This window comes from Paroedura picta, chromosome 17 (genome assembly GCF_049243985.1).
Source record: "Paroedura picta isolate Pp20150507F chromosome 17, Ppicta_v3.0, whole genome shotgun sequence".
Taxonomy (NCBI): Eukaryota; Metazoa; Chordata; class Lepidosauria; order Squamata; family Gekkonidae; genus Paroedura; species Paroedura picta.
The window spans coordinates 8,585,691-8,646,638 of NC_135385.1; the positions used below are offsets into that span (position 1 = coordinate 8,585,691).

The 60,948-nt window shown below is 50.1% G+C and overlaps 1 protein-coding gene across 2 annotated transcripts; it reads right to left on the minus strand.

Moving 5' to 3' along the window:
* Positions 1-16,732: 16,732 nt before the first annotated feature.
* On the minus strand, positions 16,733-53,540 carry MICALL2 (MICAL like 2). Of its 2 annotated transcripts, XM_077316192.1 has the most exons (18): positions 52,952-53,089; positions 47,746-47,982; positions 46,052-46,100; positions 43,683-43,824; positions 41,322-41,512; positions 40,248-40,369; positions 39,035-40,057; positions 38,025-38,269; positions 35,785-35,863; positions 35,317-35,450; positions 34,923-35,075; positions 34,417-34,481; positions 33,987-34,110; positions 33,596-33,686; positions 21,943-22,016; positions 21,223-21,337; positions 19,159-19,205; positions 16,734-18,431 (listed from the first exon to the last, which is right to left on the minus strand). In XM_077316192.1, exons 4-18 carry the CDS (start codon positions 43,765-43,767, stop codon positions 18,346-18,348), a joined length of 2,634 nt encoding a protein of 877 aa, XP_077172307.1. In that variant the 5' UTR covers positions 43,768-43,824; positions 46,052-46,100; positions 47,746-47,982; positions 52,952-53,089; the 3' UTR covers positions 16,734-18,345. The 2 variants fall into 2 exon arrangements, with proteins under 2 accessions (XP_077172306.1, XP_077172307.1); XM_077316191.1 differs by lacking the exon at positions 47,746-47,982 and having other exon boundaries at positions 16,733-18,431; positions 52,952-53,540.
* Positions 53,541-60,948: the final 7,408 nt, after the last annotated feature.

Below are 60,948 nucleotides of genomic sequence, written 5' to 3' on the forward strand. Positions count from 1 at the left end.
TCTGGTTTGGGGAGCAGCGTCGGTTTTCCCTCCCCTTGTTCCAGCCAAAAATATTCCGTCCTCCCCCCTACACACACACTTCCTGCATGAGACCAGAACGCCCCTAACGGCAGGCATAGGGGGGGAAAAAATCATGTGTGCTGTAGAACTGCCACCACCCGTCTCCTTGCCCCGCCCCCCATCGCGGGCCGAGATAACCATGCGCCGTCCACCTGTAAAAGCGGTCAGGGCCTTCCCCCGGCCTCCCCGCCGCACCCCCTGTCACACCCGTTCTGCTCAGCCCGGCAGGTGAGCAGAGCTGAATTGACATTTTCCACACTTAGTGATTTTTACACTGTAATTTGACATAATTAATGCCTACATTACTGCTGATAATTTAGCTAGTTAATTAAACTCGGAGGAGATAATTAAGGAAAGGCTACTGCTCGGACTGCTAATTGTTTTTGTCATTATTCGAGGCGGCCCAACAGCTGCTGGGCTGAGTCATCCTCTTTTGTCAGTTGACGGGCTCGTCACGTGACCGGGCCGCCGGCAAACAGAGGGCCCAGGGTAACATTGCCCGGGTCTCTCCAGGCCCCTAACGGAAGCGGAGGGCCTACCTGCCTCTGAGTTGGACGGCCGCCAGTCCCGCACGAGACGCCTCGTCCATGAATTAACAGCTGAGCCAGCCGCTCGGCGCTTGTGTGTACAGATGGCAAACGAATATTCGCACGGCCGGCCGCAGACTTTCCCCCGTCGAGGCAGCACATGGAGACCTTCCCCCCCCTCCCTCCGAGCGCTCGGCTGTAATGCTGGCATGGAGCAGGCAAGCGGGCGCATGCTTGTTCGAGGCACCGGCCGGGAAAGAGAAGAAGAATGTTTGGCAACAGCATTTGCTCCGCATGAAAAAAAAAAAAAAAAGAAAGCAAGTTCTGAATTTTCGCGGAGATGGGTGTTTCTGGGGAGATCTGTGCCTACGTACAAATGTCCATGGCCCCCCTCCCCAACATTTGGGCAGCTGATAGCGGAATGGGGTTGCCAACTTTCCCCTTTTTTTAACAGACCTGCTCCTGTGTTTTTAGTGCCGTCGGCTCTGCGCGGTTCGGCAGCTTTTCAGCACGCCCTGACGAAACCTAACCACTGCTCCCTGCCGTTCAACGCACAGAAGCCAGAAGGGAGGAGGTATTTTGTGCATGTGCGCCCTTCATCCATTGGCAATTTTCTTCCAAGACCGGATTGTGGAGGCTGGCATGGCGGGCCTCCTGCAGGGAAGGGATGGAGAAGTCTCCTGCCAGTAGCCTCGAGCATACGAATGAGAAATCAGGATACCCGAAGCGCTAAATAAATCAATAAAGGAGAGAAGGGGAAGGGGCTCCCCTCCAGTCGCAGATGTGGAGGGTACAGATTAAGGGAAGGGGAATTCCTGTCAACTATGGCAAAAAACAAGATACCCACAAGAATGTCTGTCTTCCTGCTATTGCATCAGAGGGTTTGTAGTCGGGTTGTGTAAAGCGGTCCCAATTCGGACCGATTCGGCTTCGGACAAAGCCGATTTGGAACCAATCCTAAGGGCATCAAACACCAGGTGGAGAAGGTGGGCCGCGCAGGAGATGTGCTTCAGGCCCATGTCTTTGACCACCTTCGTCATGTTTAGGGCACCATCTGTCACCAAGAATCCCTTGGTGAGCCCCGCCCCACTGCCTACCCACCTGTCTAACACCCTCATGATGGTGCCCCGAATGTTGTCCACCATGTGCCGCACACCGAAGGGCTCGATGTGCAGCAAGGCATGGCGAAAGCCACCCTGGCAGCCCTCACCTTGCCTAACAGGCTCCACCCCACCCAAGACCTCTTTTAAATCCCACCAATGTGCATTCAGTGAGATGTACGCATCCTGCGCATGACATGACGTCCATAGGTCTGATGTAAGTGTATGGTCCCAGAAGCTCGGGACATCTCTACCTCCACGTGCCCTATAAAGAGAGGGCAACACTGTCCTGCTAATCATGGTACGAATAGGAGGCGTGTACCAGGTGGATATGCGACGGCATATCCAGTGGAAGTAAAAATTGTCGTCCAGATGAAAGGGGTACCCCCTCCCACTGCCATGAGTGCAGCCGGGTCCTGGTTAGTGGCCCTACACCCTGCCGCAAAACCCCCTTTTGGCATGCCGCTGCCAGCCCAGGTAAAAATTTCCACCATGGTCGCTTGTCTCCCCATGAGAAGAACCCTTTGGGATAGACTCTAGTGGAGGTCCCGGGGAGATTCTCCAACCTGCTGCTGGCTGGTAGAGCCTGGCAAATTGCACTTATGTTGAAATTAAAAATATATGCATTACAATACTATTTTTTGCGTTCTATGCATCCTATGAAAACTTTTGTTGCTCCATATAGACCAAATTTTAATCAAGAACCCCCCACCCCCCGGTCAATGGTGTCCCACTTTACCAATGTTAAAATCTGGTCACCTTACTCTTGGCCAAACTCTGTGTCTACCTTTAGAGACAGAGAAATTAGAGGCCCTGCACTGACTGCACTGACACCTGTTTCTAAGTAGACCCTAGAAAACATATTAAACCTCCCCCCCATCCCCAGTTACTTTTTTGCTTCCTTAGACCCTAAGCTGACCTGATCTCTCTGGAGTTTTTTTGCCCCCGTTTTCTCTTGGGGATCATAAAACAAATTCAGGCACCTGCTGCTAAGACTGGCTATCTTTAAATGATGCTAGCTAACCTAGAGCAGGAAAGAATGCGGAAAAATCTTTTTGCAAGTTGTAAGTTTGTTAAAAGAGCCTCTTGTGGCGCTGAGTGGAAAGGCAGCAGACATGCAGTCTGAAAGCCCTGCCCATGAGGCTGGGAGTTCGATCCCAGCAGCCGGCTCAAGGTCAACTCAGCCTTCCATCCTTCCGAGGTCGGTCAAATGAGGACCAAGCTTGCTGGGGGGTAAACGGTAATGACTGGGGAAGGCACTGGCAAACCACCCCGTATTGAGTCTGCCATGAAAACGCAGGAGGGCGTCACCCCAAGGGTCAGACATGATCCGGTGCTTGCACAGGGGATACCTTCTGCCTGTTTGTTAAAAGCTAGCTGAGGACTAGCTTCAAGAAGTCTAGGAGGAAGCCCCCCCCCCAACCTGTTCCACTAAGAACTCTTGAATCAGATGGCCTTTAAATCAAGTCCTGCCTCTACCAGGAAAGCTGGCCTTCAGTGGAGAAGAGACACAGCCCCTGCAGCTGTTTTTAAACTATTATTAAGAGTTCCCCCTTGCTTTTTCTCTTATGAATCCAATTCTGAGCTGGCTAGTTAGGAAAGGAACTGTGTATTCTAAAAAAAATTAGTATGACTTTAAAATGTTTCCGAAAACAGTCTCTTTTACTGCCTATTGAGAGAGGCAGTCCTCACTGGGCACCCCAAGAAGAGCCAAAGGACACAATCAGGAAAAGCACAGCAAAAACCAGCCACCCAGAAACTGTCCCCCAAAAAACAGCCCTGCAAAGAATTCCTAAAGCCTAGGCTAGCACCCCCAAAAATTCACTGGTTCCCAAACCACAACAACACAGGCCTAGAATAATAAAATGGATTCAACAGCCCACTTTAAGAACACCAGAAGCGCCCCCCCAATAGACAAACAAACTCTGCCTTTCCCCCACAAATATCACACAAATGCAAAGTTGCAAACCTACAAGGGAAAAAACACCAGAAACGAACAACCTTCCTTTAATTCCAACCAGCACCCCCAAGAAACATCCAGCAACAACAACAATTCCACTCCAACAATTTCAATCAACAATTAGCCAACACGGGACCAGAACAATAAAAATAACAGCCCACTTTAATACCAGAAACAACCCCCACCACCACAACTGGGCAAATACCCCTCAAAAAAACAGCAAAAACAACAAATGAGCCCCAAAACAACCCCCCCAAAAAACACACCCCAGCCCACCCACAGAAACCCAAAGACAAAACATTTTGGGGAAAACAAGAAGTAAAGTCATAATTGGGAGGAGGAGGAGAAAAAACAGAAATAGAGAGGATAGAGGAGAGGAACCCCTTGGTCTTACTTTGAGATGTCTTCTTCAGCGATGATCCTCCAGAGTTCAGCGCAGGAAGGCAGCCAAGGCAACCCCCACGGACCAGCAGCAGCCTGGGAGTCAAAGATTCTCTCTCTACCAAAGCACAGCTGGACCAAATCAGCAACAAGCCAGGAACAAGGCACAGCTGGAAAGAGACCCCGCCCCCAGCTTTAAGTAGTCTCAAGGTCACCAAGAAAATGAAAAACCTTCTCTGAATGGCCAAGAGATGTTTCCCCCAAAAAGACCTGCCTCCCTATTGGCTAACTTCCCACCCAAGCATCCACCCCTCCATCTACCTTTCTGCTTTTGTTTTTTTTTCCAGGAAGCAGTTGCAAAATTGACCATGGTAGATGCATTTGATTTTGCAGTGATTGGTCCACGGTGCTCTCTCCCACCCACCCACCCACCCCTCCTCTTTGCCCTGCACAGGCCCCTGACAAAGCCTGGACTCGAACCCAGGACTCTGACCATTACATCACACCTGCTTTAACGGGCAATGCTATAAAGCCATGTTTTCTCATTCAGGATTTTGTGAATCTCTGGGGTTTCCTGAATGGGTGAGAGTTCATTAATTTTAATAGGTTTTTAAAATGTGTTAAACATTTATCAGGAGATACGGACAGAGATGGTCCCAAAATGGCCAATGATGGGCCTGGAGGGGTTAGGAAGGGGAGGGGTCTCGGATGGGCATGGACAAAGGACCAACTACTCCCTTAAGGACATACCTGATCAGAAGAGATGGAGAAGAGTTGGTTCTTAGATGCTGCTTTTCTCTTCCTGAAGGAGTCTCAAGGTGGCTCCATTTGCCTTCCCTTTCCTCTCCTCACAACAGACACCCTGTGAGGTGGGTGAGGCTGAGAGAGCCCTGAGATTTCTGCTCAGTCAGAACAGAAGAAGAAGGTTCTTATTTGCCACTTTTCTCTACCTGAAGGAGTCTCACAGCTGCTTCTAATCACCTTCCCTTCCTCTCCCCACAACAGACCCCCTGTGAGGGGAGGCTGAGGGAACCCTGATATTACTGAAAAAGAATAAGAGTTGGTTCTTATAGGCCAGTTTTCTCTACTCAGAGGAGTCTCAAAGCGGCTTCCAGTTGCCTTCCCTTTCCTCTTCCCACAACAGACCCCCTGTGAGGTGGGTGAGGCTGAGAGAGCCCTGAGATTACTGAAGGGGAAGAAGAGTTGGTTCTTATTTGCCACTTTTCTGTCCCTGAAGGAGTCTCAAAGCCACTTATAATCGCCTTCCCTTTCCTCTCCCCTCAACAGACACCCTGTGGGGTGGGTGAGGCTGAGAGAGCCCTGATATTACTGAAGAAGAAGAAGAGTTGGTTCTTATTTGCCAGTTTTCTCTACTCAAAGGAGTCTCAAAGCGGTTTCCAGTCGCCTTCCCTTTCCTCTCCCCACAACAGACACCCTGTGAGGTGGGTGAGTCTGAGAGAGCCCTGATATTTCTGCTCAGTCAGAACAGAAGAAGAAGGTTCTTATTTGCCACTTTTCTCTACCTGAAGGAGTCTCACAGCAGCTTCTAATCACCTTCCCTTCCTCTCTCCACAACAGACCCCCTGTGAGGGAGGGCTGAGAGAGCCCTGATATTACTGAAGAAGAAGACTTGGTTCTTATTTGCCAGTTTTCTCTACTCAAAGGAGTCTCAAAGCGGCTTCCAGTCGCCTTCCCTTTCCTCTCCTCACAACAGACACCCTGTGAAGTGGGTGAGGCTGAGAGAGCCCCGATATCACTGCTCGGTCAGAACACCTGAGAACAGTTTAATCAGTGCTCTAACGAGCCCAAGGTCGCCCAGCTGGCTGCATGTGGGGGAGCGCAGAATCGAACCCAGCTTGCCAGATTAGAAGTCCGCACTCCTAACCACAACACCAAACTGGCTCTCACCACGGTCCTCTTTGGAATCCTGGCTCACAGGGACCCCCACATTTTGGGGTTTGGGCGGTTTTCTCTCAAGAGGGCTTTCTCTGCAGTGGAGCCAAAATTCCAGCTCTCTCTCCACAGAGACATGCCTGACCTCTTCTTTCCCATCGGCTGCCTGCCGATGAAGACATCAGAGAGCCAGTTTGGTGTTGTTGTTGAGAGTGGCAGACTGTAATGTGGAGAACTGGGTTCGATTCCCCCACTCTTCCTCCACCTGCAGCCAGCTGGGTGACCCCGGCTCTCTCGACCTCACCTACCTTGAAAGGTGTCTGTTGTGGGGAAAGGAAGGGGAGGCGGTCGTAAGCTGCTTTGAGGCCCATGAGGCCTGCTGCGTGACCTTGGGCCAGTCCAAGTTCTCTCAGAGCTCACCCAGTTCTCTCAGGGCTCACCTGGGTCCACCTACCTCACAGGGTGTCTGTTGGGGGGAGAGAGGTGAAGGAGGGAAAAGGAGGGTATAAAAGCCAACTATTCAACTATGTTTTAATTGCTGCCTCCATGGCTTGCATGTGTGTTTGTGTATTTTCCTCCAACAATGTATTTTCATTTGTTTGTAAGACACCCTTTTGTGCGGTGCATTTTTTCCCCTTTACGCCACCTCCGTGGCCCCGATGAGGGCAGAAAGGCGGAGGGTGAATTTTGCAAGTAAACAAAGATGCCCAGGCCCCAAACTCCTTCCCCATCCCGGTTGCTTGAACAGGCACACGTATGCGCACGCATAGAATACAATCAGACACGAACCAATTTCACGTGGAACATAGATAAAGACATAATTACCAGATTTACCGACGGGGGAAACAAGGCCGGGGGGCCGATAGAGGCCTCCGGGGCTCTGAAGGAACCGATATGCAAGCTATCGCTTTGGCCACTGAGGTGCCGGAAGAGGGCATCAGGCTGTAATTGGACGCAGAGTTCGGGAGAGCAGCGCAAAAGGAACCCCTTCCGTTCGTGCTGCAAATTGGTTTGTGCATTCCTTGGCCTGACATGCGCTGCGTTCAATGGGGCATTGACAGGATCTGTTGACCTAAGCAGAGAAGGACACCGGGACATCTTAGAGGAGGAGGAGGAGGAGGAGGAAAAGGAGAAGCAGAAGAAGACAAAGAGGAGGAGGAGGAGAATTGGTTCTTATACTTCACTTTTCTTGACCTGAAGACGTTTCAGAACAGCATCCAATTTTCTTCCCTTCCTCTCCCCACCACAGGGACCTTGTCAGGCAGGTGGGGCTGAGAGAGTTCGGAGAGAACCAGGACTGGCCCAGAAGGCCACCATAGTTAACCACTGCACCAGTTCTGGCCTTGCTGGTGGACCTCCTGAAGGACCTTTGGGTTTCAGCACAGAGGGTTGGACTGGATGGGACATTGGCCTGATCCAACATTGGCCTGATCCTACGTTCTTCTCTCTGAGGCAGTGATGTTCTGTGTTCTTGCTACTTAGGGGGCTAGAAGAGGAGGACTTCTGGAGTTCTGATCCCACTGGCAGACCTCCTGGCGTCTCCTGGGTTTTGCCCAGGGGGTTGGACCGGATGGGCCATTGGCCTGAGTCAACATGGCTTCTCTTAGGTTCTCTCTTCCAGCTTCTGAGTTTTCAGCATGGCACCCATGAGGACTGGACCCTTGTAGGTTTGGAAAAAAACATCTCTCAGGAGCTGCGTTCCATGCCTATGGTCACAGGCTGAATGTTGTGCTACAAGGCAGAGTGTGTGTGTATGTGTACGGGGGGGGGGTGTTGTATGGCCTCTCCCAGGACCATCTCGAAAAGCAAAGGAAGAGGAATGCAAACTGCCATGAAAGAGATCTCGCCATGGGAAGGGGGAAGTGTTAAACCCTCTCCCCAGCCTCCTTCTCCGGCTCCCTTCCCTCCTCTCGGTTCCCCAAGTCCCCCTCTCCAACTGCACGCCTTCCGCGATTGCCGCTAACCCCCCAAACATCTCCGGGAAGAAGTGCGAGCAGACCCGTCACAATATTGCTTTCGCAAACCATCAAAATAGCAACTGGCAAAGCCTGGCGCGCCATTTCCCCCCCCCTCCTCCCCCTGTTGGCTTCCTATTACCATGGGTTCTTTGCCACCCACGCGCCACCCCTGCGCCGTTTGCCAGTCTGCTGGCTGCCGGGTGCTGAGGCATATGTTTGTGTGGGGGGGAGGGCTTCCGCAAAAGAGCACGAAGGACCTCAGGCGAGCCCTCCTGGATCAGACCCAAGGGGCCTTTGCAGAGCTGTCTGGAGCAGACCGAGGGGAGTCCCGTCAACTTCCATGGATTTAGCAAGGTGTAACTGCGCGGGCTAGGATGCCGGAAGCCCAAATTTGACTCTGTTCTGCCACAGGTGGTCGATGGGTCACGTCACGTTGGTCACATGTGCTCAGTGTAACCTCCCTCAGATCAGAACAAAATTATCTATCTATCTATCTATCTATCTACCTACCTACCTACCTACCTACCTACCTGAGGAAGAGTGCTTGCTCTCGAAAGCTCACACCTTTGTTGGTCTTAAAGGTGCTACTGGATTCTGATTTTATTATCTATCTACTGGGGAAGGCACTGGCAAACCACCCCGTAAGGAGTCTGCCATGAAAATGCTAGAGGGCATCACCGCATTACCTTTTATCTATCTATCTATCTATCTATCTATCTATCTATCTATCTATCTATCTATCTATCTATCTATCTATCTATCTATCTATCTATCTATCTATCTATCTATCTATCTATCTATCTATCTATCTATCTATCTTACTTACCACCATCCCCTGAGGCTCATGAAACAATTGATAAAATTAATGCGAGTTAAAATCAATTCCAGAAATAACAAACGGATTTCTTTACTGTACCAGCAGCCGAAAACTTTTTGCATAAAAAAAAGTAATACTATGACAAGTTTTGTTTTTTTTAGGGGGAAAGGATAAAAACAAAAATAAAGGACCAGAAAGGGAGACGGGGTCAGGAACAACAGGACACATAAGATAAGAAGAAATAGTGCAGGGGGTTGGACTAGATGGCCCATGAGGGCCCTTCCAACTCTATTATTATATGATTCTAAATATACAGAAAATACAGATATATAGAGATAAACAGATAAAGATACTAAAAACTAAGGATATAGTAATATAAAGCTTCCGTTTTTCTCGGTGTCTTCCAGAACCATGTCACAAAGGCTTCCCCACCCCTAACGACCTCAGTAAACCTCCAAACTCCGCAACCAGACCCCTAGTTCAGCTAACCCTAACCCTAACTTTAACCCTAAGCTAACCCTAACCCTAGCATCACCATTCACCCCAGTATAAATCCCTATCCATTTTACATGTACTATAATGCCACAAAATATTTTTACATACAAGTAAAGTAACAAACTTATCTCTCACTTTATAATTGCAGGCGTCAAATGCTTCTTTTTATCTCCCGCCCCATTAATCATCAAAACTACCTATCATCAGTTTCATTTTCTCCCCGGTTCCCTGCGAAAAGTCTACAAGGGTTTTCCATCCAGCAATAAAACGCCGCTATTGTCTTTCCTCTGATCAAAGACGTAAGCAAGACCAAAAAGAAGAAATCTTGACAATTTAGCTATTTAGGGGGGGGGGGGGAATACATAAAGGAAAAAAAGGAACCCTTTTTCTGTCCTTCTTAAACAGCCCCTGTCTTAATCGGAAAAGAGAGAATAAAATGTTTGCGACTGACATGAACACTCTGTTCCTTTTTCTGTACTTCCCCCAAACAGATTTCTTTTTGTCCCGCCTTGGCTGCCGGTCCTGGATGAATCTTAGCGCCCAAAATACCACCTGAGATCTCTCTTGGAAGATCAGGATACACTCTGGTCCCTTTCCAGTTCTGTTGAATTAATTTGATTAATTGTGTCACATCTGGCAACCAGCTCCCTCCCTCCTTCTCCCTCCCCCCCCCCGAAACAAAATCACATCTTTCAGCCGATATGGAAGCATTCGATAAAATCTCCAAGAGGATGCCAGACGCAAGAAGGGGGAAAACGAGATACACAGATAAAATGGCTCGCTGTGCCATGCCATGACGTTGAATCAATAAATATTTTAGCGGGCTCTGCGATAGATGTTAAGTAGGGGTGCCCCTTTTCTTCTTCCTTAAGGGAGAAAAAAAAAAATCCTAGACCAGAGTCGACAATAAAGTACAATTATTATACAGGAAGAAAGAGGATTATACAGGGGAGAAAGAGGATATTTTTCTCTTCTCCTAAATGTGCAATAGTTTGCATTAATTTGAGACTAAGCTAGTGCTTTTTGCATGGAATGCTATTTTGAAACGAGTGCTTTCTGGGACTGTGTGTTTGCAATCTTAGGAGAAGGAGAGTTGGTTCTTAGATGCCGTTTTTCTCTACCAGATGGAGTCTCAAAGCAGGGAGGGTGGTTTTGTAAGCCAAAGCTCCCTTGGGAAGTCCATACCCTGAATATCTTGTCGGACTCTTAGGTGCTGCGGGAATCTAGCTGTTCCACTGCAGCCAAACTCAAAGGCCAACTTGATCTTAGGCGTTAAGATCAAGCCAACAAAACCTGCTCAGAGTCCCTGGCCCCATGAGATGGGTTTGGCCTCGTCCAGAGTCAGGGCCTTTTGAGTCCTGGCCCCCGTCTGGTGGAACGCTTTCCTAAAGGAGATCGGAAACCTGCAGGACCTTGCACAGTTCCGCAGGGCTTGTAAAACAGAGCTGTTCCACTGGACCTGTGGCTGAGGCCTAAAAACACCCCTAAATTACAGTAGCCTCCCTGTCAAAGCCCTGGCTATAGACCACTATGGGCTGGGACAATTTTCTGCCACCGCTCTCCTTCCTTTCCTGGCATGGAAGAAGCAATAATGATTTTGTTTTTTAAGCTGTTTAGATCAATCTATATTTTATGGAATCATAGAATCACAGAGTGAGAAGGGGACCTACAGGCCATCTAGTCCCACCCCCTGCTCAATGTAGGATCGGCCTAAAGCATCCAGGAGAAGGATCTCTCCAGCCACTGCTTGAGGACCACCAGTGAGGGCGAGCTCCCCACCTCCTTAGGTAGCCCCTTCCTCTGCTGAACTACTCGGGCTGTGAACATTGTTTCCCTGATATTTTGACGGTACTGTTCTTTGCTGCCAACAGGAAATTTTCCCTGTCCTCCTCCAAGTGACCATCTTCCAAATTCTTCAAGAGATCTCAACCTCTCCTTCTCCAAGCTGAACCTTCCCCAATCCCTCAAGCCATTCCTTACAGGGCTCGGTCCCCAGGCCCCGGATCCTCCTTCTCTCTCTCCTCTGCCCCCTCCCCCCTGCCCCCTATTTCCTGTTTCTGTCTTTAAATATACTTTATTTTTGTATGCCCACTACTATGCACTCCACCCTAGGTCTGAAGAGAAAGAGCAGACAAGTTGAATTATAAATAATAATAATTTTTAAAAAACCCTTTGCACCCCCCGGAACATCTCGATTCCAAACTGGTCTCCCCAACCCCCTCTCCTTTCTGCTGCAGAAAGACAGAAAAGGCCTCCGAGTGGGGGGGGGGTGGAGGGGGGGGGGCGAGAAAAACCGCTCGGAAAAGGAAGCGCATTAGGTAGAAAGAGAGATAGCAAGTGCCAAGCCATATCAGACGTCTTCAGGCAAGATAACACGATAAATAATCAATCAATCCCGGGTTGAAATCCTTAAGTGCTTGATGTATCCGCCTGCAAATTGAATCATTTTGCCTACCAGGAAAGTTCTCCCCCTGTAAATAAATGAGAGCCAAGATGGGCCTGTGTGGAAGACGGGGAAGGGAGAGTAACATCGTTAAGGCCGCTGATTAAGCTTTACACGAGCATACGAGAGCAAACTAAAAGGTTTTAGCTTTTTAATTTAAGAAATGAGGAATATGATATCATTTCAGTTTGGGGAGGGGGGAAGACCAGGAGACCGTTCTCAAGTGCTGGGCCGGCAATTGGATTAGGCCCTAATGTACTTTTATAAGGTGTCCGCGCGGCTGTCGATTAAGGTAGAGGGGGGGGTGTAATATTCTTTATTAAGAATTTAATGGACTTGCTTCAACTCAATCTGTCTTAATCAGTGTTTCCAGCCCACCTGGGAGATCTCGTTTGCGCGGAACCCGAAACTCCAGCTTGATGAAACGGGCCGGTCAGCCATCCATCAATGTCGTAAGCGAGAGAGCGGAGGAAGGAAGGACCAGGGAGGGAGGGAGGGGTACACGAGTAGAAAGAGGAGAGTTGGATTTTATACACCACTTTTCTTTACCCAGAGGAGTCTCAAAGCGGCTTATAATTGCCTTCCTTTCTTCTCCCCATAACAGACACCCTGTGACGTGAGTGAGGCTGAGAGAGCTCTGTGAGAACTGTGGAGCAAGGTCACCCAACAGGCCTCATGTATCTCCAAGCAGCTTATAATCACCTTCTGTTCCTCTTCCCACAACAGACACCCTGAGAGGCAGGTGGGGCCGAGAAAACTCTGAAACGACTGCTCTTTGAAAAAAGCTCTAAGAGAACTGTGACTGGCCCAAGGTCACCCAGCTGGCTGCATGTGGAGGAGGAGTACGGAATTAAAACTGGTTCTCCAGATTTGGTCCTGAAGATCCTTCTCATGTCAGAGCAACCTCTGTGCTAACCAGAGAGCTATCCTAGGTCCTGAAGATTCTTCCCAACAATCTACTGTATTGCTGCCAGATACTTATGGTCTCCAGACACCTCTCCAGACACCATCCCCTGCCAGCTGCCAAAGGACATTCAAGTTCATTCGCACATTCATACGCCAGCATGAGATGAAATAAGAAGACAGGGGTATGCCTAGGTAACATGCGAGAAACAGAAAGGCGGAAAAGAATTAGCAAATAGGTTTGTAAATAATGTGCAATTGGCAGGGGAGAGGTGTAGGAGGAGGAGAGAAGGGCTTCTCCTTCCAAACTTTGAGACCAGCATCTTTAGCAGCATGCCACCCTGTTTCAAAAGGTGGGTCCATAGGTGGTAACTGCAGGTGCTCCTGACTGGGGAAAAGGTGGGCCGTCAGAAAAGCATCAGCAAAGAATGAAGTTGTTTTCGATGTTTGATTCCATCCTTGGATTTATTTACAGCTGCCGGCAATCCAGAAGTATTGTACCACGAGTATCCTCATTTACATGCTAATTCATTTATACCCTCTGGATTGATTCCACCAATTCATTTTCAGCCCACTAATTCTTCTGGCGTGAATTATAGTATCGCCTCCGGAACGGTGGTGGGGAAACAGGCAACTGGACGGGCAATCTTTCCCCAAATCACCTTTGCTCTCCAGATTGGCCTCACGACTCTGCAGGGGGAACTGTGGCCGAAGAATTTTCTGTCTCATACAGTGGCCAACCAGTTCCTCCGGAGGACCAACAACAGGACATGAAGTCTGAGGCCTTCATCTGAGAAGAACATCAGAAGAGCCCTGCCAGATCAGATAAAAGGTCCATCCAGTCCAACATCCTGTCTCACACAGAGGCCAACTGGTCCCTCCGGAGGGCCAAAAATAGGGCATGGTGGTCAATGCTTTCCCCTGATAAGAGGTCAGAGAAGCCCTGATGGATCAGACCAAGGACCCATCTATTCCAGCCTCCTGTCTCAAATATTGGCCAACCAGGTTCAAAATAGGGCATGGTGGTCAATGCTTTCCCCTGATAAGAGGTCAGAGAAGCCCTGATGGATCAGACCAAGGACCCATCTATTCCAGCCTCCTGTCTCAAATATTGGCCAACCAGGTTCAACGACAGGCAGAGAGGCTGATGTTGCCTCCTGGCTCTGGTATCCAGAGGTTTCCCTTTTTTCAGCATGGCTAGGGGCCACAGATAGTCCTCTCCTCCGTGAATCTCTCAAATCCATTTTTAAAGCTATCTGTGCATTCGGAGGAACTGGTGCTTTTTGGTGACTAACCGCGGATGGATAAATATTGGTAGGGCCAGGCAGCTTTGGGGGGCCTTCTTGGCAGCAACTTTGCTGCTGAGTCAGTCAGGTCTGTGGCGATCTCAAGTGTCCCTTTGCAAAGGAACGCTCCGCTTCTAAGCAGCCAAGGCAGAGACGGATAATGCTGTATCTTCGCTCCATTCAACTTCAAAGCTCCATGGCCGGGGAAACTGATAATTCAGTCAAGTGCAGTTTCTTTAAACGTCCTCATTCCGCTCTCGAAACTGGGCTGTTGAATTCAAGCCGTTCTTTGATCCAGACTGGTTAATTAAGTTATTCCCTTGATATCAGCCTTATCGGGGCTTTTCTTGCTCTAGACTTCCTTCTCGTTTCCGCAATTGGTGTGGAAAAACATTGATATGTATCCCTCCCAGACCATCTGAAGGTGATTCCCAGTTAAGTCTAGCTTGGTTTTCAATCTCCTAAATCGGAGACTTTGAGCAGGGGGTTCTGCGGAAGTTTCTAGAAGCATTAAAAAGGAGACCCAAGCAACAATGACTGTGATTTATTTAGTTAGCAAGGTTCTACACTGCCTCTCTAGGTGTTTGAAAGCACCTCACAGTATAAAACACAATAAAAAACAGCATAAAAATGAACCAAATTCTGTAAGAACCGATCTGCTCCCCTGTGAGTCTTCTTGTTTTAAATTGATTTAAATTTTAAAATGTATATGTCTTTCGATTTAAATGTTGAATTATATGATATTTGATTGCTCTGTGTTAATGTCACATTGTATTCTGATGTGATCAGCCCTGAGACATCAGGGAAAGCAGTATACAAGTATAAAAATAAATTTAAAAATTATTTAAATTTTAAACATATATATCTTTTGATTTAAATGTAGAATTATTTGCTGGCTTATTTTTCAAGCACTCAGACGTAGCAGTACAACCAGTGTTTCACTCATGAAGCTGGCTTCTACTTCAACCGACCGTCCATCCAACAGGTGCAGTATTGCCTACTCAGATTGGCAGCCATGTTCCAGGGTCTCAGGCGGAGGTCTTTCCCATCACCTCCTGCCTGGTCTTTTTAACTGGAGATGCTGCCAGGAATTGACCTTCTGTGTGCTAAACAGACGCTCTTCCACTATGCCACCACTCATTCCAGTTCTCACAGATTCCCGTGAGAGTGATAACCCCCTTCCCCACAGTCCTCTTGTACTCCTGGGCCAATTAACAGTCTTGCACGTACCTGTAACTGGTGTTTCTTCCATGCAGGGACACGTTGGGACTGCACTTGCACAGGACAGCCACTAGGGGCTCTCTAACAGCTACTGTAGCCTTTGTTTCCAATTCCAGGGGGAGCCCTTCCCTAGCAAGTTTCATTAGAAGCCATTTCCCCACCTAGCAGTTACATACTCCACAGGGAGGAGCACCCTGATTGGGCATTTTTGGTTTGGTTTTTCAGTGTGGTATTGCAGATTTTGAGAATGCCATTGGCTGCTTTGTGGATTCTATTTATCAAGTGGTGAGATACAGAGGGAGGGAGGGAGATGGGGTGGATGGAAGGGAAGGGAAGGGAAGGGAAGGGAAGGGAAGGGAAGGGAAGGGAAGGGAAGGGAAGGGAAGGGAAGGGAAGGGAAGGGAGGGGAGGAAGGAAGGAAGGAAGGAAGGAAGGAAGGAAGGAAGGAAGGAAGGAAGGAAGGAAGGAAGGAAGGAAGGAAGGAAGGAAGGAAGGAAGGAAGGAAGGAAGGAAGGAAGATAAGTAAATAAATATGTGGATCTCGGGCCGTATCCAGCAGGGTTCCACTTATTTAGATTGAATCGTCCTTCCCCATCTTCCTTCTCCGCCGAATATTCTAGAATACCGAACACAGACTTTGTGGTTGTGGCTTTTCCTGCCACCCCTGCCGGGAGACTGGGATAAGGGCTGGAAATCTCAGCATTATTCTTTCTTTTGACCAAGTAACTTAAGACCCTACGGAACGGGTCCCCAAAGTGGTGCCCAAGGGCACCATGGGTCCCTGCAACACAATTCTTGTCACCGACCAAGTGTTTTTTAGAAAGTGAGCAGGGCCAACTGGGGCTCTTCCCTAGGAGGGGTTCAGATTTGCCACTGGCTAGGGAGATTAAAACAACATTGTTTCATTGAGAGCTGCCCCCACATTTTATTCTCTCTCACCCCTCTTTCCTAGTGCATGTTATGATTGCCCATCCTCTCCCCAGCACTTGGGCTTTGTCTCCCATGGCAGCCATTTTGGTGTTGGCTCCACCCCCAGTGGCAGCCATTTTATGACTGCGTTCACTACCCCATGTGAGAATTCCGAAGGTGCCCATAGAAAGCCCCCTGACGTATACCCTCCTTCCCTTTACTATACATACAATAATATTTACACCCACCATTTATAACCAGAGGAGAACCAAAGTGGATCGCATTGTTCACCTTTCTTCCCTTTTGCCCTCACAACAACCCTATGAGGTAGGGTAGGCTGAGCACATGTGACCGGCCCGAGGTTACCCAGTGTGATTCCACGGCGGAGCTGAGGTTGGAACCCAGGGCTCCCAGATGCTAGTCCGATACTCTAGCCCTTACACCACACTTGCTGTAATAAACGGGTGACTCCCCTTTTTGCTCCCCGCTCTCACACCCAAGAGCATCTCTCTCTCTCTCTCTCTCTCTCTTTGTGTCAGGATGGGCCCTGTTTAAAATTCCGACAGCAAGAAAAACCCTCTCTCTCCCCCAGCCGGCGCGTTCAAAACAATTTTACAAGCCTACTCCGATCAAATCATTCTTGATTTAATATAAACAAGTGCAAAAATAAAAGCCAGTTGCAATATCAACAGCCTAACTATACAGACACACTCATCCATGCTGTTTTCCCCCCTTCCCTTGTGCTTTCTCCCGCCCCCCCCCCCACGGTTTTCATAGGCTTCCTGAGTCCCCACCCCCTTTTAAAACTAAAACAAAACCTTTCACCCTGTGGCAGGCAAAAGGGGGACTGCATTGTTGAGGACTGCATTGCCACCTGGTGGACAAAAAAACGTTCAGTCTGGGGGCCTGCCCATAATCGGGGTTTGAAAACTGAGACGGGTATCGCACGGGCTCTGCAAAATCCTGCAAAGAACAGGTTTGACCGGCCGGAGACCCAAAAGCTCCTTGTGACTTTCACAGATGCTAGGGCAGGGAAATTTTGAACCGGCACAATGAAGGTGACAAAGTTGCAGCCGACTTTTCATGCCCCGGAAGGAATACCCAGACCTTCAACCGTCCCTTTCTGACACCGTCGACCCCGGCTCAGCTGACATCCACCAATCACTTGACAAGGGGCTGCTGCTCTTTTTCCAGCAAGGCCCGTGCCTTGACGCTATTACTGAACAGGAAGAGATTCAACAGGCGCAGTTTTCCCTCCCTGCATGCCGGCGTGGAGGACAAGGGAAATTTGCCAGCGGGCTGAGACTCCTGTTTCTTGTTAAAGGGGATGCTGCGAAGCGACGGCCCATGAGGGAATTTCTACCGGCTTTCTGAGCATCCTGATTGGACTGAGCAGCTGATGCTGTGAAAATAACCATTAACAGCTTCAGGACCAAAGGCCACGGAGAGCGGTGTCATGGGACGGAAGGCCATGGCTCAGGTCTGGCCTACTGGGGAAGGCTCCAAGGGGGAGACCACCACTTCCTGTTTCCGGTGTCGCATCACAACTCAGCACCCTCCAAAGCAAGCAGGGATTCATATAGCTAAGAAAAAAACCAACCCTGTTTGAAGAAAGCATTTCCTGCACCAAACCCCAAAATCAGTTGGGGTGATGTTTTCCACATCGAGGAAAAGTTTGGTCAAGTAGGGAAAAACCTGCCCCAGACGCTGGCCCAAACACTACAGCCACAATCCTTCTCGGGAGGAGCCATATAGGTTTCTGGGGCAAAAGGTCCTTCTTTCCGCCTCGGAAGGAGAGGTAGTCGAAGGGCGGCCATTTTGCCAAGGACGGAACTATGCACAACACCTAGATTGCTCCTGAAACAGTCTCGTTTGGTCCTCCTGTGATAATGTCTAATCCCACAAAACCGGAGGGGGGAAATCAGAGGGAGGAAAACAGGTAGCACCGTGGAGCCATCTCATGAGTTATGTAGTGTTTCAGTGCTGCTGCGAATCAGCGGAAAACCGGGCTGCCATTTTCAGTGGAAGCCCCGCATCACCTGTCACATCCCGTTTCAAGCTAAGGTTTCCGAGGCTTGTACCTAGACGATCCTCAGCAGCCAAACCAGGAAGGGACGAGGCCGTTCCCACTAAATCCAGGCGATGAGGAAAAATTCAGATAAACAAACAAGTTGCCACCGAGCAACGCCGATTCCTTCTTCGGCAGCAAGAGGGGTCAATTCTGCCGCAAAAATCACCCTTTACTCCCCCAGTTGAGCTTCATTCTGTCGTTTCCAAGTGGGTTAGGGTTTTACTCTCCTAGAAAATAGGCCGCAGGACTTCCCATTGGTAAATGGTGGCAAAATTTATCCCTCGGCCCCATGGATACGAGGCTGTGCGTCACCCACAAGTCTTAGCTCTTGATTTTCGGTTGCAATAATCTGAACAAGCCGAATTTGACTTTTTTCTTTTCCCCTTCCTGGTTGCTACGGGGTACACCTGTGGAAGAAGGGAAAGAGGGAAATTTCTTTTTAAAGCAAAATTAGCAAGGAGATTATAAACCCAGTTTTCCGAACACAGAGAGAGTGGAGTTGCCTCTGAACATTTCCCTTTGTCTGTTACAACCTTTCTGACCATAAGGGCAACTTTTGAATTCTGGCACAGCATGGTGAGTATGGCCACAAAATGGCTGCTGCAAAATGGCTGCCCCAGGAGGTGGAGCCAGCCGTAAAATGGCTGCCGCAGCTTATCTTCAGTCACACAATGAAGACCCTTGTGCTGAGGTGGCAGCATTTGTTTAAAATTTGTACAGCCAATCAAATATCCAGTGGCCCCACCCACTCCCTAAAAAGACTTGGAATGATTTATGCTTTTTCTATTCAATGTATTTTATTAAGGTCATGAACTCCATGGAGCTCCATAAGGAAGAAAGGTAACTAACTGAAATTTTAAAGAGGTCCCCCCAACACACAAACACACACAAATACACAGACAAATGCAACACGGCTACAATCTAAACTTCTAAAATGGAGAGAAAATGTACGAAGGAACAACAACAACAACAAAACCCAATCCCAAGCCAAACAATGAACTGGAGTATTTTATAGGAATTTTGCACTTCTCTGACTATGCACCACACAACTGCCCAAATTAGAACTGGTGAAAGAATCCAGCACCCCAGGGTTTCCTGACAGAGGACTCCTGATCTGCCACACAAAAAGATTACCGAGCTTCCGGATCAGGGCCGCCATTTCTTTGTCCTCCTCCAGCTCCCTGTGGAAAGAAGGAAAGGCGGTTAGAGAAGGACCCACATAGCCAAAAATTTCAACCGTTCGGCTGGAAGCAGGAAGGACAAATGAAGAGCAACCAATGTGGCAAACTGAAGTTCAGTTTTGCTAAGTGTAAGGCAAACTGTACGTCTTTACATAGATCAGAATAGCCACTCTGAGCCTTTAGGGAACAGTGAGGTATAAATGTCAAAATGAATAAATGAACAGCATTCCTTGCCCCCAAAAGAGTCTGCCCATGGCAACACTGCATGAGCACTGGTCAGCCTTCCTTCCTATCAGCCTTCAAGGAGGGCAGGCATCTCTACCGTGTTTCCACCACGACTGGATCATTCAATCATACTCCATACAGAGTCACAACGGAATGACTCAGCTTCAGAAGACAGGCACCTGTTGTGCTTCTGCATGAGTCACTTATCTGCCTCTTCCCAAGGTAATTCTTAATTTTTAGCCTTCAGATATAAGCATGTGTCTTCAAGTCCGAAGCCAAAATATGCACGCGTCTTCCGCTATCCGCATTCCGGCTACGTTTTCGTTCTCACCTGCCTAATCGCCACACCTTCTCCTTGCAGGCAACATCTGTGCAACAGTAGCCAAAAGCTACAAGGGCCTCTTAATTGCGCCTGTCTACTTGCCAAGAAGTTGGACTCTGTGAACCGCGTTTGGCAGAGGGAGATGGCGGGAAACTCGTTCACGGGCCAGCTGGCCCCTCGCGGGAAATTCAGAGGTCAAGGAGATTTTCCAGTCGGCACGGGGTCTCCGTTAGGCGGCCTCACCTTTACTGAGAAGCAGCCTCCAGAGAAACACGGGAAGAAAGAACCGGAGAGGAGAAGGAGAGAAAGTCAAACTCGCTTTCCTCGTCGATTCCAATCCACACAAAGGAAGGATAACCCGCAAAGGAGTTATCGTCCCGCAGCAGAGTGCATGCGTAAGGTCACCGGCCCAATCCCCAGTGCTCCTGGAGACTGAGACACCTGTACCACAGTTTGAATCCAAAATCGCAATTGCTCGTAGTTCCTTGTTGGTCATTCCGGGTGATGGATAGAGCCGTCGAATTGCAGCCAATTTATGGTGACCCCATAAAGATATTCAGGTGTGGATTGTCATTGCTTGCTTCTACATAGGGACCCTTGACTTTGCAGGTGGTCTCCCATCCAACTACAAACCAGGGCTGATCTTTGCTGATAAGGTCTGGCTAGCCTGCGTTATCCACTGACCATGGAGGTGTTCTTTTGCACACTTCTTCATCGCAAATAAAAACCAAGTACACTCGTATCTTGACGATGTTCAACATGCACGGATTTTCAGGGGTCACAGCCCTCTCTGTCAGGCGGACATGTGGTGGACAACATACCGTGAAGTTTTCCTTAAATGGTCACGGTATTGTTTGTAAATAAAGGATGCTTCCAGAATTCGTTCAGAAACAATTTTCCCTTTTGACTTTTTGGGGCAGAGTTCAGCGTTAATATCCTAATCTCACTGGAGCTCAAAGAACATGCCATACAGTCAGAGGTCTACTCTAAGTGGTTCTCCAGGGACTTAGGTATAGATTTTTCCCGCCACTGACTACCTGATATTTAACCAGCATGGCAAACAGAATCTTTACTAGGGTGTATATTCACTCAGCAAAACTTTAAAATAAAATTGATGCTGATTCAGGGTTCTTTCCCAGTTTTTTTTAAGCTGAGCTGTGATCCTCTACTTCGATTTGTTACCCGAATTGCAAGAGCCAAATTGATTCGGCCTTGGGTTCATTTCCCCAAAAACACCTGGTTGGTGGAGGGAAACCTCTCGACAGATCAAGAGTCTCAACCTGTGCTGGAAGGGCCTGGGTGATTCGGGGATTCAGGATATGCTGAATCGAATTTGGTTCAGTTTGACCTGAACATCCTTATTCTCTACCCTTCAGCCACGTAAATCACCATTAACAGGATCTAAATCCCTATGCTTGTTTTCTTCTATCAGCCGAGAGCCAGAGAGCTTCAGCATGTCGACCATCCCACCTGATCCGATCTTCATCCAAGTTCTCCACAATCTCATTCCGATCATCGATGGTGGCCAGGTATGATTTGAGCAGCTCTTCTTCTCGGGTTTTGTCTTTGGGGGTCTTCAGGGATTCTGCACAGGAGAGGAGGAAACCAGACACAACAAAGTCATTTCTATCAACATGGCCCAAAACAGCCCCAAATGGGGAATGGTGAAGATTTCAAGTGAAGTGAACTCAGATGGGATTTATCATCTGGTTTTGGATTCTAGCAGAAGGAGGAGGAGGGGAAGGGGGAAAAATGAGACAGGAAACAACAAGAGTACGAGCCATTGCCAAAGAGTGAGAAGACGCAGAGAGGAAGGTCAGGAAAGAGGAGGGGAAGAAGGAAGCTGGGAAGAATAAAGGTCAAGGATTACGGTTCTGTATTCTTATCATTGTGAAGGATATGAGCACAGAAGAACTATGGAAGAGGGGATGAGGAATGGATGAACTAAGAATACTCTCATTAGGGAAGAAATCCAAATGATTTGGACTCTTCAAAATTTCAGCATTTGGCTCTTGCTCAGCATGCTGCAATTGAGGTTTCGCGCCTATTTTAATTACATTTCCTCCAGACAGCAGGGAGGTGTTAGATAGAAGTATACTGAGTGGAATAAATAAAAAGGAGGAAGTGACACACACAAATCCCTGAAGGGGAATCTTAAAAATATATTCTCAAGAAAAGCAAAAAGCCCACCTGGTTTATTCATGAGGTTCCGGAGCTCTGTCTCAATATTTCCCTGCTTCTCTTCTAGTTTCTGTTGTCTTGACCTGTTTCCCAAAAAAGGAGAGGGGAAAGGAAGCATTTAGGGTGAGCACTCAGTTCATCCTGGGATACTCGAACATGCTCCAAGACCGTTTGTTGAATCTACTATTTTGTCCTGCCCCCCATGTGAAGATGAAGATAAAAGCAGGACACTCTGTCTGAATGGTGGGCGCTCTCCTACTGTGATAAAGACTCCAATTTCTACCTTGGTTCTGTTGGAGGGAGCTCTGACGCTCAAAAGATTATACCCTCCCAAAAAAATCTTCTTGGTTTCTAGGATACGACTTGTCGAGAATCTTGTTCTATTCTGCCTTGGGAAGTGAGTAAGCTAAAAAATGGCTGCCATGAGAAGGGGAGGAGTCAGCTAAAAACGGCTACTATGGGAAGGAGAGGAGTCAGATAAAAATGGCTGCCATGAAAAGGGGAGGAGTCAGCAAAAATGGCTACCGTGAGAGGGGAAGAATCACCTACAAGATGGTGGCCATGAGACGGGGAGGAGTCAGCTACAAAATGGCTACCATGAGAAGGGGAGGAGACAGCTACAAAATGCCTGCAATATAAACGGGATAAAGCTAAAAAATGGCTAACATGAAAAGGGGAGGAGTCAGCAAAAAATGGCTGCCATGAGAAGAGGAGGAGTCAGCTACATAATGGTTGCTATGGGAAGGGGAGGAGTCAGCTACAAAATGGCTGCCATAAAAAGTGGAGGAGACAGCTACAAAATGGCTACCATGAGAAGGGGAGGAGTCAGCTACATAATGGTTGCTATGGGAAGGGGAGGGGTCAGCTACAAAATGGCTACCATAGGAAGAGGAGGAATCATCAACAAAATGGCAGACATTGGAAGGGGAGGAGTCAGCAACAAAATGGCTGACATGGGAAGTGGAGGAGACATACAAAATGGCTACAATGAAAAGGAAGAGGAGTCAGCTACAAAACGGATGCCATGGAAAGGGAGGAGTCAGCTAAAAATGGATGGCATCAGAAGGGGAGGAGTCACCTACAAAATGGTTGCTATAGGAAGGGGAGGAGTCAGCTGCAAAGTGGATGCAATGATAAGGGGAGGAGTCAGCTACAAAATGGCTGCCATTGGAAGGGGAGGAGTCAGCTACAAAATGGCTGCCATGAGAAGGGGGAGTCAGCTACAAAATGGATGCCATGTGAAGGGCTAGAGTCAATTACAAAATGGCTGGCATGGGAAGGGGAGGAGTCAGCTACAAAATGGCTACCATGAGAAGGGGAGGAGTCAACTACAAAATGGCTGCCATGGGAAGGGGAGGAGTCAGCAACAAAATGGCTGACATGAGAAGGGGAGGAGTCAGCAACAAAATGGCTGCCATGAGAAGAGGAGGAGTCAGCCCCAAAATGGCTACCATGAGAAGGGGGAGGGGTCAGCTACAAAATGGCTGCCATTGGAAGGGGAGGAGTCAGCTACAAAATGGCTGCCATGTGAAGGGCTAGAGTCCGTTACAAAATGGCTGACATGGGAAGGGGAGGAGTCAGCTACAAAATGGCTACCATGAGAAGGGGAGGAGTCAACTACAAAATGGCTGCCATGGGAAGGGGAGGAGTCAGCAACAAAATGGCTGACATGAGAAGAGGTGTAGTATGCTACAAAATGGCTGCCATGAGAAGGGGAGGAGTCAGCTACAAAATGGATGCCATGGAAGGGGAGGAGTCAGCTACAAAATGGATGCCATAGGAAGGGTAGGGGTCAACTACAAAATGGCTGCTATGAGAAGGGGGAGTCAGCTACAAAATGGATGCCATAGGAAGGGGAGGAGTCAGCAACAAAATGGCTGACATGAAAGGGGAGGAGTCAGCTACAAAATTGCTGACATGAAAAGGGGAGGAGTCAGCTACAAAATGGATGCCATGGAAGGGGAGGAGTCAGCTACAAAATGGATGCCATAGGAAGGGTAGGGGTCAGCTAAAACATGGATGCCATGAAAAGGGGAGGAGTCAGCTACAAAATTCATGCTATGGAATGGGAGGAGTCACCTACAAAATGGCTGCTATGAGAAGGGGGAGTCAGCTACAAAATGGATGCCATGAGAAGGGGAGGAGTCATATACAAAATGGCTGCCATGAGAAGAGGAGTCAGCCACAAAATGGCTGCTATGGGAAGGGAAGGAGTCAGCTACAAAATGGATGCCATGAAAAGGGGAGGAGTCAGCTACAAAATGGATGCTATGGAAGGGGAGGAGTCAGCTAAAAATGGCTGACATGGGAAGAGGAGGGGTCACCTACAAATGGCTGCCATAAAAAGTGGAGGAGTCAGCTACAAAATGGCTGCCATAGCATTGGGAGGAGTCAGTAACAAAATGGATGCCATCAGAAGGGGAGGAGTCAGCTACAAAATGGCTGCCATGAGAAGAGGAGCAGTCAGCTACAAAATGGCTACCATGAGAATGGGAGGGATCAGCTACAAAATGGCTGCTATTAGGAGGGGGAGTCAGCTACAAAATGGATGCCAGAAGAAGGGAGGAGTCATATACAAAATGGGTGCCATGAGAAGAGGATTCATCAACAAAATGGCTGACATGGGAAGGGGAGGAGTCAGCTACAAAATGGCTACCATGAAAAGGGGAGGAGTCAACTACAAAATGTCTGCCATGGGTAGGGGAGGAGTCAGCAACAAAATGGCTGACATGAGAAGAGGAGTAGTAAGCTACAAAATGGCTGCCATGGAGTCAGCTACAAAATGGCTGCTATGAGAAGGGGGAGTCAGCTACAAAATGGAAGCCATAGGAAGGGGAGGAGTCAGCAACAAAATGGCTGACATGAAAAGGAGAGGAGTCAGCTACAAAATGGATGCCATGGAAGGGGAGGAGTCAGCTAAAAATGGATGGCATGAGAAGGGGAGGAGTTAGCTACAAAATGGCTGCCATAAAAAGTAGAGGAGTCAGCTACAAAATGGCTGCCATGGGAAGGGGAGGATTCATCAACAAAATGGCTGACATGGGCAGGGGAGGAGTCAGCTACAAAATGGCTACGATGAGAAGGGGAGGAGTCAGCTACAAAATGGCTGCCATGAGAAGAGGAGGAGTCAGCTTCATAATGGTTGCTATGGTAAGGGGAGGAGTCAGCTAAAAATGGATGGCATGAGAAGGGGAGGAGTTAGCTACAAAATGGCTGCCATAAAAATTAGAGGAGTCAGCTACAAAATGGCTGCCATGGGAAGGGGAGGGGTCAGCTACAAAATGGATACCATGAGAAGGGGAGGAGTCATCTACAAAATGGCTGCTATGGGAAGGGGAGGAGTCAGCTACAAAATGGATGCCATGGGAAGGGGAGGATTCATCAACAAAATGACTGAAATGGGAAGGGGAGGAGTCAGCTACAAAATGGCTACCATGAGAAGGGGAGGAGTCAGGTACAAAATGGCTGCCATGAGAAGAGGAGGAGTCAGCTTCATAATGTTTGCTATGGTAAGAGGAGGAGTCAGCTACAATATGGCTGCCATGAGAAGGGGAGGAGTCAGCTACAAAATGGCTGCTATGAGAAGGGGAGTCAGCTACAAAATGGATGCCATGAGAAGGGGAGGAGTCATATACAAAATGTCTGCCATGAGAAGAGGAGTCAGCTACAAAATGGCTGCCATGGAAGGGGAGGAGTCAGCTACAAAATGGTGGACATGGGAAGGGGAGGAGTCAGCTACAAAATGGATGTCATAGGAATTGGAGGATTCATCAACAAAATGGCTGACATGGGAAGGGGAGGAGTCAGCTACAAAATGGCTACCATGAGAAGGGGAGGAGTCAGCTACAAAATGGCTGCCATGAGAAGAGGAGGAGTCAGCTTCATAATGTTTGCTATGGTAAGGGGAGGAGTCAGCTACAATATGGCTGCCATGAGAAGGGGAGGAGTCAGCTACAAAATGGCTGCTATGAGAAGGGGAGTCAGCTACAAAATGGATGCCATGAGAAGGGGAGGAGTCATATACAAAATGTCTGCCATGAGAAGAGGAGTCAGCTACAAAATGGCTGCCATGGAAGGGGAGGAGTCAGCTACAAAATGGTGGACATGGGAAGGGGAGGAGTCAGCTACAAAATGGATGTCATAGGAATTGGAGGATTCATCAACAAAATGGCTGACATGGGAAGGGGAGGAGTCAGCTACAAAATGGCTACCATGAGAAGGGGAGGAGTCAGCTACAAAATGGCTGCCATGAGAAGAGGAGGAGTCAGCTAAATAATGGTTGCTATGGTAAGCGGAGGAGTCAGCTACAAAATGGCTGTCATGGGAAGGGGAGGATTAAGCTTCAAAATGGCTGCCATGACTCCTCCCCTTCTCATGGCATCCATTTTGTAGTTGATTCCTCCTCTTCTCATGGCAGCCATTTTGTAGCTGACTCCTCCTCTTTTCATGGTAGCCATTTTGTGGCTGACTCCTCTTCTCATGGCAGCCATTTTGTAGCTGACTCCTCCCCTTCTCATGGCATCCATTTTGTAGCTGACTCCTCCCCTTCTATGGCATCCATTTTGTAGCTGACTCCTCCCCTTCCATGGCATCCATTTTGTAGCTGTCTCCTCCCCTTTTCATGGTAGCCATTTTGTGGCTGACCCCTACCCTTCCTATGGCAGCCATTTTGTAGCTGACTCCTCCCATTCCATGGCATCCATTTTGTAGCTGACTCCTCCCCTTTTCATGGCATCCATTTTTAGATGACTCCTCCCCTTCCCATAGCAGCCATTTTGTGGCTGACTCCACTTCTCATGGCAGCCATTTTGTAGGTGACTCCTCCCCTTCTCATGGCAGCCATTTTGTAGTTGATTCCTCCTCTTCTCATGGCGGCCATTTTATAGCTGACCCCTCCCCTTCCCATGTCAGCCATTTTGTTGCTGACTCCTCCCCTTCCTATGGCATCCATTTTGTAGCTGACTCCCCCTTCTCATAGCAGCCATTTTGTAGGTGACACCTCCCCTTCTCATGGCAGCCATTTTGTAGCTTACTACTCCTCTTCTCATATCAGCCATTTTGTTGCTGACTTCTCCCCTTCCCATGGCAGCCATTTTGTAGTTGACTCCTCCACTTTTCATGGCTTCCATTTTGTAACTGACTCTAGCCCTTCACATGACATCCATTTTGTAGTTGACTCCCCCTTCTCATGGCAGCCATTTTGTAGGTGACTCCTCCCCTTCTCATGGCAGCCATTTTGTAGCTTACTACTTCTCTTCTCATGTCAGCCATTTTGTTGCTGACTCCTCCCCTTTCCATGGCAGCCATTTTGTAGTTGACTCTACCCCTTCACATGGCATCCATTTTGTAGCTGACCCTCCCCTTCTCATGGTAGCCATTTTGTGGCTGACTGATCCTCTTCTCATGGCAGCCATTTTGTTGCTGACTCCTCCCCTTCTCATGGTAGCCATTTTGTTGCTGACTCCTCCCCTTCCTATGGCATCCATTTTGTAGCTGACCCCTCCCCTTCCCATGTCAGCCATTTTGTTGCTGACTCCTCCCCTTCCTATGGCATCCATTTTGTAGCTGACTCCTCCCCTTCTATGGCATCCATTTTGTAGCTGACTCCTCCCCTTCCCATGGCAGCCACTTTGTAGTTGACTCCTCCACTTTTCATGGCATCCATTTTGTAACTGACTCTAGCCCTTCACATGGCATCCATTTTGTAGTTGACTCCCCCTTCTCATGGCAGCCATTTTGTAGCTTACTACTCCTCTTCTCATGTCAGCCATTTTGTTGCTGACTCCTCCCCTTCCCATGGCAGCCATTTTGTAGTTGACTCCTCCACTTTTCATGGCATCCATTTTGTAACTGACTCTAGCCCTTCACATGACATCCATTTTGTAGTTGACTCCCCCTTCTCATGGCAGCCATTTTGTAGGTGACTCCTCCCCTTCTTATGGCAGCCATTTTGTAGCTTACTACTTCTCTTCTCATGTCAGCCATTTTGTTGCTGACTCCTCCCCTTCCCATGGCAGCCATTTTGTAGTTGACTCTACCCCTTCACATGGCATCCATTTTGTAGCTGACCCCTCCCCTTCTCATGGTAGCCATTTTGTGGCTGACTGATCCTCTTCTCATGGCAGCCATTTTGTTGCTGACTCCTCCCCTTCTCATGGTAGCCATTTTGTATCTGACTCCTCCCCTTCTCATGGTATCCACTTTCCAGATGACTCCTCCCCTTGCCATAGCAACCATTATGTAGCTGACTCCTCCTCTTCTCATGGGAGCCATTTTGTAGCTAAATCCTCCCCTTCTCATGGTAGCCATTTTGTTTCTGACTCCTCCCCTTCCCATGGCAGCCACTTTGTAGTTGACTCCTCCACTTTTCATGGCATCCATTTTGTAACTGACTCTAGCCCTTCACATGGCATCCATTTTGTAGTTGACTCCCCCTTCTCATGGCAGCCATTTTGTAGCTTACTACTCCTCTTCTCATGTCAGCCATTTTGTTGCTGACTCCTCCCCTTCCCATGGCAGCCATTTTGTAGTTGACTCCTCCACTTTTCATGGCATCCATTTTGTAACTGACTCTAGCCCTTCACATGACATCCATTTTGTAGTTGACTCCCCCTTCTCATGGCAGCCATTTTGTAGGTGACTCCTCCCCTTCTTATGGCAGCCATTTTGTAGCTTACTACTTCTCTTCTCATGTCAGCCATTTTGTTGCTGACTCCTCCCCTTTCCATGGCAGCCATTTTGTAGTTGACTCTACCCCTTCACATGGCATCCATTTTGTAGCTGACCCCTCCCCTTCTCATGGTAGCCATTTTGTGGCTGACTGATCCTCTTCTCATGGCAGCCATTTTGTTGCTGACTCCTCCCCTTCTCATGGCAGCCATTTTGTAGTTGACTCTACCCCTTCACATGGCATCCATTTTGTAGCTGACCCCTCCCCTTCTCATGGTAGCCATTTTGTGGCTGACTGATCCTCTTCTCATGGCAGCCATTTTGTTGCTGACTCCTCCCCTTCTCATGGTAGCCATTTTGTATCTGACTCCTCCCCTTCTCATGGTATCCATTTTCCAGCTGACTCCTCCCCTTGCCATAGCAACCATTATGTAGCTGACTCCTCCTCTTCTCATGGGAGCCATTTTGTAGCTAAATCCTCCCCTTCTCATGGTAGCCATTTTGTAGCTGACTCCTCCACTTCCAATGTCAGCCATTTTGTTGCTGACTCCTCCCCTTCTCATAGTAGCCATTTTGTAGCTGACCCCTCCCCTTCTCTTGGTAGCCATTTTTTAGCTGACTCCTCCCCTTCTCATGGCATCCACTTTGCAGCTGACTCCTCCACTTTTCATGGCATCCATTTTGTAACTGACTCTAGCCCTTCACATGGCATCCATTTTGTAGTTGACTTCCCCTTCTCATGGCAGCCATTTTGTAGCTTACTACTCCTCTTCTCATGTCAGCCATTTTGTTGCTGACTCCTCCCCTTCCCATGGCAGCCATTTTGTAGTTGACTCCTCCACTTTTCATGGCATCCATTTTGTAACTGACTCTAGCCCTTCACATGACATCCATTTTGTAGTTGACTCCCCCTTCTCATGGCAGCCATTTTGTAGGTGACTCCTCCCCTTCTTATGGCAGCCATTTTGTAGCTTACTACTTCTCTTCTCATGTCAGCCATTTTGTTGCTGACTCCTCCCCTTTCCATGGCAGCCATTTTGTAGTTGACTCTACCCCTTCACATGGCATCCATTTTGTAGCTGACCCCTCCCCTTCTCATGGTAGCCATTTTGTGGCTGACTGATCCTCTTCTCATGGCAGCCATTTTGTTGCTGACTCCTCCCCTTCTCATGGCAGCCATTTTGTAGTTGACTCTACCCCTTCACATGGCATCCATTTTGTAGCTGACCCCTCCCCTTCTCATGGTAGCCATTTTGTGGCTGACTGATCCTCTTCTCATGGCAGCCATTTTGTTGCTGACTCCTCCCCTTCTCATGGTAGCCATTTTGTATCTGACTCCTCCCCTTCTCATGGTATCCATTTTCCAGCTGACTCCTCCCCTTGCCATAGCAACCATTATGTAGCTGACTCCTCCTCTTCTCATGGGAGCCATTTTGTAGCTAAATCCTCCCCTTCTCATGGTAGCCATTTTGTAGCTGACTCCTCCACTTCCAATGTCAGCCATTTTGTTGCTGACTCCTCCCCTTCTCATAGTAGCCATTTTGTAGCTGACCCCTCCCCTTCTCTTGGTAGCCATTTTTTAGCTGACTCCTCCCCTTCTCATGGCATCCACTTTGCAGCTGACTCCTCCCCTTCCCATAGCAACCATTATGTAGCTGACTCCTCCTCTTCTCTTGGCAGCCATTTTGTAGCTTTATCCTCCTTTTCTCATGGTAGCCATTTTGTTGCTGACTCCTCCCCTTCCTATGGCATCCATTTTGTAGCTGACCCCTCCCCTTCCCATGTCAGCCATTTTGTTGCTGACTCCTCCCCTTCCTATGGCATCCATTTAGTAGCTGACTCCCCCTTCTCAAAGCAGCCATTTTGTAGCTTACTACTCCTCTTCTCATGTCAGCCATTTTGTTTCTGACTCCTCCCCTTCCCATGGCAGCCATTTTGTAGTTGACTCCTCCACTTTTCATGGCATCCATTTTGTAACTGACTATAGCCCTTCACATGGCATCCATTTTGTTGTTGACTCCCCCTTCTCATGGCAGCCATTTTGTAGGTGACTCCTCCCCTTCTCATGGCAGCCATTTTGTAGCTTACTACTCCTCTTCTCATGTCAGCCATTTTGTTGCTGACTCCTCCCCTTCCCATGGCAGCCATTTTGTAGTTGACTCCTCCACTTTTCATGGCATCCATTTTGTAACTGACTCTAGCCCTTCACATGACATCCATTTTGTAGTTGACTCCCCCTTCTCATGGCAGCCATTTTGTAGGTGACTCCTCCCCTTCTTATGGCAGCCATTTTGTAGCTTACTACTTCTCTTCTCATGTCAGCCATTTTTTTGCTGACTCCTCCCCTTTCCATGGCAGCCATTTTGTAGTTGACTCTACCCCTTCACATGGCATCCATTTTGTAGCTGACCCCTCCCTTTCTCATGGTAGCCATTTTGTGGCTGACTCCTCCCCTTCTCATGGCATCCAATTTCCAGCTGACTCCTCCCCTTGCCATAGCAACCATTATGTAGCTGACTCCTCATCTTCTCATGGCAGCCATTTTGTAGCTGAATCCTCCCCTTCTCATGGTAGACATTTTGTAGCTGACTCCTCCCCTTCCAATGTCAGCCATTTTGTTGCTGACTCCTCCCCTTCCTATGGAATCCATTTTGTAGCTGACTCCCCCTCCTCATAGCAGCCATTTTGTAGGTGACTCCTCCCCTTCTCATGGCAGCCATTTTGTAGCTTACTACTCCTCTTCTCATGTCAGCCATTTTGTTGCTGACTCCTCCCCTTCCCATGGCAGCCATTTTGTAGCTGAATCCTCCCCTTCTCATGGTAGCCATTTTGTTGCTGACTCCTCCCCTTCCTATGGCATCCATTTTGTAGCTGACCCCTCCCCTTCCCATATCAGCCATTTTGTTGCTGACTCCTCCCCTTCCTATGGCATCCATTTTGTAGCTGACTCCCCCTTCTCATAGCAGCCATTTTGTAGTCGACTCCTCCCCTTCTCATGGCAGCCATTTTGTAGCTTACTACTCCTCTTCTCATGTCAGCCATTTTGTTGCTGACTCCTCCCCTTCCCATGGCAGCCATTTTGTAGTTGACTCCTCCACTTTTCATGGCATCCATTTTGTAGCTAACTCCTCCCCTTCCAATGGCAGCCATTTTGTAGCTGACCCCTCCCCTTCTTATGGTAGCCATTTTGTGGCTGACTGCTCCTCTTCTCATGGCAGCCATTTTGGTGCTGACTCCTCCCCTTCTCATAGTAGCCATTTTGTAGCTGACTCCTCCCCTTCTCATGGCATCCACTTTGCAGCTGACCCCTCCCCTTCTTATGGTAGCCATTTTGTGGCTGACTGCTCCTCTTCTCATGGCAGCCATTTTGTTGCTGACTCCTCCCCTTCTCATGGTAGCCATTTTGTAGCTGACTCCTCCCCTTCTCATGGCATCCACTTTGCAGCTGACTCCTCCCCTTCCCATAGCAACCATTTTGTAGCTGACTCCTCCTCTTCTCATGGCAGCCATTTTGTAGCTGAATCCTCCCCTTCTCATGGCAGCCATTTTGTAGCTGACTCCTCCCTTTCCCATGTCAGCCATTTGTTGATGAATCCTCCCCTTCCTATGGCATCCATTTTGTAGCTGAATTCTCCCCTTCCCATAGCAGCCATTTTGTGGCTGACTCCTCCTCTTCTCATGGCAGCCATTTTGGTGCTGACTCCTCCCCTTCTCATAGTAGCCATTTTGTAGCTGACTCCTCCCCTTCTCATGGCATCCACTTTGCAGCTGACCCCTCTCCTTCTTATGGTAGCCATTTTGTGGATGACTGCTCCTCTTCTCATGGCAGCCATTTTGTTGCTGACTCCTCCCCTTCTCATGGTAGCCATTTTGTAGCTGACTCCTCCCCTTCTCATGGCATCCACTTTGCAGCTGACTCCTCCCCTTCCCATAGCAACCATTTTGTAGCTGACTCCTCCTCTTCTCATGGCAGCCATTTTGTAGCTGAATCCTCCCCTTCTCATGGTAGCCATTTTGTAGCTGACTCCTCCCTTTCCCATGTCAGCCATTTGTTGATGAATCCTCCCCTTCCTATGGCATCCATTTTGTAGCTGAATTCTCCCCTTCCCATAGCAGCCATTTTGTGGCTGACTCCTCCTCTTCTCATGGCAGCCATTTTGTAGCTGACTCCTCCCCTTCTCATTGCATCCATTTTGTAGTTGATTCCTCCTCTTCTCATGGCAGACATTTTGTAGCTTACTCACACTCTTCTCATGGCAGCCATTTTGTAGCCTCTGGAAGACATTTGTTAACTCCTCTATTGATCGACAGCTTTTTGCCCTTATTAAATTGTTGCACCAGGGCACGACAATAAGAGTCAGATGCAGTAACCAAGGTCATTTTACCAATCCCATTAATGTCACCAAAGGAGTTAGATAAGGATGCATCTTGGCTCCTACTTTAACATTTACATAAACAGTATAATTAAATCATTCCAGGACAAGGGATTTCATCCACATAGTTTAGCCCATCGTCCTGTTCCTATTCTCCTTTATGCCGATGATGTAGTATTACTTTCCAGAACTGCAGAAGGACTCAAAAGAATGCTAAGGAGGCTTAAAAAACCAAACATTTGGAGACTCGACAACTATAGAATTGAAGAAGTCAGTAAGTTCAAGGACCTGTATTACAATCTTCATATGTGCCAGGACTGCTCACTTTCAATACGCTGCTGAGCAAGCCCAAAAACCGGCTAACAACAGAGCAGATTACCATTCCCAGGACCCAGGTCTCTTCTGATCAGTAGGTCAATGCAAGAGGTCGAGAATAATATTCGGAAGTCTGGACTTGTACACTAAGGCTCAGCGGTAGGGCACAGTCGGCCATCCCCCCACAAAACAAAGCTGACCCACACCAAGCCGCGACCCGGGTTTACCAAGCATGTCATTGTGCCCTCTGACTAACCGCAACCCTCAAGGGTCTCAGCCACAGCTCTGAGAGCCGATCCTGTCACCTGTACATCAGCTCCGACTCCCGCCTCAGCAGTAGCTGCTTCTCGTGGATCAGTTTGAACCATTCCACCATCAGGGCGTCCTCGCGGTCATCTAGAAGCGAGAGACAAAGACACTGTGAAGAACCTGTGTGAACTTTATTCACATCATCGGACCGACCGGGGACTTCCAACCATGAGTCTCCAATGGCCAGTCAGGATCCCTGCTGGAAAAAGAAGCCTCAATGGGCCTCAATGGGCTCCTGCCACTTGGAAGGCACCAGGCACCACCACTTGGAAGGCACCATGGGGGAGGCCATGGCGTCCACAGGCATGCTGTTGTGTACCCCTGAGTTAAAGAAGACACAGACCCATAAACATGAAGGTTTGCAGGGCAACCCCCACGGCCACCTACCTCCCTCGCATTCCCGCAACTGCTTCTCCATTTCCACCCCTTTCAGCTCCAGGTCGTCCAAATCCCTTTCGATTCTCTGGACTTCCTTCTGGATTTCCACCTCGGGGATGTAGTCCGAGGAGAGCTGCGAGGGATACAACCACAGGAGTCAGGACTACATGCAAGCCCCCAGCCCGCCTAACTCGTGACCAATCCCATTCCCACTGGAGAGGGGGACAGCACGCTAGAGTCCCGTACTGTGGGGGCCCTCAACTCTGGGAGAAGCCTTTCCAGGTGACCCCCTTCTCCCTCCCCAAAGGCCTGGCTTTCTTGGACGCGTAAAAAGAGCCATGGCAATTGTTGACTCCCAAAGATATCTGTGCCACTAATTGTCCCCAGCGTGGGTGACACTGATCATCCACAAAGCTCCGGTCTCAATTCCCAGCCGCACCTTGGATGGAGACACCGCAGGGCCACTTGGAAGCTTCCGGAAAGGTTCGGGAGCCAAAGGTCTCACTGCAAACGGAGGGGAGAGGAACTTCTTTGACGTTAGGAGAAACTGGCTGACATTTGAAAGGCTCGCGAGAATGTGAAACCCTCTCCCGCCCCACTCTTCCTTCACATGCTAGTCACAGTTCTCTCAATGCTCTTCTCACAGAGCAGTTCTCTCAGAGCTCTCTGAGAGGGTGTCTGTTGTGGGGAGAGGAAGGGAAAGGGGTTTTGTCGTCCACTTTGGGACTCCTTTGGGTAGTGAAAAGCGGGGTATAGTGGAGTCGTGGTTAAGAGCAGCAGACTCAGATCAGGAGAACTGCCTTGAATTCCCCAACTCTTCTTCAGCACAGTCTACTTTTCCTTGAGAGTATTCCATAATCCCAGAACTGCCACCATTTGGGCACAGGAACAATTCAAATCTGGGTCCACCAACAGAGAAGAATCAAGGGAGGAAGAATCACTTACCAGAGGCAGTGGATTTCTTTGGCCAATTTGGCTCCTCCACCTTCCGGAGGTCCGGAGCATCTTCCCACTGCTGCCTCGGTTTCTGCCAGCTGCTGGAGATCTCCAAGTCGCACACCAACAATCTCTTCTTCTGTGGCTGATCAGCTGACGGCGCTAGAATAGGGGGGGATGACAAATGAAGTCAACAGAACAGTTAGACAGTTAGGTCTCTCTCTCTCTCCCATCTGTCGATACAAAGTCTGTTTCTCTTCATAAATCCCATGAGGCCTAGATCCCTGCCTGCGAATTTTCAAAAGCAAAGGTAAGATCCTATATCTGATTTCTCATCATGCGCTTGTACCACAAAGTGTTCACAGAACATAAGCTGCTCCTCCCACCTACAACAAAACCATACCAGGGTCCTGAACCACCAGGGGAACTTTGGGGGAAGCCAGCTTTCCGTCTTTCGGTGCTGAGGCTGCATCAATAACCGGTCTGTGGGCCTCTGTGGGTTTGGGAGTGTCTCGGGCATCTCTTTGGTGAGGGAATCTGCAAAGGAATAAGAGCCAGTCAAAGGGAAATCACTGTCCCGCAAAACAAATCCCAATTCTCACACCCAATATATTCAATAGGAGATTTGAAAGCCCATACACCCCAAAACTGTGCGGTTTTCTAACGGGCTACTGGAACTCTGGCTCTCCCACTGCAGATCAGAACGACCAATTACACCTTTTCTAACGGACCCATGAAAATCGGGAAGACGGGGTGGAGTCCATGAAGCCAGTGGGCTACATCTGAGCTATGGGCAGCCCCTGGGTGGGTCTCAGGGGGTGCTGCTGTACCAGTGATATTCGGTGGAGCAGCGGTTCTCTGCAATACTCACTTGGTGCCCACCGGCTTCAGCCTCGACCGCCAGTTTGCAGGATTCTCCGACTTCTGCTCCACAACTCCCGGGCCACTCACTGTGGTGAGAAAGACAGGGATGTCAACATACGGCCCAGGCTTAGACAGTCCCGGCGACTGATCGACAATCCAGCCAGAGGGGTGTAGCGGTTGGAGAGTCCAATTAGGGCCTGGGGGTCCCGGGTTCAAATCCCCCCTCTGCCACAAGGTGACCTTGGGCCTGCTATTCACCCTCAGCCCAACCGACCACACTGTTGTGGGGCTCAAGTGGAGAATATGCATGAGACGCGGGGTCTCCGAGTTTTTTGAGCCTCCACAGCTAATCGTATCTCCAGTGGCCAGTCGGAAGCCTTGCTGGCCCTATTTAATATTTAATAGACAGGTCAGGTGACAAAGCGTCATTTGGGGAACAGATCTCACCCACCCAGATGCGGAACAGGAGATCTGTATCTGGACCTCCCAATTTTTAAAACGTTGTTTTCAGGTTACCAATGCCTGATTTGGACCGGGATGCGAATTGTAAGCATCCCCTCACACTCAAATCGTAGTTGCATGTAGTTAGTGTAAAACCCTTCTCCGGAGCAGAGCCAGGCAAGAGACATCCCAAAGGGGGTTGCCCTCAGCAAACTCCCATTCAAGTTTTAACTGGGAACGGCTCTGCTGAGCTTCTGAGAACCAGCTCATTGCATGTCATAGAATCATAGAATCATAGAGTTGGAAGGGGCCATAGAGGCCATCTAGTCCAACCTCCTGCTCAACGCAGGATCAGCCCTAAGCATCCTAAAGCATCCAAGAAAAGTGTGTATCCAACCTTTGCTTGAAGAATGCCAGTGAGGGGGAGCCCACCACCTCCTTAGGCAGCCTATTCCACTGCTGAACTACTCTGACGGTGAAAATTTTTTTCCTGATATCTAGCCTATTTTGTTGTACTTGACGTTTAAACCCGTTACTGCGAGTCCTCTCCTCTGCAGCCACCGGAAACAGCCTCCTGCCCTCCTCCAAGTGACAACCTTTCAACCTGTCACTGGTCTGACCCCTGCTCTGGCCTGACATCCCAATTTTCCGACTTCTCCTCCACCGACTGCCCCTTTCTTTTCCAGGTTTTTCCAAATGAAAAACAGCACAGGAACCAAACCCCACATAAAAACCAACCGGCCAAGAAGACGCCCACCACAGCTTCGTACACAGCCTTGCATAATTTACCTCAAGGAGGGAAGCGGAGTTGAATTTGTCTGTTTTTTTCCTTTCATTAAAAAAAAAAAGAATTAGCTCTCGCCAGCGCTGGATTTTCCCTCCTTCAGCGCGAAACCAATTTCGGAGTGTGTCCGTGGCGCGGCCCCTCTTGAAGAATTCCGGCTTCATCTAATCTTTTATTTTAATGGCTTTCCTAAGTGTTCTGTCTTACTCGTAAGGGAGGGGGGGAGAATATAATTTACGTGTTTTCATCAATTCAAGTGACGCGGCGTTCAAAAGGAGGAGGAAGACGCGGGGAAGCATAACATTTAGACTGTCTCCGTCTTTGGGGGCAAGAATTCCACATTCTGGGCGTAGACCTCCACCAACCCTAACACGAGACGATTTTTTAAAAGCCCCCATGGATCATCCCCCCGAACAATTATCCGTTTCAGAAACAGATTAGTACGGCGTCTCGTACTGATTTCTACAGTATCCCCGCACTTAACGCAGAACGTAATAAAAGCTGTGGTTAAGTGCAAGGCTACTGTAGAAATTAATACGAAGCACCAAATTCTATCTGGGACACAGAATCCAGCATCCCAAAATCCCCACCCTCTTTTTCTTACAAAATCCTGTTTCTAGCTACCGTCAGCCTTGGCCCTTTTTCATCCCCTTTTTAAACAATCAAACCAATCAACGGACCCCGGGTGTATTAATCTTTAACAGAGCCTCCATGTTCAGAGGAACTATACCTGGCCTTCCTGTTTTCCCTTTAAGCTTTCCGCAGCCCCCGGGACTAATGGCAGACGCTGAAGAAGAGGTACCTCGGACTATATGGGTTCAGGCTGGGATAATTCCACGGAGGATTGCCCCTGCAAATGCTCGTTCTGACCCAAGAAAGAGCCATTTCCCTTCCTCGCGACTCACATAAGTGGAGCCGGCTGCACAAATTAACGACATTTATGCAAATGGGCTCGTATGCATAATTCATGCAAGGTGCAAAAGGGCCCGATTTAATTCCAGATGCTAATTACTAAATCTTACCTTTGGAGACCTTCCGATTCGCTGTAAGTCCGGCTTCCGCAGGTCTGCTAATGGGCTGATCCTTGGCAGGGTTCCCGTTGGCCGTTCCCGCGGTGTAGTGCGGGCCCTTGGGCGAATTTGGGGCGGTGGACCTCGGCGGTGGTTGCCCCGGTTTTCCTGAGCTGCCCGGCCCTCCAGGGGACTTTGAGATATCAGGGATGTCCTTTGGCTCCAGGCTTCGAAAACCAGAGGTGGCGGGTGATGACCTGCTCTTGCAGAGAGAAGAGATTTAATGGCTCAATTTGGATCCAGAAAGGGCACCCCCAGACTTCTGTGCATGCTCCATTACCAACTGCATCAGTCTGTGCTCCTTCCCAATGAGGAATGCCTGAAGAACCAGGGACTTTTTGGTTTAGAAAAGGGACAACTAGGGGGAACGGGGGACATGAAAGAGGTTTAGAAAATGATGCCTGAGGTGGAGAGAGTTGACCAAGATAACTTTTTCTCCTTGTGCCCACAGGTTAGAACTCCACGGTATCCAATGATGGGCAGTAGGTTCAGGGCAGACCAAAGGAAGTACCACTTTACACAGAAAGTGATCCCAATGTAAGATTTGCTGCCAGAGCATTTAGTGATGGCCGCAGGAATAAACAGCTTGAAAAGGGGACGAGATGGATTTGTGGAGGATAGGTCTACCAAGCGCAATGAGCTATGGTGGCTGAGGGGAGCCTCCACATTCAGAGGCACTAAACCTCAAAATCCCAGAGACAGGAGACAACCTCAATGGAAGGCTTTGGCCTTTGTGACATGTTACTGGCCCTCCAGAGGAACTTGTTGGCAACTGTGGGAGATGGGATGCTGGACTAGATGGACCTTCACTGTCCTGATCCACACAGGTTCTTCTGAAGCTCTTATCAGGGGAAGTTCTTGGCCCTATTCCCTGTTTCCCAGCTGAAGGATTTCAGATACAGGTTGTAGAATTTACAGATGCACAGAACCCAAATCTCCTTCCTTTTCAGCCAAGCACTTACCCACTGGACCCCGTCGATCCAGTCAGAGCTCCAGGAGAACCTCTGTGTCCAGTTGTCGAAGGCCCAGGTAATGCGTGCATGAGAATGCTTCGTGCTCGGTCCTTCTCGCTGCTACCTGGATTGATCCCCGATGTGCTGGCTCCTGAAAACAAAGTCTTCCCAGGTATTTCCAGACCCTTAAAAGGAGAGGTGTGATTTTTCACAGGTTCCACTTTGTTCACAGAAAGTCCAGAAGACCCTGAAACTCCAGAAGACCCTGAACCAGACTGGAAGAAACTTTCCCGGGCCTGCTGAGTCTTGGCGGATGATGCAGTCCAATGAGAAGGGGCTGGTGTGGTGACAACTTCAGGTCGGTCCGTTTTACCCCCAATGGGATCGGTGCGACACGAAATAGGGCTGGTGGAAACGCAACCAGATTTATTTGTTCCCAGATAGGAAGGTTCCCAGGGCTGTGATTTGGTGGATGATGTTGTCTGGTGAGAAGAGGCTGGCATGACGCTAGCTCCCGGATGGTCCGTTTTACCCCCAACGGGATTGGTGCGACGCGAAATAGGGCTGGTGGAAACAGAGCCGGATTTATTGGTTCCCAGATAGGAAGGTTCCCATGGCTGCGTCTTGGCAGGTGATGATATCGAGTGAGAAGGGGCTGTTGTAATGCTAGCTTGAGAACTGTCCATTTTAGCCGCAACGGGATCAGTGCGACGCGAAATAGGGCTGATGGAAACAGAGCCGGATTTATTGGTTCCCAGATAGGATGGTTCCCACGGCTTGGCAAAGCCGCTATTCCGGAGCACTTGGTTTGTTTTCTCAGGTTCCTGGTTTGGCTTTTTGGATTCCAGCCCTGTCAAATGGATCCCGGAGGCCGATGTGGTACCAGTAGGTTGGTTCTCTCCACTGACGGCCTTCGAAGACGGGGGAACACGGAGGTGATTCGGCTCTTCGTGTCTGGTGCAGATGAGCGTGCCTGGCTCGGTCCCAACTCTGTAGGCCCCAGAGGTGAGCGTGTTGGAACACTGTTTGCACCTGAGTGGAAACGACAGGGTTCAAAGGTCACTGATCAGTCACCCCATCCCACCCGTTCCCGCTCAAGGCAGGCTTTGCCCAATATCAATCATCGTCTCCCAAACCGGAAGCAGAGAAGAGGCATCCATGATAGAGGACTACCAATGGCAAAGCCCGTGACCCGGTTAAGACCCCAACCAGGAATCAGTACCTGAAGCAGTTCCTGTGATAGAGCTTCCCGTCCACTAGGTGGCGCTGGACCAGGTGCACATGATTGCCACAGGCGGCGCAGTCACTACTCCGAGTATTGCTGGTCTCCACCAAGATCCGTCTCTGGGAAAGGCAGCAATAAAATAAAACGTATTAGAGTCCTGCTAGCTTCGCATGACTTGTGAATTTCCTCTCGACTGGATCAGGGCTTTGTCCCGACAGTATTGTCTACTCAGAAAGGCAGCTGTTTTCCAAAATCTCAGGCAGGGGTCTTTCCAATCCCCTCCTCCCTTGTTCTTTTAACTGGAGATGATGCCGGGGATTGAACTTGGGACCTTCAGCATGCCAAACAGAGGACACTGTGGATATTAGAACGTTCCTGTTTTTAGTCAAGATGCTGTACGTTTCCTGAAGGGCTCTTACAAGATTTTTTTTTTTAAAGCTCAGTTATTAGGCATGCAGGGATATAAATGCTACAATTATTACGGGGAGAGGGATTTCGTTTTTCAAAATTAATTTTCTTAAACATAGCCATTGATTCTTTGTATATTCTTTTTCTCCTTTTAAGAGAAGGGTTTCTTTTTGATTCCTCTTTGAAGAGAAATTCTCTTTGATTCCTCTTTGGAGAGAAATTCTCTTTGATTTCTCTTTGAAGGGAAATCGAGGCAAACCTTTCTGTTATCTTTAGTCCTTGTGGTTGCTTTACACATCACAAGGTGGTGCTTGAATCAGGGGACAGGAAGGTCTGGGAAGACAGAGCCTGCCTTTGAGTATCTGAACAACAGAGTGAAATTCTGATTTATTTATTTTTTTGCAGACCTCCCTTCCTGCCCCTTCCTCTCCTTGAATGTCTCATTTGCTCTAAATGGAATTGATTAGAAACTGACTCCAAATTCATTTTTAAAAAAAGAGTGAAAGGAAAAAGATTGTGGGATTTCAAGGAGAAACTGGGTGAAGAGGAATAAAGAGAATTTCTCTTAGCAATCCTAATAAATCCCATGCCCCATAACGGACGAGGGCCAGTTAATTCAGTGCCAGGGCCCGGATCTTGCCAGAGAAAATGGAGGTTGTTTACCCCAGTCACGGGTGGGTTTTCTTTCACCAAATTTCGTTCCTGTGGGGCCAGGTTCCCCTTGGGTTCAGGGAGCAAGTGGAGTCGAGGAGGTTTAGTGGGAGCCGGACCGGCTGGTTCCGAAACGGACTTCTTCTCCTTCGGCTCCTCAACAGGGTGGGAAGAGGGGCGTTTCACTCCAGACATGCCTCCAACTAGGGAAGAAGGGACACAGAAATAGTTGAGGAAACATTTTTCAGTCCGGTCCCACGCTCTCCGACTGGTCTCCCTCACAGGGTTGTTGTTTTGAAGACAAAACAGAGGTGAGGAGAACAACGTATGCGGGACGGGGGGGGGGGCTCTGTGCTGGGAAGAAACGCAGGGTAGAAATGAGGGAAGAAAGTAAATCAATGCGAAGACGCCATTAAAAACTCAAATCCTAGCATACAGGAACAAGACGAAGTTGGGCGTCCAATTCAAGGGAATCACAATAAGGGCTACAGTGAGGACCTTCTACAGTGGTCAAATCTGTACTCTCCCACGCATAAAATTAGGACTATATCAGCACACGATATTTTTTTCAGGTCAAGTAAATCGTTTATGATCCACAAAGAGAAGCTCCAAATAATGGTGACAAATTATTTCTGAAGAAGAAGGGACCTCAAAGTGGCTTCCAGTCACCTTCCCTTCCTCTCCCCACAACAGACACCCTGTGAGGTAGGTGGGGCTGAGAGAGCCCTGAGAGAACTACTCTCGGAGAACAGCTCTGAGACAACCGTGATTGGCCCAAGGCCACCCAGTTGGCTGCATGTGAGGGAGGAGCGCGGAATTGAACCCGGTTCTCCAGATTAGAGTCTGCCGCTCTTAACCACGACGCCAAACCAGCTCTCAGGATGGGGGCACATAAACCAAGAATCCCACACTGAACTGCCATGGTAACAAAAAAAAAGCTCATTCTGCCCCAGGCCAGAGTTAAATCCCCAGCATCTGCTCTTGTGCAAACCAGAGATCCTTTGGTGTTTTTCCTCTAGATCTCCAGGCTGCACCGGGGGATCGGTGACCCCATTAAAGGCACACAAAAGCAAAGGAACCACCGTGAAGGAAAATGCAATCAGCACGTCCCACGCACTGCTTGGCTCAGCAGCATGAGAGCCCAGAACGACCTAGAGGCGGATTTGCAAACGTCAGGCCAAGGGGTGGCCTTTGGGCCAGCTGTTCGGCCGCCATAAACATCGACTATTTCCCAGTGAGTCGGCAGCCTGCAAACGCCTGGACGGAAGCTGCTGCTCTGGACAGGGCCTGGAAGCCAAGAAGCCACCCTCCCCGCAGGTCAGAGGGCAAATTCCTGGCAGGCAGGCTGGGGTCCTGGAAACATCAAGGCTGCTGGAAACATTTGGAGGAGACGGGCTCCGATGGGGCAGGGATGGCTCCCTTGGGGAGGGGAGGGGAGGGGAGGGGAGGGGAGGGAGGGGAGGGGAGGGGAGGGGAGGGGAGGGGAGGGGAGGGGAGGGGAGGGGAGGGGAGGGGAGGGGAGAAGCCCGGCTGGCTGGGATCCCAAACCGCTCCGCCGAAATGCCACCAAGCCGGAAGCTTTCGTCGGGGCCTCTCTGGAATGACTCAGGAGGCAGCGGGTTGTGGCAGAGAGACAGGGGACATGGCGTCACCCCAGCAGGAAGGACAGAAGCGCCTCTGTGCAAGAAACGCAAGCACGAGGCGGCAGATGAAAGCCCGCTTGGGGTCGCTGTCTGAGAGCCGGCCACAGTTCTCTCAGAGTCCTCTCAGAGAGGAAGGGGAGGAGAATGTCGGCCAGGGAAAAGTGGGGTACAAAAAAGCAGTTCTTCTATGTTTGCATCCACTTCTTTCCTGAAGGCAATCAAGTTAAAATGTAACTGCATTAAGATCCTCAGCTTACGTTTTACTTGGGAGCACCAAGTTTCTAGGCCTCACTGGGTCATTTTGGTCCAGCATCTTGCAAATCCTTTTTGCTCATGGAATGGCAGAAACGGCGAAGGATGTTTTTAGCAGAAGACTCATCTTGACAAAACCCATAAAAGCGGGGGGAGGGGGGGAGAAACGGACTCGGGAAAACACGTTCACCTGTTGTGAACCGCCCCGAATCGGTAACCCTGAAATCGGTGGTATAAAAATCCAAAAAATAAATAACACTCCCCAAAGAGGGTATGACAAAGCGTGACCAGGCCTGTCGCTCTTCCTGAACGCTTGCAGGTAGCCTGCTGCTGAATCTGGAAGCTCCATTCCTAGCGGCAGCCTTCCTGTATTCGCCTCGGCCTTTTAAAAAAGGCGGGTCGGCTCCTGCTGAAGCGGAGGCGTAAAAAATCTCCTTGCCAGAAGGGCAAAAAGAGGCGGTAGAACAAAGGCACTTACTCGGAGACCGTCCGTGAAAATAGTTGTAATACTGGGAGACGTAGGTGAGGATGCTTAATCGGTCCGGGACTTTCAAGGCCACCATGTCCTCCGCGTCCAGCAAGGCCGGGATGCCCAGCTCCTTCTCCGCCACCTGGAACGCCTGCGGAACACGGAGAGAAGAAAGCGGGAGTCACCGGAAAAAGAGGCGGAACCAGGGATGCTTCCGTCTTTTCCCGCCAAAGCGGGAAGTAGTGGTTGTAGTCTATAGGTATAAATGGCACTTATTTTTTTTGTATCTTTCTGAATAAATAAAATATGTGATTTTTAAAAAGCCCACAAGAGCATGCAAGCGTAAGACAGTAGCTCTAGACTGCAGGGGTAGTCAAACTGCGGCCCTGCAGATGTCCATGGACTACAGTTCCCATGAGCCCCTGCCAGCGGCAGGGGCTCATGGGAACTGTAGTCCATGGACATCTGCAGGGCCGCAGTTCGACTACCCCTGCTCTAGACACCCCAAGTCTCTGCTGACTTGACCCCATGATGTTTATACATAACCCCAAAAAGGGACAGTTCAAGTTTGGGCAGGCTTTTTAGTTCTGTCTTTCCCGCCCTGCAAACCCAGCCCGAGAAAGGGGTTCTCCCCCCTTCTCCGTTTTGGCTGTTAGTCAGACAACAAATTTCTCCGCACATTTTAAGGCCTTATAAGGCAAGTTGTGGGAAATGGACAGCATTTCCCCCCCCAGAAACATTGGAAGAGGCTCTTGAGACGAACTGGAGCACAGGGGGGGCAGCCACTGTGTTTGAACAATGGCCGAACGGAAAACAAACTGAGACCTGGAGCAAAATCCTTCAGGAATAGAGACAAAACCAACCAGTCCACTGCCTTGGCAGGCAAGTTCAGGAGCAAAGTGGATTCACTCCAGAAAGCTAAGCTGTCCCTCCAGCATTACAAAGCGCACAAGGGATCCAGCACATTAGCCGGGGTCCTGGTCCGAGTTGGACCGGGGGATGTTCCGAATTCAAATCCTGCCTTCAGCTGGGCAACCTTGGGCCGGTCAGTCGCTTGCCTCTGGCGTAACCTGTCTCGCAGGGTTGTCGTTTGTCGTTTTGCCTCACGGAGAAGTCCTGAATTGTCTCGCTTGAGGAAGGGAAGGAGTTCTAGTTCTGCACAAGGCTCCTTCCTGGCATCGAACAACAAATGGTGTGTGTGTGTGTGTGTGTGTGTGTGTGTGGAGGGGGGGGCTGCCTGATTCCAAAGCAGGGTTTCTCCACCGCCAATTGGCTATCCAAGGGCTGATCTAGCCGGCTGGTCTTCCCAAAAGATCTTTCAGCAGAGGGGGCTGCAGATTTTAACTCTGAGCTGCGGGAGGGGAGGACCGAAACGGATCCCAGGTCTGCAGCCAGAGAAATCTGCTTTCTGTCTTTTAACACAGGGAGGGAGGGAGGGACATTCCATTCTGCAAGTCCTCATCCCGGCCAGGCTGCACGGGTGGTCTGAGCTTGGGGGAAACAGCTGCGGCCTTGTTCTCCCCTCCCCCCAAAAAACAAAGCCCTGCTCAGAAACGCCACGATGCAAGAAGAAGAAGAGCTGGGTTTTCATCCCCCGCTTTTTGCTACCCAGAGGAGTCCTGAAGTGGCTGACAAACCCCCTTTTCCCTCCCTCTCCTCACAACAGACGCCCTGTGAGGTCGGTGGGGCTGAAAGGGCGCTAAGAGTGTGTCCTTGTGTGGATGACATCACAGGTATTAGCCAATATACCTCTGCACCACCAGCTTTTACCCCAGTCCCTTGACCAGGCCTGAAAACTCGTAAAACTGGTTTTCCAGAGCTCAGGCATGGACAGAAAGGGGCACGCCTCCTGCGTTTAATCGATTCAGTTTAAGTTCCGAGATATCAACAGTCTTTCAAACGTGGCCCAAAATGCCATTAAAGAGGTACACAACTGGGGGCTGTTACCAAATCCAACACGGACGGTACAGCCGGTTAATCGGCTGCCTGAAGAATGCGTCAAGGAAGTTAAGCGTGATAATCTTATGCAGTTCTGAGTTTAAATGTATGCTTGTTCTGATCTAATCCACCCAGGCCAAAGGAGCCTGCAGCAATTGAGAGAGAGAGAGACAGAGACAGTGAGAGAGAAAGAAAGAGACAGAGACGGAGAGACAGAGAGAAAGAGACAGAGAGAGAGAGACAGAAAGACAGAGAGACAGAGAGAAAGAGAGTAAGAAAGAAACAGAGACAGAGAAAGACATAGAGAGAAAGAGACAGAGACAGAAACAGAGACAGAGACAGAAACAGAGAGAAAGAAACAAAGAGACAGAGACAGAGAGAGAGACAGAGAGAGATTTTGGGGCACAGAAGAACAAGAACAGGAATCCTAAACCTCTTACCAATTGGTTGTTTTCAAAGACGTTTTCTTTATGCAGGGTGTTGAAGTTGCTGCAGCGCAAAAACAAAACAAAGAAAACTTTTAGCAAAGCACAACTGCATCCCATGGGACTGTTTCAAATCAAAGTTAAGGCCGACCTACCTGACAGGATAGTTGTGAAGGTTAAATAGAGGAGAGGAGAAGGAGGTGAGCTACTTTGGCTCTCTGCCAGGAAGAAGAGTGGGCCAGAAACGAAGCAGATAAACAAAATAAGTCGTGGGAACCCTGCTTCGACCCTGCCTACCCAAAGTTGACGATGCAGCCTGCGGCTTATTTTATGTATTTACTTCATTTCTGAGGCTCAGGGCCGTTTGCATAAAACGTAGAGAACAGTCCACGGAACTCAGCTTTTCACAAGGACAACAACCTTAACATCACACAATAACAAAGGTAGCAGTGCATAATGCAAACAGGTCCAGAGCAGAACGGAATGGCTGGATTTCTGGGAGGGAGCAAGGAGGCCGTAGCCAGGGACGCCTTCTTGCGCCCTTGACTTTTGGGCCAGGTTGAGTTTCATTTCACTGCAAACCGCATGGCCTCCTGTTCCCAGGGATCAGTGTTTCCTCCACGGACTTTGAAGCTTGTAATAAGAACCAACACTTCCTTGATCCAGGAAGGATCCTGTCTGGCCAGCATCCCAGCTTGAAACAATTAAACCCAGTGGCACGGCAGCGAGTGAGAGGGTACACCTGCCTCTGGCTGGTTCCCGAAAGCACAGCCTCCACAGGGTGGGGGGAAGCTACACCTGTTGAGTTTCTCCTGTCCGGCGGGGTGGGCGGAGCCTAGCTCAACTCCCCCCTGGCTGCCGTCTCCCATAAGCCCAACCTATCGTTGTTAAATAAACATGCACCAGGAAGGAGGAATTTTGCATCACATGCACTCCCTCTTGCGATGGGCACTGCTCCAAAATTAAGACTTATACCACGCTGTAGGTGGCAGGTGTACCCAAACCTGGGTTGTGCCTTTGATCCTTACAAACTGGCAGTTGAGCAGAGTGAGGAACAAACCAGCAAGACAGGTTAAGATGGGAGAAAGAGAGGAGGAGAGAGCGGGGAGGAAGCGGCTGGCCCAAGGAGCGTACGGTCTTGAATCTGTGTCCCCCCCACCCCTAGAGTAGGGGGACCTCAACTTTTTTGAGTCTGTGGTCACCTCTGGAATGCTGACACACTGAACTACTCAAAGTTGCAAAGTGCTTATTGAAAAAGAAAAGGGTCACCTGCACAGCACCAGACTGAGCAAGGGAACCAAAAGAAACGGGTGATTTTATGAACTTAGGTGGGCCGGAAGGAATGGGCCAGTGTTTGTCTCTTGTGGCCCTTCCTCGCCTACCCAGGGAATTGTTGGCCGTCACTGTGGGATGGTGTGTGAATTTCCTCCAGGCCAGGCTGGATTCTGGAGATTTTTGGTGTGTGGGGAGGACTCAGCAGGGCATGAAATTGGGGTCACTATGGACGGGCAGGTAGTAGTGAGTGTCCTGCATTGTGCAGGGGGTTGGACTAGATGACCCTGGAGGTCCCTCCCAACTCTGTGATTCTATGATCCTATGGGTGGAACACAATTCTGCTGTCCCTCTCGACACACCCATCAGCTGTAAAAATACAGGACAGGCTACTTAGCGTAGGAAGCTGCAGCTCTAGGCTACAGAGTTCATATTACCTTGACGCTTTCTCCAGCTGTCAGCATTTGGGCAAAGGTGAACCGAGGCAAGTCCAGAAAGTAATTGAGCAAGAACCAGACTTTGTCAAATAAGGGGAGAGGAAACCAGTAGATCAGAGAATTTCTTTCTTTAGCAGCAGGTCGGCAGAGCGGTTCTGTAGCTGTAGGCGTTGGAGGAAGGAGGTCAGAGGAGAAATTCAAGGATGTAAAGTGGGAGGGAAGCTCTGGAAGAACTCCCTAAGAGAGAGACAGAGAAAGAGAGAGAGAGAGATACAGTGGGGAATGGATTTTCCAGACCAAGAAAGCCACCAAATTCCAGAGACAACCTTTTAAAAGTATCGATCGTAGCAGAATAACATCCCCACTCCTTCCCCCCATCGCCAACTGCCCCCTTCTGTCGGCTTGCCACCAAAGGCCTCGGGCGAACAGCCAGCCCGTCCCAAAACAAGTCCAAGCAAGGAAGGCTGTGAAAGAAGAATCAAACGTTTCCTTCTTTTTTGAGCAAATGTTTGCTTTAGATTTAGCCGTCCAAATGGTGGCTTCACTGGCCTTCCGGGAAGGAAACAAAGGCGAGGGGAGCACGGACAAGCCCCGGAGGAGAAGTGGGGAACAGGGAAGGGGCTTGGGCCCCTCTGCCCTGTTGTTGGCCCTCCAGAGGAACTGGTTGGCCCCTGGGTGAGACAGAAGGGACTAGATGGGCCCTCACCAGTCTGACCCAGCAGGACTCTTCAGATATTCCTAATAGCATTTTCCCTTTGCCTTTCTCCAAAAGGGAGACCCGCCCCAGCGTGCTTCCTTCCCCTAGCCTCCATTTTACCTTCCCAACAACCCTGCGAGGTAGTTTTGGCGGGGACGGTGGGCCTGAGGTCGCCCAGTGAGCTGTTATCGGCAGAGAATTCGCGATTCTACGGGGGAGAGGAGAGAAAGACAGAGACGTATAGTAAAGACAAAAAAAAAACAGGAACCGGGAGTCTTATGTTGAAACGGGGTCAAAAGTGGGACCCGGGTCAGGCAAAGCTGAAGATGCTTTGCGTTCAAGATTCATAGCCTCCCCACCTTCCTTTCCATGACAGCAAGAAAGAATTTCCTCCTCAAACATTGCTTTGTTGATCTAAAGAAGGGGCGGGCAAAATGTACCGGAAGTCTAAGACGTCACTCGGGACTGATCCTGCCACGTACTGACTCTGTATCGACATCTGGGTTGCTTCGGCTTCCCCTGACCCCAGAGAGCTGCCTCTTTCCACCCACTGTACAAAAAGAGGACAACTGCCCCACTCGGCAGGGATGGTTTTCGGATAATGATTCCAGGGTGGCGCTAAATAAAATAATATCAAAGTGTATGTGTTGATTATATGGAGCACACAACGGTGAAGATTTAAGTCTATCAAATGACGCAAATCATCAAGATGAGCTTAACTTTCACACGATGCTATTACTATTTATTTTATTTATTTATTTATTTATTTATTTATTTATTATATTTATATACCGTCCTCCCCGGAGGCTCAGGGGTGGCCAGATTGTGGCTCTCCAGATGCCCATGGACTACAATTACCATGAGCCCCTGCCAGCGGCTAAAAGGTATTCTAACGGCACCTGGAGAGATAATACAAACTATAATACAAACTATTACTAAATTATGCTGTTACTATACTATTACTGTGGTAGTTTCGCATACAAAACTGATGGTTTCCCAGATGACCAACAAGGGGCAATAATAATATATACTATTTCGAAAACACGCACACTCACAATTTTAAACTTTGACGAATTTTTCGTTTTCAAACATTCATATTAGGGATGCCAGTTTCCCGGGATTGTAGCTCATCTCCAGGCAAAACTGGCTGCTTTAGATGGGGGGGGGGGTCTCCCTAGCATTATACTCCACTGAGGTCCCTCCCTGCCCCTAATCCCGCCCACTCTTAGCTCTACCCCCAAATTCTCCAGGGACTTCCCAAGCCGGAGCTGGCGACCCAGACAGAGAGAGCTGGCCCCGTCCTGAACGGAGGGGGAGGAGAGTGGGATATATATTTACTACCCGCCATCCTGATATGGTATGTTGTGTTTTAATGATGTTTTTAGGGGTTTTATGGGTCTTATATTGTACTTACGGATTGTGTAAACCGCCGCGAGACTTTGGAGAGCGGCGGTATACAAATATAAATAAATTAATTAAGTACTTAGCAGCTCTGATTTCGCTATTCATTATGCTTTCTTAGGGCGGGTTTTCCGGCCGAGGCACTTAAGTGCCGGCTTGGGGCGCCACAGAGAGAAGGGTGTGAAAATAATTCAGGCCTTGACTGGCCCCCGGCTATTCCCAACCCTGGGAAACCGGCCAGAATCACCTCCTGGGCCTGAGCCAGACTCCCATGGTAATGCCAGAGGGGTTGGCCCCAGTTGGCACAGAACCAGCTATTCCCCGGTCCAGGCACCGACATCCTGTTCCCCACGGCCGGGGGTGGCCAAACTGCTGGCAGGGGCTCATGGTTAGTGTAGTCCATGGACATCTTTGGCCACCCCTGACCGTCATGACCTACCCAGAAACCGGCGTCTTTTGGGACCTGCCACAGATTCGCTCCGACCGAAATAGTTTCTCTGCCACCCACAGCTTGTCCCGATCTTAGATGTCTAGTCCTCTCACGCCCTTACATGGGAATTCAGGGCCCGGCCCACCCCACAGCACCCTCGCTCTCAACTCCGCCATCCCCCAGGGATCGAACGGGCATCTTTCTTGCTTTGTCCTCCCCCTTTCTTGCTGAGCCTCGAGAAGGAGCACAACGCTTCAAACAACCCTGCGGGGAACGGCCCGCAAGCAGAAAGGGAGGCTGTCATGGAAGAGTTGCTAGGAAGAGCCAGAAAAGGAGTTTCTCGGTGACAGAGACCGACACAGTGGCCAGTCCATCCAAAAATCGAAACAAGCTCGCTTGCTTCTCCCAAAACCCTTACGGAGTCGTGACAAAAGGTTCTTCTTTCATTGCTGTTTCCGAAAAAGCTCTCGGGGGTCGTGAGCTCCGGCCACTTCAATGCACTTTGCCCCCGGATTTCACTGCGTGAAAGGGCAGAAATCTACTTGCAAATGGGTGGCAGGATGGATTGAAACGGCATTATTTAGCCTATATGTGGAAGGACGATAATTTGGGAGCCGTTTGTTCTTGTGGGTTCCCGAGGGGACACTGCGGGTTTTCCTTGCCTCCCATAAGACCCCTTCGACCATGAGATGGACCTCCCAACAGATGGACATCCTACTATTTATATTTGACAACAAGAAGAAGAAGTCAAAGAAGAGCTGGTTTTTATACCCTGCTTTTCCCTGCCCGAAGGAGCCTCAAAGTGGCTTCCGATCGCCTTCCCGTCCTCTATCCACAACATGGGGTGGGGTTGAGAAAGCCCTGAGAGAACTGCTCCATGAGAAGAGCAGTAACAGGGCTGTGACTGGCTCAAGGTCACCCAGCTGGCTGCATGTGGAGGAGCAGGGAATCTAACCGCGACTCCAAGCTGGCTCTAGGATAACAGGCAGGCAAAACACAGGCCCCACCACCACCACCACCCAAACGAGCACAGAAATCTTTATTCTCAACGGACTTGCCACAGCTCTGCTGAAAGATCCTCGAACTCGCTTCTGAAAGGAGGGAAGGCCCAGCTAAGGCTCGTGGCGTAACTTCTCAAAATATCTGATGACATCCCCCCCCACCCACCCCCCACGTACGCACACACACACATGCAACTTCAAAAGCCACAACTTCCATGACCTAATCTGTCCTGGGTCCGTGCAGCAAGGCATAGGGACCCCTGTGTCATTTCCTTCCATGTGACTCACCCCAGGGAAGGAGCGCATGACAGCTGAGTAGCCCTGGTGTCCGTGACCGAACGGCTCTCTCGTGCTAGACGGTCCCCCCAGGTCAGGGAGGTGCTTAGGGTATAGTTGGAAGCATCCTTCTCACTGCAGGGAAGCAACCTGGGGTGGTTGAGGGGGGTCACCCAAGTGACAGATAGTTGGGAGGTGTTCTCACCACAGATCTGTACCTGAGCTGTTCCATTCCAGGCCGGAATGACTGAACCTCCCCTCCGTGCAAGATGATAAAATCTGCACTAAAAAGAGTAGCAGCTCAAGGCGATCCTCCTTTCCCCTGACCCGCTAGTCTTCTGCTTGCAGGGACTTGGGGAAAATATGCCGGAATGGCTTCCACTGTGCAGTCAGAAATGATGCAGCTCAGAAAGAGACTTCAGGAACTGCCCCTCACCCTTTTGCACATGTTTTCTGAAAAGCCCAACCTGAATTTATTTATATTCATTTTTATATTTCTAGGCCGCCCCTCTCCAACGGTGGTCTCGTGGTGGCTAACGACAGTTTAATATTTCCTACAAAAATATAAGCGTTGACCTTTAAAACCATATCAGCTTCAAGAAGGAGAGCTGGTTCGTAAAGTCAGAATTCAAATCTGGGTCTCCAGGACTGATACTGTGTTCCTAAAGACATGGGTTCGTATCCTGGCCACACGATCTCCTGCAGATGGTGGGGATCGAACCAGGGACCTTCTGCATGCAGAGTGCTAAAACGCACTTCTGACCAGGAAAGGGCTACCACTTTGTGTTAACTGGTCACTGCTTTCTAGGGTCTTGGGGTCTCCCTCGTCGCCAACAGCCTGGCCCTTACCGATGTGGATCGAACTTGGGAGGGGGACGGGGACCTTCCGTGTGCCAATCTCCCCCTGAGACGGAACCAAGGACCTTCTGCATGCCCACCAGGCCCTGCCACTGAGCCCGTGTCCCTCTCCCCATGTAACTGCCTGCCACTGAACTTCCCAAGGTCCACCCAGGTCTCCTGCATCATCTCCTTCTCAGTCCTTTTAACCAGAGAGGGTGGCAGGTAACAACAGAGGCGGGTGGGGATCGAACCGGGGACCTTCTGCAGGCCAAGCAGAGGCTCTCCCCTCCCACTGAGTCACACCCCCCCCCCTCCATGGCTCTCCACAGGGTCTCTGAACTGGAGGCGCCGGGGATCGAACCAGGGACCTTCTGCCCGCCAAGCTGAAGCTCTGCTGCGGAGCCAGAGTCCCTCTCCAGGGTACCTGGCGGGGGTCTTTCCCTCCCGGCCCTTCCAACGGGACATGATGCCGGGGGTCGAGGCGGACCGCCGGCGGCCGGGCTTTGGACAGCGCCTCCCTCCCCAGCCTTGTCCTACCCTGCCGGGCGAGCGGGCACTCACATGAGGTCCGGCCGGTGGCGATGGAGGATGGCGCAGAAGGCGAGGCCGTCGCGGAAGGAGGTGGTCATGTTGGCGATGCGCACGTCTCGGTAGCCCTCGCACTGCTGCCGGCACCACTGCTGCAGGGCTTGGATCGCCGCCATGACGGGCGCAGGGGGGGAGGGAGGGAGGGAGGGAGCCCGAGGACGGAGGGGGCCGACAGCGGCGCCTGGTAGCCCTTCAGCGCAGGCGGCGCCCGCCCCAGACGGCGCCCGGCGCGATCCTCATCCTCCTCCACATCCTCGACCCGCGTCCCCGGCCATCCACACGTGCCTAGGTTGCCGCGCAGCCGGGCGGGGCGAGACTCGCCGGTGGGTCCGGCGGGGAAAGGCGGGAAGGGGGTTGGGGGTCTCCGCCAGCAGAGCCGGGGCCGAGCCGCTCCGACGGGCGCAACGAGGCGCGCCCCTTCCCCGCGAGGATCGCGCGCAAGCCGCCCCCGGGAGGGCAAGAGCGCCGGTCCCGGCCGCCCCCCAGCTCCTCCAGGAAGCGCAAGAGGGGACGCCGAGGGCCGGAGGGCCGGGGAGGAGCCGGGCGGGGAGGGACGCCGCGATCCAATGCCGGCAGCCCAGGAGGGAGGGAGGGCGGGCAGCGCCGCGCTCCGCCTCTACTGCCGCCGGGAGGCCGGGAAAGGAGGGGAGGGGAAGGGAAGGGAGGGGAGGGGAGAGGAGAGGGCCGGCGCTTCCCACGGCCCTTCCCCCGGCTGCCAGGCGACCCCTCGCAGTCCAAGGGAGGGAGACCCCCGAGGCAGGGCAGCTGCAAAGCGCCTTCCTGGAGGGAAGGGAGAGAGAAGGGCTGAAATGCGCGTGTTCCAGCGTCCACACGCGCGCCAGTGGCGGGGAAAGCAGCGCGGGGGGACGGGGTCTTGCGCGGCCGTCCGAAGGGCCTCGGATCCAAACATGGGGACTGGGCCACCTTCCCTGGCGCCTGGACTTGTCCTTCTTTCGCTCCCTGTCTCAAGGATTCGGCGCCGGATTGCAGCTGTCCCTTCCTTGGGGACGCTTGCCGTTCACCTTTCCTTTTTAAATTGTTTTTTTTTTAAATGTGTGTGGTGTTTCAAATGCAGAGGAAGCCGTTTCCAAAACAAAGTAGCGTTGTTTTCGCTGCTCAACAGTTGCCTTCCTTTCCTCTCCCTGGTGGGGTAGTTGAGGCTGGGAGAGCTCTGAGAGAACTGGGATGCCAGGGGTTGAACCGGGGACCTTCTGCATGCCAAGCAGACGCCCTACGGCTGAACCACAGCCCCTCTCCAGGGCTCTCCGGGGTCTCAGACGGAGGTCTTCCCCATCTCCTCCCACCTAAGCTTTTCCACTTGAGACGTCAGGGATTGAACCGGGGACCTTCCGCATGTCAAGCATTGATTCTACCCTGGAGCAACACATATAAGCATGAACTGCCCTAAAAGTGACGGTGGCATTTTGACTCGCATGGATCTCGCCCCTGACGGATATTGTGGGCACGTTTGTGTCCTCCCAGTTTGGTTTGAGCTGCAAGATCCTATTTTACAAAGCCGTCTCACAAGGCCAGGAGCGGGGATGTGCGGAATCAGAAATATGCTTCAGTTCTGGGCAGGCCTCAGCTATTTCCTAAGGAAGGCTGGCTTCCAGGATTTCGAAACAGCTTCCCAACCAAGTTCCGCTGTGAATTGGGGCACGAACAGGGAACTTGGGGCCAAAAACCGTGGGAGATCCCGTTGAAGGAGCGAAGGGAAAAGGTTACCTGGATTTGGTTTCGGTCCTTGGCGGCGGCTCATGCGGAAAGCCGTCTGCGATCTTCTTCCTCTTCCTCTTTTTCCAGGAATCTCGTTGATGATTAAAACAAGAACAAAACAAAAACACGCTTTGCTGTGGTTTCCAGGCTTGAAAACTAATCTCGTCTGTTGCTTCCTTTCACACTCTGAAACGCAGTTGAAATTGAGGGGGAGATTCTCCCTGAGGAACGGCCTCGAACTGGGTCCATCAAGGTCAGAATTGCCTACTCTGACCGGCAGCTGCTCTCAGGAATCTCAGGCTGAGGTCTTCCCCATCCCCTCCTGCCTGGTCCTTTTAACTGGAGGTTGGGGGGATTGAACCTGGGACCTTCTGCATGCCAAGCAGAGGCTCTTCCACTGAGCTACTGAGGTCTTCCCCATCCCCTCCTGCCTGGCCCTTTTCACTGGAGGTTGGGGGGATTGAACCTGGGGCCTTCTGCATGCCCAGCAGAGGCTCTTCCACTGAGCTACTGAGGTCTTCCCCATCCCCTCCTGCCTGGTCCTCTTAACTGGAGATGCCAGGGATTGAACCTGGGACCTTCTGCGTGCTAAGCAGACGCTTTTTCATTGGGCTATTGTCCCTCCCGATCTTTTAAAACCCTCTATCCTGAATTTAATCGGCCCCGGGAGATGCGATTGGCTGTGCAGATTCTTTTTGAATGTGGCTTTGACTGCAGCACAAACAAATATTTTTCAACAAGACGTTGGTTTTAAAAGACACCCCGTTAAACAGCACATAACATCTACGATGGCGAAGAATTGCTCGTAGAGCGTGACGTTGTGATTGACTCCGCCTCATGCAGCGTCCATCTTGTGGCCAAGCCCGTCCCCCTCTGCCTGAGCCCTCCCCATGCCCACCAGCCCCCAAAGACTGGGGCCCTTCTGCTCTAAGCCATAAGCCAGCCTTTCTCAACGTCTTTACTATTGAGGAACCCCTGAAATATTATTCAGAAGTGGTGCGATTGTGCAGAATATGGTTGGGAAGCAGAGCTGTGGACACGCCCACCCGGGGCTCCTCCCCTTCCCTCCCCCACTGGACATTTCGGGAGGGGCAGGTGGGTCAACATGACCATATGCGGCCACGTTGCCGATAAATGTTTAACACATTTTTTTAAAAATGTAAAAAATTAATTAACTTCCCCCCCATTCGGGAAACCCTTCCAGGACCCTCCAGAAACCCCCAAAACCTAGCGTCAGCTCCCGGGGCAACGCCCAAATTTCTTGAGGCCAACTAGCCCCAAAACACCCCTCAGACACCCCCTCCCATGTCTGAAGAATCTGACCAACCCAAATCTGTGTCGATATTCCTGTCCCTGTGAAATATTGTTCTGGTGGCCATGTCACGATTGTTATCTCTGTCCGGTTTTATATATTGTTATATTGGTTATATTGGTTGCAGTGTCCAATGCTCTCATGTTATATGTCACATGATGTTCTATATACACCGCCCAGAGCCGTATGGAAGGGCGGCATATAAATCTAAAACAAATAAAATAAGTAAAACTTCGAACAACACGAACGCGCCTCTGAAGCAAATCTGAAAACCACCGGCGGGAGGGGAAGGCCGCTGAATCTGCCCAAAAAGATCTCGACAGCCAGCACCTATAACCCAAAAGCGAGCGTGGTGACAATGTCCGGCGCTTCACATAACCCAAGACCGGCCTACGTTTCAGGTCCCTCTGTGACTTCCAGCAGCAACGACGGCGCAGTGTACACGATAAACTCTAATATTCTGGCCAAACGCAGGGAATGTACATTGGATGCGTTGGGTCGGCATGTACCAATGGAGCACACGCTGGCCCAGGCAAAGCTAGAATTAGCCAAGGGGGAGAGAGAGGGAGAGTCTTTGTGCCAATCGACCCCAAGGGACCAAGCCCTATGAAGACAGGTTGAGGGACTTGGGAATGTTCAGCCTGGAGAAAAGGAGGTTGAGAGGGAACATGATAGCCCTCTTTAAGTATTTGAAAGGTTGTCCCTTGGAGGAGGGCAGGATGCTGTTTCTGTTGGCTGCAGAGGAGAGGACACGCAGTCATGGGTTTAAACTTCAAGTACAATGATATAGGCTAGATATCAGGAAAAAAAGATTCACAGTCAGAGTAGTTCAGCAGTGGAATAGGCTGCCTAAGGAGGTGGTGAGCTCCCCCTCACTGGCAGCCTTCAAGCAAAGGCTGGATACACACTTTTCTTGGATGCTTTAGGATGCTTAGGGCTGACCCTGCGTTGAGCAGGGGGTTGGACTAGATGGCCTCTATGGCCCCTTCCAACTCTATGATTCTAGGATTCTATGAAAGCCCAGCACGCTCCGGGGAGGGAGGGGGAGGACGGGATCCCGGTGGCCGAGCCCCGGAAAAAGGCCGAGGCAAGGCCTTCCCTCTCCGAGAACAGCTGCCTATAAATTGGTTGGGAAGGATTAATAATACATATACCGTATAATATATTAATGCCACTTACGCAGGCCTGATATGGATAACATACATTAATATATAACCACCCTTGCAAATAATTCACCGCCTCTCCCGCCGGCCCGTCCGTGGTCCACCGGCCAATGTATTTACTTTACGGTAAGGATTATAGATGGCGTTACAAATGGGCCCGTGTCGGCCGCACCGTACCTCTCCGTCCGATTGATTATTAATGCGCTCCCCGCCAGGAGCGGCACAAACAATGCCGCATGAATATTTGATGGGTCATCTATAGCATTGCGCTCCCCCCCCGCCCTCCCCACCCCCCGCCCATCCATCATTTATAACAGGCTACAAAAACATGATAAAACATTTATTACGCCTTTATAGATCATTTCATGCTAAAGTAAAGTTGCGTGATAAATGCATTATTAATCCGAGGCGCTGTTTATAGGAGTCCCTTGTAATAAGGGTTTAGCATATGTCGGGCTACAACCGGGATAATAAACAGGACGTCAGCTGGATGATGGGGGATATATTACAGGGAGGAAACTTGGCTTCCTCCGGAGAGAGACGGGAGGCTTCGGACATCTGCTTCTCTTCAGAGCGGTGCTAGGAATTAACCGGGACGTCACAGAGTTCAGAGCTGGGTTGAGTTTCAGCAAACAGCTGAAGGTGTCCGAGGCCCCGTGGGAGAGCCACTGCTTGGCAGGCAGAAGTTCCCTGGTTCAATCCCCACCTCCAGTTGAAAGGACCAGGCAGGAGGCGGTGAGGAAGACCTCCACCTGAGACCGCCGAGAGGGACCATGGCTCAGTGGAAGAGGCTTGGCTTGGCAAGTGGAAGGCCGCAGGGGATGGGAAGGACCCCAGCCAGAAAGCCTGAGGTATAGGGTTGCCAGCCTCCAGGTGAATGCCTGGCGATGTCCCAGAATGTCAGCTCAGTTTCCAGATAGCAGAGATCTGTTCCCCTTCCTAACCTGGCGACGCCAGAGACGGGGTCTCGGTGGCCTTAGACCCCGCTTAAGTCCTCCTGCCCCCAAATGCCGAACTTCCCCTGGCTCTGTCCCCAAATCCTCACACATTTCCCTGTTCCAGATTTGCTGAGCCAAGAACATTGAGGGATGTTGACCTCTAGGTGCGGCCGGAGGTCTTGCGATGACAGGATCTTGGGAAGTGGGGCAAAATGCCTTAGAGTCTCTCCTCCAAAGGTACCATCTCCTGTAATCTGGAGATCCTTTCGAGTTCCGGCAGATGGCCAGGCCCCGCCTGGAGGTTGGGAACCCTCCCCACAGTTCAGCTTGCTCCAGGCTCTCTTGCAAAGTGAAACAGCCCTTGGGACACGTCGTCCCTCCAAGCGATTCCCGGGAGCAATTCTCGCCGTGCTCTGGCAATAATTCGGGGCCAAAGTCCGGCGGAATGGAAATAACGGCAAGGCAGGGCCAAATCTGCTGAGCAGGGAAAGCCTTGGCCTCTATGCCCAGTTGTTGGCCCCCCTAACGGCAAAAACTACTTCTCAGTGCAAGTTAAAATCAGAAACCTCCAGATGTTTTTCAAAGAGCCACCTGTCTCCTGATTGGCTCCATTGGAAACTTCCTGCTCCTTTGAGCTCATTTCCTCCCTGCTTTCCCTTCCAGAACAGTTAGCCAGTTAGACTGTTAAGACCATCTCTCTCTCTCCTTTCTTCTTTACCAAGTCGTTTCCTCTCTCCATAATTCTTTAAGCAGCTGGGAGAAGAGAAGAAGGGGGAAATGTTATGAGCTTTTTTGGCAGCGGGGGGGGGGGGGAGTGCAGGAAATAGCTGTAGTTGGTGGTAAATCACTACCACCGAATCGCCATGAAGATTTTTGTCCGAATTGCCAAACAAAATTGTAGCTTGTCTCTTTTCTAGGACAGACCATTTGTCTGTCTCCTCCTCGCGTTGGTCCTGACCTCTGTCCCTTCTCCCTTAAGGGGGCCGATTACTGAACGGGGGCGGGGGGGGGGGGAAACCCGAGCAAGAATTAAGAATTCCATTATGATACAATAGGACAGTTACGGCGGTGGCGTAATTATTAAGCTATAATTGCTAATTGTCCTATTAGCATTTCACAATTATGCAAATAGTGGCAAACAGCCTGTAATAGCAATAAAATTACTCTTTTGGTTTTTACACTAATAAAGAGATTGCAGATTGAGGAGGCGGCTTTCATCGGGAACTGCCAGCCAAAAGGAGCACCGGTGAGAGAGTTCACTCTCTCATTCTCTCTGTGTGCCCTCATGGGGGTTGTGGGGAAGCAAGACGTGGGCTTTGTTCAAATTGAACAAATGAATTTCAGTTAAAGACCCAGGCTGGGCAGGTTATCTAGAGGCCCCCCGTGCTAATTCTGAACCGGAAGCAATTGGGAGAGGCAATTACCGGCGCAGCCGCCAAATTACCTGACCTCTCGTGGGACTAGAGCATTATCTCATGCAGAGGGGCGCCGGGCAGCCTCCTCGGGGAGAGGAAGGAACCTGGGCTTGCGGGCACAACTCGTTGTCTAATAATTAGTCTCGTGTAGCATGACAGCAATTCTCTCCCGCTTCAGGAGGTGAGATTAGCCATTTTGGCTCGAACCTGTCTTTTCAGAGGGAAGGAGGACTCATTTTGTGAAACGGGAGTGTCATTCACACATGCGAGGCCTCTGCTTCAGTCCCCACCACCTTTAGCTAGTGGGATATGAGCTAGAAAGGATCGGGCGAAGGCCAAGTGGGATAGACCAGTGGTAGCAAACTGTTTGCCAGCTCCACCTCTGTAAGTACTAGGAGATTTCAGGGTGGTGCTGGGGAGGGTGGAGTTTTGACAGGATGTGATGTCACTTCCAGGAAACACCGTCGGAATCCCCCCCAAGTCTCTTTGATATAAACCATAGAGACACGGGTAACTTCCTAGAGTGTCACACTGTGGAGGCAATTTTCTGGTCCTTTTCCCCTCCTGTTTCTCAAGGGCCAAGAGCACAGCTTGACCTGCTATGAACTTGCAAAGGGGAAACCTCAGTACAGACCCCGAATTTTGAAACGATCCACGCACACTTTGGGAGCAGGTCCCTGGGAAGGCGAAACCGGCTGATGGAGATTTTGAACAGATTTTGCAGGTGCCGTAAGCTGGTCCTTTTGACAGCTGGAAATCCATCCGACGTTTTGATCCAAATCTCCCACGTTCGATCAGCGAAATAGGCCACGTTTCCTATTTAATTTTTGCACAATACGTTCCTGCTCAACGGAAACCAGCTCAGGTCTGCCCCCAAGCATGTTTGTAGTCCCTGCAGAGGCCGTTTTGTGTCCAACGACCTCCTGGCACAGCCAGGGGAAGGGAAGGAGCGGGATTTGCCCAGTTCCGTTCCGGCAGGGCAGGGCAGGGACGCCGCTAAGCTGCAACTTTGGGTCAGTCGCTGATACAGCGGGAAGGAAAAGCCCTCTGCCGGGCTGGCGCGCCAGATTCATCATTCTTAAGCCGCCCAGGGAAACACCTCCAGAATTAGCCTCGGATTTCATTTCGGGCCCGCTGTGGCCACTAAAGCCGCACGCCGAAGCAGCCGCGGCCGACTATAAACGGTTAGTGTTCCTCCAGAGGTTGCTGCAATCTCTTGTTATGGGAACCTCGCCGGCTGATAGCGAAGGCGGGCGAGGGGAGCGGGGGAAGACGAAAGGGGGGTTTTCAAACATGCCGGAGATGGACACCCGGTTAATTCCTTGGAGGGCCGGTTGGGCATGACCCCGGCCCTCGCCGTGGGCAAACGGTTTCCTGAAGAAAGCGACGCGATGAATCGGTGAGCTTCCGGAAAGACGAGCAAACG

Bases quoted from the DNA above. Each gene is read 5' to 3' on its own strand.
- MICALL2 (XM_077316191.1), bottom strand. From the start codon at position 53,094: ATGGCGGCGATCCAAGCCCTGCAGCAGTGGTGCCGGCAGCAGTGCGAG. The intron at 34,111-34,416 runs GTGCGGCTGGGA...TATCCCTCGCAG, and splicing joins CTGCGGTGTCTCCATCCAAG to CTCTCCTCGGACTACATCCC. The intron at 33,687-33,986 runs GTAGGTGGCCGT...TCTCGCTTCTAG, and splicing joins GTTGCGGGAATGCGAGGGAG to ATGACCGCGAGGACGCCCTG.